The sequence below is a fragment of the Lactuca virosa genome, chromosome 9 (genome assembly GCF_052849685.1).
Source record: "Lactuca virosa cultivar CGN04683 chromosome 9, Lactuca_virosa_CGN04683_v6, whole genome shotgun sequence".
NCBI lineage: Eukaryota > Viridiplantae > Streptophyta > Magnoliopsida > Asterales > Asteraceae > Lactuca > Lactuca virosa.
The window spans coordinates 289,396,856-289,468,944 of NC_136434.1; the positions used below are offsets into that span (position 1 = coordinate 289,396,856).

The following is a 72,089-nucleotide window of genomic DNA, read 5'->3' on the forward strand; positions in this document are numbered from 1 at the left end:
ACATACCATATCTAATAAATCTCAAACAAACATCTAATATATATCATACATAAACTATTTTCCAAATCCAAAATAACATCCTCCATATCATAAAACAAGAAATACTAGTTGTCTTTGTCTTCCCCACCGTCTTCCCCATCGTTGTTTTCCTCGTTGACTTGGTTTTTAAACGAGCGAATAATGTCTCCAATGGCCGTCACAAATGTCGGGTTTTGAAGAAAAGCATTCACATCAACATCCTACAATTAAGTCACAAACAAATTAAGTCATGAACAATTCAACAAACTATCAAACCATCAAAGCACCAAATCAATTAAGTCTTTAACAATTTAACAAGTACCTGTGTTGGTTGCGATGCTTGTGACTGTGACTGCCATTGGGATGGAGCACTTGTACCCGTAGCTGAAGAAGCTTTAGGCCCAATGCCTCTCACATGCCCCCTTCGAGTACCCAACACCTTCTCAAATATTGCGATCCAATCAATGGTGTCTGGATCACAACCAGAGTCGGCTATGTGATGAGTCTGTAGAGCAACCTCAGCAACTAAGGCATTTTGTATTTCACAAAGATTGTTAATATACGTTAAAACTAACAAAAAAAATCAACAATCTACTTCATTTTTAAGTAATAATAACTTACATATTGCTCTTCAACCAAAGGATCAACAAATTCCCCTCTTTTATTTACATGCGCACGATGAAATACTTCAAGTCTATTCAAATTCTGTTTAACATTAAGAAATATGTTATAACTGAATAAACATTATTGTAACTTACTTTCTTGAAACAAGCACTACCGTAGCTACACGTCCCTCCACGATTCTTCACTACTTGCTTCTTCCGGCATTCTTTGTTTCCAGCGGATCGTTTTTGATGTTTTTCTGTTAAGAAATGGTCAATAGCAGCATTCCAACGCTGCCGATCCATACCCCTAGGGGCTTGAGCCCTTGCTGCCTCCACATTCCCTGCAAAATCATCAAATCGGTTTTTTGCAATATTTTTGCGGCCTCTATACCGCGCACATATCTGATTGTTCAGTGATGCCCAATAAGTTGAAGCCATGGGATGATTTGTAATCGCATCAAAATCAAACCAACTCTACAAAAAAAATAGAGAAATTAAAAATAAATCAAAATTAAAAAATATTAAATATATAACTTTATAAATAATTTACCGAAAGATACTGCAACATTCCAAACCTTTCGGCTTCAGAAACCTCTGTCCATGTGTCTTTATCAAAACCGATGTCCCGCCACATATAGCTCCCAACCTCCCGAATGAAACATTCGTACACCTCCCCAATCGGCATGTTAGTATTTACGTCGAATACTATCTTAAGAGGCTGTTCACCGTAAGCTTTATAGAGTTTGTGCATTTTTTTATTTACCGCCATGCCTCTTCGTTTCGGAGGCACCACTGCATAAAAAAATATTAGTCAGAATAATTTTTTATATACATACAATGTGAAATACAATGAATTAGAATAAATCTTAATTACCATCGTTTTGGTGATCACCAAAACCTCCACCGAACGGATGTGGTGGCTCGTCACCACCGTCGCCTCCATGACCCATCACAGCAGCCATGAGATGGAGCAATGCAATCCAAAAAAATGACATCCTGAAAAATTATAACACAATATATATATATATATATATATATATATATATATATATATATATATATATATATATATATATATATATATATATATATATATACAACAAATACAAACCTTATTTTACTAATTAAATGTAAAAATATTTTTTTAATCATTCTCGCCCCCAGACACTTCAGTGTCTGCCGATACATCACTATCATAATCAGAATCTTCCTCATCATAATCAGTCTCGCAATCAGACACATTATTGATGATACTCGTCGGTGGGTCAACTTCAATATCATCTTCAACCGATTGAGAATTTTGAAAGTACTGGCTAAAGTCAATTGAGAGAGTGAAATTAGAAGAAGCATTACTAAGAACGACATCGGTTGAATCATTGTCGACATTTTCAATGGGATCATGATCAACATCATTCATCGGTAGATCCCAAATTCTTCTATGATTAACATTTTCAACAACCCACCGTTGGGTGTCATTTTCGTCACTTGGAGAAGGTTCTTGGATGTAAAATACTTGCTTGGCCTGCGTAGCAAATATGAGTTGATATTCGCTGCTCAATTCGCGTACAAACGTTGTAGTCTGGGGGTCACGGGAAAGTATCGTAAAACCTTATGAGCCACCTTCTTACCCTTTGTATTTTCATCAACCCACCGACTCTCATTACAAACTGGACATTTTTGCAACAACTCGTGTTCTTTCCAGAAAAGAAAGCAGTCATTTTTACATACGTGTATTGACTCATAACCTAAGCCGATCTTTTTAAGTGTCTTTTTTGCTTCGTAATGTGACGGGGGGACCCTATTTCCTTCAGGAAATGCAGTTTGCAATAACTCAAGAAGCTGATCGAATGAACTATCAGTCCATTTGTTGATCACCTTGATGTGCATCAGCTTTGCTAAAAAGTCAAGGGACGAAAACGAACATCCAGGATATAATTTGAATTGGACTTCCTCTAACAGCTTTTGAAATCCATCATCAACACCGCTACCATCTGTATCTGGGTTCCCTTCGTTGCGGTTGGTATCATTTTCAATCACACCCTCATAACATCATCAATAACATCGGCCATCTCGTTACTACGCGGTATGTCTTCGACAACCGGGTGAGTTGTATTTTCGCCGTGATACTTCCATATAATATAATGTGGACTAAAACCATGTTGAAGTATATGGAATTTCATTATGGCTAGTAGTATAAATTTATTGACATTACATTTGTTACACGGGCATCTAATTTGACATTTGTTATCGACATGTGGTTTGGACCTCTCGAGAAAAGATTCGAGTCCTTGTTGGAACAAGGTAGAGTTACGGTTTTCAATAGTAGTCCACGTTTTATCAATAGGCATGTTGCAACTGAAACATAAGTTAGCTTTTAGTGTTTACTCTACAAGAAGTAGAATTTGGATTGAATATTTATAAGGATAGAGTAACCGCTCAATCAGATGGAATAGAAAACCAGACAACAGGAGAGTATTCACAATGATAGGCTTCTAAACCCACTTTTTGAATACCTTACCTCATATGCAAATGTGTATTACATGATTAATCGTTTAAGAAAAATTCGGTAGCATTTCCCCTTAGCTCCTAAGTATATATAAAATTATATACCGAGGAGCAAAGAGAAAATAACAACCAAATATTTCTTAAACAATCAATCATGTAATACACATATGCATCCTAAATGAGATAAGGTATTCAAAAAGCAGTCCCAAAACGGGGACAACCCGAAATTAATTTCTAAATCAATTTCGGACGGGTATTTCTAGGCTTTTGATGATTTAAAAAGAAGAGGCTTAAACTAATTTTTTTTTATTATAGCATGATACTTTAAACGATAGTATATATATTTGTTATTTATATCATCTTTTTTTTCATATTTTGATTTATCAACTTATTTTTGTTTTTATTTTTATATTTTGAGTAATTATAACTTAGTAGATTTAGCGTTTTCATTTTTAATTTTTTTTATTATAACATTTTACTTTAAACGATATTATATATTTGTTATTTATTTAATTAGTTTATTATGGTTTATTATTATTCTTCTTCTTTTTCTTTTTAAAACCTTTTTGACCAATTTGATTTATCAACTTATTTTTGTTTTTATTTTTCTATTTTGAGTAATTATAACTTGATAGATTTTCTTTAAAACCTTTTTGAGTACTTTAAACAATTTTAATTTTTTCTATTTTGAGTAATTATAACTTAGTAATTATAACTTTGATTTATCAATTTTGATTTATTTTTCTATTTTGAGTACTTTAAACAATTTTAATTTTTTTTATTTTTCTTTTTAAAACCTTTTTGACCAATTTTGATTTTCTTTTTAAAACAATTTTATATATTTGTTATTTATTTAATTAGTTTATTATGGTTTATTATTTTTCTTTTTCTTTTAAAAACCTTTTTGATCAATATTTCTTTATTACCTTATAGAAATTTTTTTTATCTATTATGATGTATTTATTTTATTTTTTTAATATAGAATAAAATATATTTCTAATAATCATATGAACATTCTTAAATTTTACATATAAATTCACGCTAAACATACAATAGTTTCACATATATATACATCAACTTCACATATAAATTCATCAACTCATACATGATCAACAAGTGAAACATATCAATTTACATATAAATTCATCAATTCTTACATTATCAACAAATGAAACATATCAAACTAATCAAACTACCATGTTCCTGCATACAATAGTTTCCATACATTCAAACATATCAATTTTACATATACATTCAAACAAAGTTAACAGTTTCAATCAATTTTACATATACATTCAAACAAGTTAAACATACAACATACATTCAAACAAGTGAAACAAATCAAAATAACCAAAGTCAAAATCAAAATCATATACATTCAATTTAATAGTTTCATGTCATACAGTTTCCATCAATTTTACATACAGTTTCCATGAATTAACAAAGTTAACAAGTTTCAATCACATACATTCAATCAATTTTACATATACATTCAATTTAACAGTTTCATTTCATACAGTTTCCATGAATTATGAATTTCACACTTTCCAAATTTCAAAGTCAAAATCAATTTCACAGTTTCCAAATTTCACAGTTTCATGAATTATGAATATCCACATACAATCAATATTAAGAACTGAAACAGATGAAACTAACTTCTTCTTGCCCGGAAAAACGAAGGTAAATGCGGTGGTGAAGCTGCAGTCGTCGGTGTCTCCGACTGGAATGAGAAAAAAAAAACACTTGAAATAGGAATCGGTGGTTTTTATGTGTGTTAACAGAAGAATTGAAAGAGAAATTGGTCTTGAAAACAAACCTCGCCGGAGATATGAACAGGAAATCGAAGTTCCAGTCAAAAATTTGGCGGCAGTCGGCTGAGGAGGTGGTGGGACTCGGCTTTGGAGGCAAATCGGGGGTGGGAGTCGAGTTTGGAGCCCAATCAGCGGTCGTCGCCGGAGATAATTATGATCGTCGTGGAATCAAACAAATGGGAGCAAATGGAGTTTAGGGAAGACGAACTGGAACTAAAAGGGGCCATTAGCGGCGACAAACTGGAGGGAAAGCATACGCGCGCTTTCTGGCGATTCCCAACCGTTGGATTGGGTAAGCATCGTAGGGCCAGTATTTGGTCTAACGTTGGTCAACGGATCGACACCTTTAGCGGCGACATGTCGCCGCTAAAAGAGTCGTCTCTAATGCCTTATCACAGGAACAAACCCTATCCGTTGGATTATTTGCCGAACCAAGGGTGAGGATTGAAAGTAGTGTGTCTCCGACGGATCGCCGGTGATTATCTTTAGCGACGACGCTATTAGCGACGACAACAATGTTTTAGCGGCGACACCAAACGCGTCTACTCTGGTGTCGCCGCTATTGCTCATGTCGTCGCAAAAAGCGACGTCCCTAATACTCCAAATTCTTGTTGTGTTTGTGATTCAGGTGAATCCCCTCACTATACTATGGGTTCAAAGTCACCAATGTCGGCCCATTGGCTTATGTTATATAGGAAGACCAGGGGGTGACCCTTGACATTTGTACGAAAGACCCGGAAGTGGCTGCCGGCAAACTGTATGCAAGACTAGGGATCAGACCTTGGCAGATAGGTGTGTGTGTATATATATATATATATATATATATATATATATATATATATATATATATGTGTGTGTGTGTGTGTGTGTGTATGTGTGTATAAATAATATGCTAGTTGTCTTTGTGATACTTGCATGGAAGACCAGGAGGTGGCTCTTGGCACTTGTCCGTAAGACCCATGGTTTTAGCGCCTGACCTGGCAAGGAAAGACCATGATGCGGCTCATGGCATAATGGCAAGACTATGGTTGTCACATATCATTCTCTATTGTATGTATGGTATGTGGTATTTTGGGGAACTCACTAAGCTTTGTGCTTACGACTTATTGTTTATGGTTTCAGGTACTTCCGGTACAAAAGGGAAGGGTCCGGCGTGACGACACCGCATCCACCCATGTTTCCGCAACTTTATGATTTTGGGATTGTACTTTGATAACTATTTTTACTTTGATATACCTTTGAATGGTTGGAAATGCTAAATGGTGTTTATGGTTGAATTAAAAATGAAAATTTTACCTTCCAGTTTTTGGTACGTTACATGAATGCAATTCAAACTTATGTTCTATGAAATCTGCATAATGCAATTGGTATGGATTAATATTTAACATAGTTATTAACTTGAGTTAAAAAAAACAATAAAACCCCTTACCAAACGTTTTAATAATCTGAACTGAGTTGGATATTTTGCTATTGTTATATATGTTTGTGAGTGCAACAAGTTACCTTTTTGTGAGCGAAGCAAGTTAACAATGTTAGCAATAAAATAAAAGTTATAGTGGTCAGGTTGAATATTGACACCTGGTACTTGAAATGAACATATGTGATGAAGGCACTGGAAAGGGCATAATAAAATCTCTTCTACATTCTGTTGGTCAACCACGTACAGCTACTTATGCTATGCTAGCTACAATCCGAGGTATAGTTTCTTTTTGACCAGTTTTTTTGCATGCTTGATTTTTCCTATTTTAGTTTGCAATCTATGTGCCTTAATTTAAGTTTTTATTGCATGCTCCCTTTTTGGCAAGACATAAACGTTCTCTTGATGTGGCCACTATTTGGCAAGGGGAGACAACAATTTTATAGTGTCTTGATGCTTGCATGGGGTAATACTTAAGTATTTAACTTTTAAAACTTCATTTTGGTTCTAAGTGTTTAGTTTGGAGAATTCCTTAGGAATAGGCTGCAACTGGAATTCAGTTTCATTCCATTCCAGTTGCAAATAACTATGGAATTAAATTTATTTGAATTCACAAAATCTTATTACCGGTGATGAAATTCAATTTCGCTCCTCCCTTCATTTGTAAAAAATAACTAGAGTACTCTTACTAAATTCCATTTGTACGTTGATTTGTTGTTTTTACTATTAACTTTTTTTGGTTTAGTGTTTAACCTTTGTTTTGTAATTTGTCTTCATGTGTGGATAAATCTATGTTTACTAATATGTTTTACCTAATAATAGTTTTAAAAAAGGTTTTGATAATTTCGTGAACAAATAAACAATAAAGGGTATTTATGTCATTATTACATTTTATACATTTTGATTACTGCATATACTATTTTTTATATGATCATTTTATATGGTTAAGTTTTTTTCCGACTTATTTTCTTTCATTAATGGATTATGGGACTGATCTTAGAATATATACAAAAATCTCACATACTTAAATTATGTACAAGATAGTATATAATCATATGTGCATGCTGTTGTATCCAGGTAAACCACACACACACACACACACACACACACAGAGAGAGAGAGAGAGAGAGAGATGCAATGTATTAAACAAGAGTATAATGTATTAAACAAGAGTATATATACAGGTGAAAAAAGGAGACATTTGTACTTGGTTTCAGAAATTTTACTTTAAATACATTTAACAATTTGTATATCTTTTTCACTTTTTAAGGGGAGAGCCTTTTTCAAAAATTGCTACAAGAAGTTGAAAACGTATCTTTAAAGAGGAAGCATGTTGAAGAAACTCTTACAGCTCTTCTAGAGACCTCAAAATTAATTTCAATTTTTTTTTAATCAGCTATTAGATGAATTACGAATCGAAACTACAACAATCTAATAATTGGTAGGCTTTAAAGTGCAATCCTGTAATAGAAGGAATTAAAAGTATGTTACTATAATAAACAAATAAATGAAAGTAAGTTGCTATTTAATGCACTTAACTCATAACTTTCACTACTTTTCTCACGCATAAACTGGATGATGTCATCGATATTTGGTGGGTCTGATAACCGCATGTGCCTTAGGGAGAGCTCTTCAAGCAAACCATTTAATGAACATATTCATACGATTTATCAACTAGATTACTCATCTTCAATAATCAGTTTAAAGTTTAAAGGTGTGATTATAAGCTTATAATAGTTCAGCTTATCATAGGATTTATTAAAATATTACAAACAAATATTACTAATTTAAAAAAAATAATAATAATATAGGTTTTCAAGCTATCTTCCAACAAAGCCAACAAATACGATCAGGAGGCAACCAAAAATAATGTTACGAAAGCAAGTGTTGACGTCTAGACTTGAATACTATCTATTGCGGCTTATTACTACCTCTTTTTAAATATTAAGTACATCCTTAGTATACTTTTGTTATGTAATTAATCATCCTTTGCATGCGTTTGCTATGTAATACACATCACTAAGTACTCCACATTTTCGCCATGTAGCAACCTATGCAATATCAATCATGGAATACTATATACCATGGGTAATTACTACCTAACGAACACACATTTAACAAAAAAACAAACACCATTCCAATCCATGGCATGCAAAACATGGACACTAGTTTGTATTAATCTAATAAATAAAAAATTAAATAAAAACAAAAGATTAAAAAATATTTGATTTCTTGATGTTTATCCAAAGAAGAGAAAACTTGATGATAAGAAATAGTAAAAAGTAGAGCGACAAAAAAATGCATGGAATACATTAGGGACATTTTGGTAAATCTATCAGATATTTTGCGCCGAATCATTGATTGTTCTAGTAGTTTTAGCTTTTCAGCTACTGTCTCGCTCTTGATAGACTAACTGCAGAAGAAATCCCTCTAAAATCTTATCTTTAATAATCATAATTTTAACAGTGGTACTGCGTTTTGATTTTCGGGCCTTCTAAAAACCTTCGAATTTGACGGAAGGCGAAAACACCATCAAGCTCAACTTATATTCAGTTATTTGTATGTATCTCTCTGAAAATTTCATGTACAGCTGCGTGTTCTTTTTCAATATTTGTTACGTTTAGTCGGATCGGGTGATAGAACAATTTACTGAAATTCTGAAATGCCATGAAAAGAAGTTTAATCGGCAAGATGGCAAGTGATTGTTTGGTTTGGTAAAAAAAATGAAGCTTAATCGTCAATGGGTTTAAAACGTTACTTGTGTTCGATCCACTTTATTTTCTTTGCCTTCCCTAGTTGCATTTTATCATATACTCGATCGTTTTGCTTGAGCTTGGGTTTGATAAACATAGGATCGATTTTAGCTATTTGCATGTGTGTGGGTATTTGATTATTTATTGATCAGATCTAGTACTATATTTGAGAGTTTCAGATAACATGGAAGAGGGAGGACCTAGCTTCAAAGAGAAGCCAGTGCATGTCGACATAGACGACGATGACGATGATGATATGATGGATGATGCACCATCAGTTAAAGATTTGAACGAGCCATTCTTAAAGAACTTCTGCAAAAGGGCATCAACCTCTTTTTTCAAACATTATGGTCTTATAAGCCACCAGATCAACTCATACAATGATTTCACCAACGTTGGAATTCAAAATGTTTTCGATTCCATCGGTGAGATCATAGTTGAGCCTGGTTTTGACCCCTCAAAAAAGCGTGATAATGAATGGAGATACGCTTCAATAAAGTTCGGGAAGGTGACTCTTGAGCGCCCAAGGTATATTGCTGCCGAGGGTGGTAATGAATCCGTTGTGTACTTACCGAAACATGCTCGTCTTCAGAATATGACCTACTCATCCAGAATGCAAGTTCAGTTCAAATTACAGGTAATAAACATGATACCTATGACTTCTCTTATATATCAACGTGACATCAAACGACACTGCTTTTGATTGATCGACTTCTTCCTAGCTAGTTATGCGTTGCTCTTTCTAACATCTATCTCCTTATGGGACATAATGAATAATGATATATTAGGCTTTGGTGCAACAGTGATTATTGATGCGTTATGCTTGTCCTTGTGGATTTGATGTGTGAATCTTTGGTTATTGTACGTATTACATTTCAGGTGTATACCCAAGAGCTTGTAAGAAGTGACAAGTTCAAAACCGGTAAGGAGACGTATGTAGACAAGAAGATAATTGAACCTGAGTCTGAGGAGGGCGAAGTGTATATTGGGAGGATTCCGGTGATGATCAATTCTGATACGTGTTGGATGAGTGGAGTTGAGAAAGATGACTGTGATTATGACCAAGGAGGCTATTTCATAATCAAGGGAGCTGAGAAGGTGACACCATATATATACTTCTCCTAGTTCATTTCTATTGACACATGATGGATTAATGAGTTGTTATTGACTCTATATTCAGTTTTTTAATTACTAATTGAATTAATAGCTCTCTTAATGGTGCATATCTTGCATATATTATAGTAATTCACGAGAAGGGATATATTTATGTGTACCATTAGTTATCACAAAATCCCACATTATAAATAGTGCTTTTTGTTGTGTTTTGAACACAACATCAAATGACTTAATTTTGTTAGATGATAAAATAAACGAGGAGGGAATTTACTTTTATATGAATATCAGTTTTGATAATCCATAAACTACACGTGCATTTATGTTATTTGCACTTAATTTTAATAGGTACTTAGTTTATGCATTGTATTAAAAGTTTATATATAATCCCTTTAACTAATGTTTTTTTGTATGATACAAATACAAATACCATGTGTTATTGTAGACCTTTATTGCACAAGAACAAATTGGATTAAACAGAATCTGGTTGGCCAGTTTTCCAAATTGGCGTGTGATGTATCGCTCGCCCCACAAGAGGAAAAGGGTTTATGTGAAACTGGCGAACACTACTGAATATGAAGATACCGAAGGAGGAGCACAAGGGATAAATGTTTATATCTTGATTTTAAAAGATATGCCAATATGGATTCTCTTTTTTGCCCTTGAGGTATGTTCAGATAAAGAAGTGGTTGACTTGATTGATGCCGACATTAATGATGGCAGAATCGTCAATATTCTAATTGCATCAATTCATGAAGCTGATCAGAAGTGTGATGAATTCCGTAAAGGACATAATTCACTAAATTATATTGAAAAGCTTTTTGAAAAGAGCAAATTTCCACCTAAAGAGTCTGTTAAAGAGTGCTTTGAGAAATACTTATTTCCCAATATCATTGGGTGCAAACAAAAAGCTCGATACCTTGGATACATGGTGAAGTGTTTGTTAGAGGGGTATTCTGGTAAAAGAAAAGCTGATAACAAAGATGATTTTAGGAACAAAAGATTGGAACTTGCAGGCGAGTTACTTGAACGAGAGTTAAGAATTCATCTTAAACATGCTGAGAAGCGATTGGTGAAATACATGCAAAGGGATTTATATCCTAATCGACATGTACATGCTATTGAACATTATTTGGATGCTTCAATTATTACAAATGGGCTTACGCGGGCTTTTTCAACGGGTTCTTGGTCACACCCGTATAAAAACATGGAAAGAACTTCTGGAGTTGTTGCTACGCTTAGAAGAGCAAATCCTTTGCAAATGATTTCGGATATGAGAAGGACACGTCAGCAGGTTTTGTATGCTGGGAAAGCTGGAGATGCGAGATACCCGTAAGTAATTATAAATTATAATACTTTCTTTTTATAGTTATTGATTGATTGATTGATAATCTTTTGTTTGATTGATGTAGACACCCTTCTCATTGGGGAAAGATTTGTTATCTTTCTACCCCTGATGGGGAAAATTGTGGGTTGATAAAGAATTTGGCGGGTACTGCTCTTGTGTCGACAACTGTTAGGGAAAAGATTACTGATTTAATGATGGCATGTGGAATGGAAAAGTTAGTGGATGATACTTCAACTTCGTTATCTGGAATGGATAAAGTTTTTGTTGATGGAGATTGGGTTGGATTTTGCAAAAATTCTGCTTCTTTTGTTGCTGAGTTTAGGCGCAAACGTCGTAAGAAGGAAGTACCTCATCAGGTCAGTATCATAGTCCCATTTTTCATGCATAACATTATTATTATTATTATTATCAAGTTATCAAGAAAGAATATGTTAGCATCTCTTTTCGGAGTTTGTGTTTTTAATAGCTAATTACTACTTATTAGCACTCCATTGGACAAGATAACTTTCAATATAGACTTATAGGTTTTGTATGCCTAACCCCTACTTATTTTATCATATTTTATTTTATCCCCTTAATTATATTTTAGTCTTAAAATTTTTGTTACTTCCTTACTAATTAATTAGTTTGGTTAAATATTCAATGATATTTCATTTATGAAATATAAATTTTATGACGATTATAGTATATTTTTAATGTTTTTTTTAATAACTATAACAAAATAGTTTTTTCATATGTTATGTATATCAAATAAGTACATGACATAATTGTATTTATACTACTGCTGTTGTGACTATTTAAATATGATGCGTGTTTAATAAACGACTACTTAAATGAAGGGGATTTTATAGGACATTTTAGATGGATGGGGATACATTTGTTAAATTGAAATAGAAAAAGAAAAGTTATTGGAAGAGGTTAACCATTAAGTAGACATCAATGTTAGTGGAAAGATGATATGACAATAATTTTGAGTCATAGCATAGACGGACCATTGGAGATGAATGACAAATTGTGTTATAATGAGTAATGACATGACACAACATAACAACATATTGTAATGACATCATCTGACAACAGTAATGATATGACGTGATATGATATATCATCACAAAACATGTTGTAACGACATGGCATGACAAACATGTTGTACAACTATATTGAGATGACTAAACTGGTTGTACTATATTTGACAATATCAATCGAGAATGAGATTGATGTTAACAGGTCATGGACTCTCTCGATTTCTTGTATGTTCAAAAAACTTGAATGTCTTTTTTTAAAAGTAATCTTAAAAAGTTTGTTTGATCGAATCTCATGTAATAAATGCAGCCTTAAGCTTTTATGACATTTATATTTGAATACTTCAATGTAGGCAAGTTTTTTTTTTCAACTTTTTAAAATCTTTTGAATCGTGTCATTTAGGTCGAAATAAAAAGAGACACAAGGCACAAAGAAGTGCGCATATTTTATGACGCTGGACGCATTTTACGTCCCCTTATAGTCGTTCAAAACTTGCACAAAATCAAACTCCTAAAAGGTGGAAAGTACTCATTTCAAGATCTTTTAGACAACGGAGTCATTGAACTAATCGGACCCGAAGAGGAAGAAGATTGCTGCACAGCATGGGACATCAAATACCTTTTCCTCGAAAATGACGAACACGCCCCTGAAAAATACACACATTGTGAACTCGACATGTCATTCATGATGAGCCTAAGCTGTGGCATCATCCCTTTTGCTAACCATGATCACGCAAAAAGAGTCCTGTTCCAATCCCAAAAACACAGTCAGCAAGCTGTTGGATACTCATCCACAGATCCAGACATCAGAGTCGACACTCTTTCACACCAACTCTTCTACCCTCAAAGACCTCTTTTCAAAACCGTTCTTTCCGATTGTCTTGAAAAAGGTCAACAATCTGGTCAAAATCAAAAGGGTTTGATTGCTAGACCCGAGTTTTTCAACGGGCAGTGTGCTATTGTAGCGGTCAATGTCCACCTTGGGTATAATCAAGAGGATTCATTGGTGATGAACAGGAGCTCGCTTGACCGGGGCATGTTTCGGTCAGAGCATATTAGAAGCTATAAAGCTGAGGTTGATAATACGGAAGTTTCAAAGAAGAAGGTTAAGTCTGATGAGGCTGTGAATTTTGGGAAGATTCAAAGTAAGATTGGAAGGGTGGATAGTTTGGATGAGGATGGGTTTCCTTTTATCGGTGCAAATTTGCAAAGTGGTGATATTGTGATTGGGAAGTTTACAGAAGCAGGGACTGATCATAGTGTGAAACTGAAACATACGGAAAGAGGAATGGTTCAGAAGGTTGTGTTGTCTGCTAATGATGAAGGGAAGAATTTTGCAGTGGTATCTTTGAGACAGGTGCGGGCCCCATGTCTTGGTGACAAGTTCTCAAGTATGCATGGGCAGAAGGGCGTTTTAGGGTATTTGGAGTCTCAGGAAAACTTTCCTTTCAGTGTACAAGGGATAGTCCCAGATATTGTGATCAATCCACATGCATTCCCATCAAGACAGACTCCAGGGCAGATGCTGGAATCTGCTTTGGGGAAAGGTATCGCGTTGGGAGGTTCACAGAGATACGCTACACCTTTTTCTTCTCTCTCCATTGATGCCATTACAGATCAGCTTCACAGGTAATAATTGGTAAAGTAAACTACTCCTTTTTCTTTATGATTATATCAAAGTATTTTCATTTACTTGTTTATTACAGGGCTGGATTTGCACGATGGGGAAATGAGAGACTCTATGATGGGAGGACGGGTGAAATGGTAAAATCGCTAGTGTTCATGGGCCCCACGTTCTACCAGAGGCTGGTTCACATGTCGGAGGACAAAGTGAAGTTTAGAAACACGGGCCCGGTCCACCCGCTGACGAGGCAACCGGTGGCTGACAGGAAACGGTTTGGTGGAATAAAATTTGGGGAAATGGAAAGAGACTGCTTGATAGCCCATGGAGCTTCTGCTAACTTACATGAACGCCTTTTCACACTCAGTGACTGTTCTGAAATGCATGTCTGTACAAAATGCAAAAGAATGGCGGGTGTGATTCAGAGGTCTGTTGCAGGTGGACACAAGATCCGGGGCCCGTATTGTCGGGTGTGTGACTCGGTTGAAGATGTGATTAAGGTGAGTGTGCCTTATGGTGCTAAGTTATTGACACAGGAGCTCTTTAGTATGGGGATTTCGCTTAAGTTTGATACTGAGTTATGCTGAATTTGGTAGATGATGTGAATTGTTGAAGTAGGAATGACTTGTTTAGGTGAATGGTGTAATGACGTGTACTCGTACTCTGTGTTTTGGTAGTTGTACATTGCTCTTTGTTTGCCGAGCATGGTCTAATTGGTATCTTTTGGATTGAAATGCTATTTTGGTATTTTCCTAGAACAAAAAGGTTATGTGTAACGCACATACCAATGTCATTTTTGTGTAGTGCCGAAACAAGGTTATGTGTAACATACAAATCAATGACATTGGTGTTTTCTCAAACAAGTTTGTGTGAAGTGATGCACGTTTAAGTTTCAACAATCGGTCCTAATCATTTGATCTGCTATATGGTTATTGTAGTTGCCTAAATTAAGTTTTTGGAAAGTTTCCTTACATTATATTCGGAAAGGTGTCTTTCGATGATTATACTGGGAAAGGTTTATTTCGTTAGTGTAATTATGTATTTGGAATTTGGATTAAAAATGAGTTTGGAAAGTATGTTGCTATTTTGGGTATCTTGTTAAAATATGAGTCAGAGATAATGATGCATATATTATGGAATCTACCTCTACCCTATCTAATAAAAGAGTAGTTTTACTTTGCCGCGTGGTGTTTGTTGAGGCTTTCAATTTATGATTGCCACGTGGCAGTATTATAGAGCCTCTCTAATTATTTTCACCTGGTGTAACTCCTTAATTTACGATTATACTCTCTGCTTGTCATTTGAATTCGAATTTAAATTGATTTGCAATATCTGTAAATCTAAACAGACTGATTTCATTACTTAATATATGTGATTACTAATTTTATTTAAGATCCCATACAGGTTTTTTTGGGGGCTGTGATTCTTTTCCCTTCCTGTCAGCAATAGACAACCATAAATCTTGCTCAATGTATCATAAATTGTTGTTTTCCGCTCAAATTGTACCTCTTCAACAATTCCTATTCCATTCAATTTGATATGCATGGTATATCACAAGAAATTAGGAGACACATCTCCAAAGTTGAATAAGATGGATTAGGCATTCAACTGCACATATACATAGAATGCAAACTTTTAATGGAAAAGGCTAACCTGTATTAGATTACATTGTTTGTAGTAATTCTTCTGCTGAAAATTCTTCACCAATCAATCCTCGGGTATTATTATTATTGGTAGGGCTTTAATTTTTTTATATTTCTTATATGATTTCACAATTTTCGGTTTTCATTTGTCTACTTTCTCAATTTATGGGTTCGATTATGATGATTAGCTTTGAAATTAATTTCACGCTTCTTAAATTATTGACAAATTGGAAAGTACACCAGGTACCATCGAACTGGTGTTGATGATAGGGTTATGTGTTCTTGACATATCTAGGTTTGTCCAAGCAAGTCGATCCGGATGAACCTTTCAATCGTGGTCATGGCAAATACTTTTTTTTTTTTTTTTGCCGAAAGTAAAGAAAACGAACCTTTGTTATTAGACGATCTGGTATGGTCATCACGAGACCTCTCGTGGTCTAAGTGGCCCAATGTTTTAAAAATCGGTTTTTTAATTGAACCGGTCGGGTGACGTTTTCCGGTTTAACCGGTTCAACCGAATGGTCAAACCGGTTCTATATTTTTATATGTTTTTAATTATCCTGCATACATTGATTACAAAACTTGTCATCTTTTTAGTATTACAAACGTAAATAGAATGCAACATATAAAAACAATCATTATAGAAGTCAAAATCAAACAAAGAAGCCCAAAACAAACACAAAAATCCAAGAATGTCCGGTTCAACCCGGTCCATTCCGGTTCAATGCAGCCGGTTGAACCAGTTTTTTACTAAAACCGGCCGGTTCAATCTGGTCAGGAAATCATTATAAAACCGGTCCAAATCGAACCGCCCTCACCTCCGGTTCCCGGTTCGACCGGTTCGAATCGGTTTTTAAAACACTGAAGTGGCCACTAACTACAAATGTGAACACCATCCCAAATTGTCAGTGGTGGCTAGTAGGAGACAACTTTCGTGGTCAATTGTGGTGGGGAGCACGAACCACCACACTCAATCAGTTTGTTTCTCTCTCTATTTCTCTCTATCTCTATCTACCTTTCTCCACATCTCTTTACAATTTAATTAATTAAAAAATATATATTTTTATTTTAATAATAAAAAAATAAGAGGGATATAGTTGTGAGTATCCCAACATTTTAGTGGTAATTAGTGGTGATGATGTGTCCACCTACCACTATAGTGGTTAGTGGTGAGTATAACGGATGACCTTATCTCTATCTCTGTAAGCAAATGAACCTATTTTCTGCTTATCAATGAAATGACTAAGGCACCAATGACGCAAAAAGGTTTATTCTTCTTGAATCTTGACTTTATTATTTGGTTCTTTTGTATTTAAGATAATAACATCCTAATACTCTTAAGTTGCTCGACATGTATTCTATTTTTCATGGTTTTTGATGTATTTCTCTTGAAATTAGATTGAGGCTCAGGTATGTGTATTTTTTTGCTGTAAAAATGATAATCTAGGGCTTTCACATTTTTTAATCTTCATTTAAACAGAAGCCTGTATCATTTTCTAGAAAATATTATTGTCAAATCTTATTATGATGATAATTATGAATTGGAAGCTAATTTCATGTAACAAACATTCAGACAAATAAATAATTTTACTTCAGTTTCTTCTCCCCTTTGGTAATGCCCACAAATAGCTAAGGGTAGAATCATGAAAAATGCCAAAATTAATTATGTATTAGTATCAACCTTAGTGTTATTGATTAAAGGACGGTTTTATCCCACTTAATTTTTGGCTAAAATCATAAATTTTATACGATTTGACTTATAAACAACAATATTTAATTAAGAACCGATCAAGGTTTTAAGCAATTTAATAGTTTCTTGCACGTCCGAGTATTATATGAACTCCTGATACAAGAATAATATTTTATTTTCTGATAAGCAATGAATCAAGTGTAGGGTGGGTAAATATGAGGTGGGAAGAGCAATTGATGAGGGAACTTCTGCAAAAGTGAAGTTTTCTAGAAATTCTGAGACTGGGAACCTTGTGGCTATGAAGATCCTTGATAAATACAAATTTGATAAACACAAAATGACTGAACATATTAATTCATTTCCCTGACATTTTCTGTTAAGTCGGTCTTTATGAATTAAGTAAAAAAAGACACATATATGGCTTATCAGGTTAATATTCCCCCAAATTAATGGGGGTAGAAAGAATATATCTTAATGTTAACGTTTAATTATGAAGGTGAACCATGGACGTATGCATGTAGATGAAGCCAATATTTTCAACAGCTAATCAATGTTGTTGACTATTGCCATAGTACGGGTGTCTTTCATAGAGATCTAAAGGTAGTCAAAATTGTATCTTTTATAACTCCATTTGTCTAATATTGTTATTAGTGCTTATTGATATCCTTTTGTATTTATAGTCTCATTCTTTGTAATAATGATTTTGTTGCAGCCTGAAAATTTGCTTTTGCGCGCTTCCATAAAGATTACTACTTATAATCTTTCATTGTGTTAGAGCAACTGCACATTTTTGTTCACGTGGAGTTAGTACTTTGTGTATTATTTGTGGGTTACTTGTCATTTTATGATTCTAATCTCATGAACCTATATAAAAATGAGCATTATATAATTTTGTTTTCATTTTTTCTCTATTCATTTTTTTAATTTTAAAAAAATAAACAAATATAAAGACACATGGTCATAATGAAAAATAAAATAAAGTAGGACCATTATTGTAATATTGTTACAATTTGTGTGATTCACCTTTCTTTGTTCCGTCATATATAGAATCATACTAACATTAAGTGATGAAAACGTACTTTTTTACAAAGACTATTGAATATATCTAAAATTTTCATTTATATTTTATCAATTAAGTGATGAAAATGTACACATTTATATTTTATCGATTAAGTGATGAAAATGAAAATGTACATATTTTTCAATCAATGATGATTTCACACTAAAGGCTAGAATCATCTGTCTTTGGAGTTTTAAGTCCAAATATCATGTGAATGATACATATTAGATTGAAAAGATTTTAATGGACAAGGAGGTATAAAACACATCTCTTGAATAGTTATTAATGTCGTAATTTTTTCATATCCTTAGAGATTGTGATAATTTTTTTGGATCTTCAGACGGATTTGATTTTGTTGACTTTAAGTTGATATCATATAAATTATTGATTGTCTTTTTTGCCTTGATAAAAATGGCATTTATATGATTGATTGTCATTTTTTACACTCTATCAAATTTATATTCATTCTATAAAATCATAAGTTTATTAAATGTCAAATGTTAAAATGACTTTTTGATAGAAGATTATTTAGAGTAAATAATCTTAACCAAAGTTATAGTATATGTCACAAGGATTCCGTAAATATAAAGAACATTGAAATCCGACTTATAACGAAGAAGTTATGACCCGTCGAAGTTTTGCGACAAAACCGGCACGACACCGCGTATCGTAAAAAGTGAATTTTTGATAAGCTACTTTTTAGCTTTAGTAATCTAAACAAATGTCGTAGTATACGTTACACCGAGAACGTACATAAAAAAAACGTCCAAATCTGACTTCGTTTGAGGAAGTTATGATTTTTTTCTAAGATTTAGCGTACCAGTGCAAAGCCCGGGAATCGAATTTTAGATCAATCGATTTTTAGCCGACACAACCTAAATGAGAATTGAAGATCTCATTAATAGGAGCTCAACGATATAAAGACAGTTGAAAACGGACGTCGGGTGACAAAGTTATTTTTAACGGACTTTAATTGTCTAAGCCTGTTAAAATATAAATTTAAAAATAAAGTCAAAATTAGCTGACGGGGTCTAAACGAAAGTTGTAGATCCCATCAATACCTACACATGAATATAAAGAACGTAAAAAACGAAGCTCGTATGCAAAAGTTACGGATTTTAGAAGATAATTAATTTTTGGGCTAAACCAGCGAGCGACACATGGCACGATCTGAGCCACTGGTTCCTCCCCACGACTGGCCACCAAATGGTGACATGTGGCAACATTACGCCCAATGTAATGTTGGATTACGCCCAGCGTACGGCCACATTACAGCCTATAAATGGAGGCGCAAATCACTTCATTTCTCACACCATTCTAACACATTCTCTCCCAAACACTCCCAAACCCTCTAAGCCTTTCCCTAGCACCTCCTAGGTGTTAGAAGCAAGTCTCGATGCGCGAGGTGCAGTTTCTGAGGCACCTTGTCAACCAGAAGGATATTCTGGTCGATCCGGCCAAGATAAAGGTCGTGATGCAGTGGGAGGTTCTGAGGTCTCCATCTGAGATTCAAAGTTTTCTTGGTCTAGCAGGTTATTATCGTAGATTCATCCAGGATTTCTCCAAGATCGATGTTCCTCTGACCCAACTGGCCAAGAATTCGCTGACATTCCGTTGGGAACCTGAGCAGCAGGCAGCCTTCGAGACTCTCAGACAGCGGTTATGTGAAGCACCGATCCTGAATTTGCCGGAGGGCGTCGACGATTTCATGGTTTACTATGACGCTTCGATCACGGGTATGGGTGTGGTACTGATGCAGCGGGGTCACGTGATAGCATACGCTTCGAGGCAGTTGAAGCCTCACGAGGCGAACTACCCGACGTAAGATTTGGAGCTGGGGGCCGTGGTTTTCGCCCTCAAGATTTAGCGATGCTGCCTCTATGGGATTCGTTGTACCATTTACACGGACCACAAGAGCTTGAGGTACCTCATGGATCAGCCGAATCTGAAGATGAGGCAGCGTTAGTGGTTAGATGTGGTGAAGGATTACGACTGTGAGATCCTTTACCACCCAGGGAAGGCCAATGTGGTGGCGGATGCTCTTAGCTGCAAGGCAGTGGCAGCTCTGATTCGAGATATTTGTCTGAGGATGATAATGATTACTCCGTTGCTGGAATGGATTCGGGAGGCGCATGTCGAGGGTATGAAAGAAGAGCGTCGGAAGTGTGAGCGGATCGTAAGACAAGTGGCCTCCTTTGATTATGACAGTCGTGGGTTGTTGACCCTGCATAGGAGGGTCTGGGTTCCGTACTAGGGCGTTGTACGACATGTTCTGATGGATGAGGCCCACAAGTCGAGGTTCTCCATCCGTCCTGGGGTGAAAAAGATGTATCGAGATCTTCGCCCTGATTACTGGTGGCCCTACATGAAGCAGTACATAGCTTGGTATGTGTAGCAGTGCTTGACTTGCAGGAAAGTCAAGGACGAACACCGGCGACCTCACGGCAAGATGCAGCCGTTGGATATTCCCGTGTGGAAATGGGAAGATATCACTATGGATTTCATCACGAAGCTTCCCAGGACTGCACGAGGAGTGGATTCGATTTGGGTCATCATGGATCGGTTGACCAAGAGTGCTCATTTCATCCTGATCCAGGAGAGTATATCGGCTGAGAAGCTAGCCGAGATCTACGTACGCGAGATAGTGGTACGTCATGGAGTGCCAGTTTCGGTTGTGTCAGATCGAGACGTGCATTTCACTTCTAGATTTTGGAAGCGTTTTCATGACGAGATGGTTACTCTTCTTCATTTCAGTACCGCTTTCCACCCTCAGACGGACGGGCAAAGTGAGAGGACGATTCAGACTCTAAAGGACATGCTACGCGCGTGCGTATTAGATTTTGGAGGCAGTTGGGATACGTATCTTCCGTTAGCGGAATTTTCGTATAACAATAGTTACCACACTAGTATAGATCGACCTCCCTTCAAGATGCTCTACGGAAGGAAGTGTAGGACCCCAATCTATTGGGGCGAGGTCGGTCAGAGAGTCATGGGGAGTACCGAGGCAGTACTAAAGACCACTGAGAAGATTCAGCAGGCTTCAGACTACTCAGAGTCGGCAGAAAAGCTATGCCGACAAGCGACGGCCAGACTTGGAGTTTCAGGTGGGCGACATGGTTCTCCTAAAGGTGTCACCTTGGAAATGTGTCATCCGGTTAAGGAAGCGGGGCAAGCTGGGCCCCAGGTACATCGGTCCGTTCAGAGTTTTGGCTCGGGTGGGCCGGGTTGCTTATCGTTTGGATCTTCCAGCAGAGCTCATCCAGATCCACAACACTTTTCATGTCTCCCAGCTGTGGAAGTGCTTAGTGGATGACTCCGCAGTTGTGCCTTTAGAGGATATTCAGGTTGATGACAGCCTGAACTACATTGAGAGACCAATATCCGTTCTTGACCAGAAGACAGAAACCTTGAGGAACAAGGTTGTACAGTTAGTGAAGGTGCAGTGGCAGCACCGTAAGGGCTCAGAGTGGACTTAGGAGCCAGAGGAGGAGATGAGGGAGCACTACCCAGAATTATTCGAGGCAACAAACTTCGAGGACGAAGTCTGAGACAAGTGGGGGAGAATTGTAACGTCGGGTTCCTGGTATGTATTTAATTATAATTTATTCATTTATATAGAACAGCTCGACGAGTTTGAGGCCCCAAACTCGTCGAGTAGAGATCAGATGAGACGCGGGTTTTAAGTGACCTACTCGACGAGTTGAGAGCCCTCAACTCGACGAGTAGGCTGGCAGAGGTGAAACCCTAATTTCGGGGTTTAGCACCATATTTAAGCATCTTAATCCCCTCATGCCAGCCTCATTTCCAGCCTCCAAGTCCCAAACCCTAATACATTGTGTGAGCTTGTGAGTCATTTTTGAACTCCCAAAATGAGGGAGTCCGCGCTCCTAACTGACCCGCAACAATATCGACATGAAAGCCCCTGCGCGGCTCATCCATGAGCTTCTAAAATCCCCTCCTTGATGGTACCAAACATCATAAGAGTAACATCCACAATACCGTGTGTGACCTCGGCCGCAATGAACTCGCGTAGCCTCTCATCAATCGATTATGTGCCCGAGCCAGAACCAGAACCATAACCTCCTCCTCGAGTGATCACCACCATACTCAAATTGAAATATAAACATATAAATGATCAGCATAAATCTCGAGGGAACTCTCACTATACATGTCTCCTTAGAATCCCCAGGTCTGTCCTTGTCTCGAGTACAGATCCTGTGCTTCAAGTAGTACGGGCCCAATACTACCTTCCACACCTATTTGTACCCTCCTCAAGAGCCGTCCTGATTCCTCTAAGTCACCACACTAAATCTATATACCAATCATATGTTATACAACATACAAATCTGTTATGACATTACCTAGGCTCTCCTAGGAATTCTCAATCTGACTGCCCCTACCATACAAAGAATCTCGATCAATACTACCGGTTGCATTATGCATACAAGTTATACACAAAATGGGATCACATAGACTATCAAATGATGATTCTACCCTAAGTCCACAACTAAACAAGGAACATGAAATGATGCTAAATTGATCATTCTAGGGCTATATGATCCCAATCGTATACAAATTTTAAATCATACACTTAACAATTAACTGAGCTGATATCAATTCCAAATAATACATGACACCCAATTCCCCTTAGGCTATAAGGCATCACACAAATAAGATAATTCTATCATACGATTCCTGAGGGTATGCTTATCCCTATGCTAGCATACAAGTCAAATATTGTAACGTCCCCTTCTGGCACGTATCACAATATTGTCCGCTGTGGGCCACTCGGCACGAGGACTTCTCAGGGGTCACCATCCCCGTACTACTCCCGCCCGAGCACGCTTAATTGCAGAGTTCTTATGGGATCTGTTGCCCTCACGGCTTTAAAACGCGTCGTGATAGGGAAGGTATCCACACCCCTTATAAGGAATGCTTAGTTATCCTTCCCAGCCGTTGTGGGATCAGGTGGAACCCACCTCCACCCCCCATTATAGGGTTCGACGTCCCTGTCAAACACATCAACTCGTGCCCCAGCTCGGATACCATTTGTAACATCCCCTTCTGGCACGTATCACAATATTCTCCGTTGTGGGCCACTCGGCACAAGGACTTCCCAGGGGGTCACCCATCCCGGTACTACTCCCGCCCAAGCACGCTTAACTGTAGAGTTCTTATGGGATCTGTTGCCCTCATGGCTTTAAAACGCATTGTGACAAGGAAGGTATTCACACCCCTTATAAGGCGATGCTTAGTTCTCCTTCCAAGCCGATGTAGGATCAGGTGCAACCCACCTTCACCCCCCATTATAGGTTTCGAGGTCCCCGTCGAACAGATCGACCCATGCCCTAGCTCTGATACCATTTGTAACATCCCCCTCTGGCACGTATCACAATATAGTGCGCTTGGGGCCACTCGGCACGAGGACTTCCCAGGGGGTCACCCATCCCGGTACTACTCCCGCCCGAGCACGCTTAACTGCAGAGTTCTTATGGGATCTGCTGCCCTCACGGCTTTAATATGCGTTGTGATAGGAATGTTAAGTTCTCCTTATAAGGAATGTTAAGTTCTCCTTCCCAGCCGTTGTGGGATCAAGTGGAACCCACCTTCACCCCCCATTATAGGGTTCGACGTCCTTATCGAACACATCAACTCGTGCCCCAGCTCTGATACCATTTGTAACATCCCTTTCTGGCACGTATCACAATATTGTCCGTTGTGGGCCACTCGACACGAGGACTTCCCAGGGGGTCACCCATCCCGGTACTACTCCCGCCCGAGCACGCTTAACTGCAGAGTTCTTATGAGATCTGATGCCCTCACGGGTTTAAAACGCGTTGTGATAGGGAAGATATCCACACCCCTTATAAGGAATGCTTAGTTTTCCTTCCCAGCCGTTGTGGGTGTGAAGGTATCCACACCCCTTATAAGGAATGCTTAGTTCTCCTTCCCAGCCGTTGTGGGATCAGGTGGAACCCACAACAGTATCAGAGCTGGGGCACGAGTTGATATGTTCGACAGGGACGTAGTTACCTATAATGGGGGGTGAAGGTCGGTTCCACCTGGTCCCACAACGGCTGGGAAGCAGAACTAAAAATTCCTTATAAGGGGTGTGGATACCTTCCCTATCACAACACGTTTTAAAGCCATGAGGGCAGCAGATCCCATAAGAACTCTGCAGTTAAGCGTGCTCGGGCGGGAGTAGTACCGGGATGGGTGACCCCCTGGGAAGTCCTCGTGCCGAGTAGCCCACAGCGGACAATATTGTGATATGTGCCAGAAGGGGATGTTATAAATGGTATCAGAGGTAGGGCACGGCTCGATGTGTTCGACAGGGATGTTGAACCCTATAATGGGGGGTGAAGGTGGGTTGCACCTGATCCTACATCAGCTTGGAAGGAGAACTAAACATTTCTTATAAAGGGGTGTGGATACCTTCCCTATCACAACGCGTTTTAAAGCCGTGAGGGCAGCAGATCCCATAAAAACTCTGCAGTTAAGCGTGCTCGGGCGGAAGTAGTACCGGGATAGGTGACCCCTGGGAAGTCCTCGTGTCGAGTGGCCCACATCGGACAATATTGTGATACGTGCCAGAAGGGGATGTTACAAATGGTATCGGAGCTGGGGCACGAGTTGATGTGTTCGACAGGGACGTCGAACCCTATAATGGGGGGTGAAGGTGGGTTCCACCTGATCCCACAATGACTGGAAAGGAGAACTAAGCATTCCTTAAGGGGTGTGGATACCTTCCCTATCACAACGCGTTTTAAAGCCGTGAGGGCAGCAGATCCCATAAGAACTTTGCAGTTAAGCGTGCTCGGGCGAGAGTAGTACCGGGATGGGTGACCCCCTTGGAAGTCCTCGTGCCGAGTGGCCCAAAGCGGACAATATTGTGATACGTGCCAGAGGGGGATGTTACAAATATCAGATATGCTAATCATAACGCATAAGTATGAGTATTTTGGGAATTACTTACTCGATCTCGGCTGATTGCACACATTCCCCCCCCCCCCCATTTACTTGGTGAAATATTTTTAGAAATCAAAGTTTCTTTTGAAAAAATATTATCATTTCCTTAATTTGAGTTCTGAGACACCCGAAAGCGTGCCCAAATCCCTTAAACCAAGGCTCTGATACCAACTTGTAGCGACCCAAAATTTAGAACTAAAAGTTTTATGTTTAAATTCATCAATCCAAACATCACATGTATCGAAATCATCCAAAATACAAACTATCACAAAATATCAGAGTAAGAGAGATCATAAAATGCGGAAATCACGAGGGGGAGAATGTTGTGCAATCACGTCGGGCCCTTCCCTTTTGTACCGGATGTACCTGAAACCAAAACATATTTGTAAGCACAAAGCTTAGTGAGATTCCACAAAACACCACATACATCAAACACATAATATAATAGCACGTGGCTGTGTCAGGTCTGTATCAACCCCCGGGTCCGTATCAATCCCAAATAACAACAAATAGTTGTGTCGGGTCCGTATCAACCCCCATGTTTGTATCAACCCCGAGTCCATAATGACTTCGAGCCCGTATTGGCTCCATGCATATATCATACAATCACATCAGTAATAGCCATATAATAGCATACATTCTACACATACAATACAGTGGGTCGGCCTTGGTGCCTTCGACCCACTAAGGTGGTAAAAAGACTCACCTCTAACTGGAGATAACTGAATTGCACACTCGAGATGCTGCTATCACAGCTCCTCACACTAATCATAACCCAATAACAGTCCCAATTAATAATCAGGATTGATCCATAAACGATTGTATAATTCATCCTTTATCTATCTAAGGGCAAAAGACCATTTTGCCATTGTCTTTCATGACCCAACTAGTCAAGGTCCTAAAACCCCTAGGGCCCAAGGCCCAAAAATGGCCCAAAAGGGTTTTCTGAGAGTAAGCCCAGTGTACTCCCTGCGTACAAAGCATTACGCCCCACGTAATACCCTAAAGTCCAAACTCTAAACTAATGGTCTTAATGCATTAAGACTTCACGTCCAAACTTCAGATCTAAGCCTAATAAATGTTTAAATTCATAAAGTTGCAACCTTTATGCTTTTGCAAGGCTACAAGGAACCCAATACCAAAACCCTAACTCATTTAACCATCTAAAACTCCATAACTCTTGCATGGAAGATTAACAAGGCCCAAGCTTGCATTTTTATGACATTGAACACTCTAAAATGCCTGAAAGGACAACTCAAAAGCTCTGTAGTATTCCATACTCACAAAGATCAAGGTTTTGGGACAAAAAGAACATAAACCTAATCTTAAACAATATCTATTAAAACAATCATCAAGACTTGAACTTTATACCTCCTAAAGATGCACAAAAATGAGAAGAATCTGGATCCAATGGCTTGAGAGCAATACCACCACTTCAAATGCTTTCCTTCACCACCAAGAATACCAAAATATCACTAAAAAGCTTCAAATCTTGCACACAAGGATTGGGGTTTCGAGATGGAGGCTGGAGATAAGAAAGGCTTTAAGACCATAAGGATCTTTAAATAAGGTCCAAAGCCTAAAAATTAGGGTTTGACCCTTACTCGAGTACGCCCAACGTACAAGTCCGAAATTGCGACCAAAAATAAATGAGATACGTGGAGTGTAGCTCAATTACGCCATGTGTAGGGACTAGAAATGCAATAAGTTGGGTTTCAAGCTAAAAAATGAATTGTATCTGAGACTGAATGTTATAGAACCAAAGGATCATGGTATATCAAGGCACATCGAAAGGAAATACCATTATATCAGACATAAAGTTGAAGAAAGCGAACTCGTGGTGAATTGTGTATCATCATAGAAGAATCCTGATGATCCTCTTACAAAGGGTTTGAGCAAGATTAAGCACTTCGAGCATGCTAAGAGCATTGGGCTAAGATATGATATTAGATTTTAGATTTTGGTATCTGTCACACCTCCGGACCAGACGGCGGAAACGTCCGGAGGCGGGTGACTTCATTGTGCAGTATCATAATAATTGAATATAAATGAAACATAGCAAATCCAAACATCATACATTGAGATAACAAATTTACATTGTTTACATGTTGTATTTGTTCTTCAAATTACACAAAAGAGACATAAGTAATTAAATTCCAACTACGACAAAATGATCCTGAATCCGCATCCCTTTAACCTGCTTACTAGATCCCTGAGAATACAAGTCGTTTTGAAAGGCGTCAACTAAAAAGTTGGTGAGTTCATAAGCATTTTCGTATAAAAATAGTTTTACACTTGTTTAGAATCGTTCTCGTTGTACTTTCAGAAAATCCGATATTTTCTATAAAATCGTTTGAAGTCTTGCTTTGAAATCATGGATATATGCATGCATGTCATTACTTTTTATTCATCCTTATAAGGAGTGATTTTTGGAAAGTAATATAATTCATAAAGGCGAGCTGTGTTTGAGAATAGTTCTTTTGAGTAGTAATAACAAATAGTTTCCAGAAAATCCCATGTTTTCTGAAAGGAATATAGTTGTAAATTTTGTGTTCTTATCAGGCCTAATCGGGTGTGTGCTTTAGTTTATCGTTTCGAAATCGTATAAAATCGTTTACTCCAGAAAATCCTATATTTTCTTGTATAAAATAACCGTAAGTTCTGTTTCCATTTGAATATACTTGCATATGCGTGTGTTAGTTTATCGTTTTCGAAATCGTATACAATTGTTTTCCCCATAAAATCCTATATTTTCTGACATACAAATGGTAGTCTTAAAACCCTAAGACTAGAGAGGTGTAAAAAATCAACAGGCGATTGTGGACATTCCGCGCAAGTTGAGTGGACGGTCAACACAACAAATGTGGACCATCACTACCATGCATAGGGGCAGTCAACACAAGGTGCCAATTTTATTTATGAGGTTTTCCTTACATAAATTTCTAAATACAATGACATATTCTAGCGATTCGTTATAACCATACTAATATGACAGAGACCTGTCTTGGCGTTTCTCAGGCGCCCGCGTTTGATTAAAGACATTTGTCACCCTAGACTGGCCGGTCTAGCTGTAGCGAACAACGAAGGTGCGGGGTGTCAACCCCGTATAGATCTATACACAAATTCTCGCTCTCCCTCCAGGAGACTCTGGTTATAACTCCCTACAGGACTTTAGACGTACACTAATATATTTATATTTAGGTACTTTTGAGACTCGTCTTCACTAGAATACCAACTGGTTTTTGAGCAAATCGATGAGATCCGTTATTTTAATAAATAACATTAATTGTGCTAGTTGACTAGATTTATCGTTTTCGTTTATTGAGGATAATCAACTTGGAATCATAATTATCAAAAATGACCCAAAGTTATCAGTATTGGCAAAAATGGCCCTTCTTTTTATAAAGTTCCAAATGAGGCCCATATTTGCCAAAATGTGTCATAAGTAGCCTAAAACTTGGTGAATTGTGTGAAAATGGCCCATTTCCTCCAAAAAGTTCATTTTAGACTTATATTTGAGAAAATATTCAAAAAGGCCATCGTTTATCCAAAAATTCCATTTTGGTCCTTTAAAAATTGAGATGTTCAATAATTCTTCAATTTTATTCCATTTTCCAAAATGGTCCTTATATATATGTGGCCGAAAATGGTCCCCAATATATCATTATTTCCATATTTTACCCACTTTCAAAATATTATGTCAACAAATTGTTTAAACACATTTTTGAAGCAAATCCTTGTGGTTCTTAACATAACAATTGATGATCAATAATCCCTAAACATACTAGTTTTTGTGTTCTAACATATAATTGGTGATATATAGTTCAAGACCTTGAGACTTGCTAAAAATCTCGAGTTCTTGAACCATTAGATGGAGTTCATAACTTTAAGCATATAAATCATAACATACATGCATAAACAAGCAAATATACTAAGATTTCACAAGACCCTTGACTTGTATTCTCCCGCAAAAACAATGAAAAACATAAAAAGAGGGGTATGAAGCTCACCTTGGTTTGATTTGGTGGGTGATTTGGTTAGTTGATGAGAAGTTCAAGCCCTAACACTTGAAGGGTTTTGATAACTCTTTGAACCTTGGAACTTCCTAAGAATATTAACACATATCTTCATGTGTAAATATGATAAACTAAACAAGATAATGTGTATAAAATCACTAACCAAAACTAGAAATACTTACTAGGATCCAGAGAGTGCTTAGAAGAATTAAAGCTTGAGGTGTGAATCGATTTGAGAGCAAGTTATGAGTTCACAGAATGTGAATATGATAAATATGATACAATTAGGAGTTTACGGAGGTTTCTCAGAACGTAAGAATGAATTTGTGAAATGGGAAGGAGGGGTTTACACTCCTTGTATGGGAATAGGGGAAGTGATTTGATATGTGCTTGGTTTACTGGTGGACAATGCATGAATTACTGAGATTGTGTCACAACTAGCATTTTGGCTAGGAAATTCCGTCCTCATGAAAGCAATAACTATTGTGATACTTTTCCTAACATATTAAAAGAGTACTTTATGGTTCCTAATGGACCATGAAAAGATAGAATGCAAATCTCTCCTTGTATCTCAAATCTCTCCCAAATCTCTCCAAGTATGTGAAATCTCTCCCAAATCTCTCCAAGTATGTGAAATATCTCCCAAATCTCTCCAGGTATGTGAAATATCTCCCAAATCTCTCCAAGTATGTGAAATCTCTCCCAAATCTCTCCAAGTATGTGAAATCTCTCCCAAATCTATCCAAGAATATGAAATCTCTCCCAAATCTCTCCAAGTATGTGGAATCTCTCCCAAATCTCTCTACGTACCTTCCTCAGTCGAAAACAGCCCAAAACCGGAGGAGAAAACCCAAAAGGACCCTCTTGGTCCGGAACCCTCTTGGTCCGGAACACTCTTGGTCCTGAACCTCTTGGGCGGAACCCTCTTGGTCCGGAACCCTCCTGGTCCGGAACCCTCTTAGTCCGGAATGTCTTCTAAGGAAACCAAAAGGAATCGCACCTCGGAAGCCTCTCATCCGGACCACCCATTTCTGAACCCCCCTATTTTCTTCGGACCTCGCATGCTCCGGAGGGTTTAAGGGTTATTTCGGAATCTCGCAGCTCCGGAAGTCTCTTGCCTCGCCTCGCTTCGGAGACCCCTGGCCGGACCGGACCGCTGATTCGCACCTGACTCCGGATTAGAAGAAAGCACTCCGGACTGCGCATGCAACTTCGGAAATCCGAGAAAATGCTCCGGAAATTAGTAGATGACTCCGGAATTTGCTTAATGGCTCCGGAATCCTTCCTAAGCACCTCGGACCCTCGCAGGAGCAAGGATACACTCCGAATTTTTGTCATTTTCGGACTTTTTCATCATTTTAAGGCATTTTGACGTCGGGATTTCCTCCAAACTCGTAATTTTCATGTCTTAAACCCCTTAAACCCCTATTTTATGCCAAAATTAATTATTTTAAACATATTCATATAAAATAAAAACCCAAGACCTTTAAAGGGATTTTAAGAAGATAAGGAGTTTGACTTTATGACGTGATGTAAATCTCTCATTTCCCATGCAAATCCCAGTTAAACACAAAAATACCCATCGATATAAGCCTTGTACACCAGTCCTCCATGCAAGTGTCAAGTCACCTTTTATCCTCCCCACTTAGAATACGTGAACTCCTTCTTTCCCCTTATCCCACTCCTCACTTCACATTCAGAAAACTCCTAAGAATCCTCTCAACTCCTTCAAGCTCCAAGTCTCCTTCCTTCAAGGAAAATTCCCAGAATTTTTGTAAGTGTTCATCCTCTTTTACTAGTGATTCTTCACATTATTCCTAAGATTTCATTATATTTACACATAAATATTTTCTTAGAATATTCTAAAGTTCAAAGAATCTTTTAAGTGTTGAAACTTGGAAACTCCTCATCATCTCTTCAAATCACCCAACAAGTTAACCAAGGTGAGCTTCATACCCCTACTTTTCGAGATTTCTATTGTTTTTGGGGGAGAATACAAGTCAAAGTCTTGTATAAATCATGATTTGTTTGCTTAGTGTGTATGCATGCCACCTTACATGTGTTTAAGTATGAAAACTCTTGTAAATAGTTCAAAAACTCGAGATTTTGGTTAAGTCTCAAGAATTTGGATTATATCTCACAAATCACGCTTGGAATCAAGAACTAGTATGTTACCAAGTATAAGTCACGAAATTTTTAACAACAACTATAAGGATTTATTTTAGAGTAAATTACTGAAATCGTCCCTGTGGTTTGGTCAAAATTGCACGTTTGGTCCCTAACTTTTTTTTTGCACTCGGGTCGTCCCTGTGGTTTGATTTTGTTGTGTTTTTCGTCCCTATGGTTTGGTAAAAGTTGCATGTTTGGTCCCTAACTTTATGTATGTAAGGGACGAAAAATGCAACAAAATCAAACCACAGGGACAAAAAATGCAACAAAATCAAACCACAGGGACGATCCGAGTGCAAAAAAAAAGTTAGGGACCAAACGTGCAATTTTGACCAAACCACAGGGACGATTTCAGTAATTTACTCTTTATTTTAATATTTGCGTAAACAAGTTGTTGGACAAAATATTTTGGGAAATGATTAAAGTATGGAAATATTAATATTTTAGATCATTTTTGGCCAAACATAAATACAAGGGTTATCTTGGAATGTTGTGTCATACTGATGACTTTTTACCAGATTAACAAACTATTTGTGATTATTTATAAATATTTAATATAAATAATTTTATCAAGAAAAATATACGAAAACAGAGTTTTCATGACAAAAATATTTGCATGTCATAAACTGTTGTCGTAAAACCTCAAAGAATATAAGTAATGTTCTATATGTCATAAAACAGAAAATGCGTGTCATAACCTGCAGTTATAAATTTATACAAATTATAACTTGACACTTTTTCTCTTGACTAAAATGGCTTATTTTTCAATAAACGAAAAGAAACGAACACGAGCACCCAGTTAACGAGCATAATCAACGATATAGAACGAGAACGATATTTCTATTCAATGAGTACGAATTTCATTATTTATCTAACAAATAATGGATCTCTAACGATTGCTCAAAAGGTTGTTAATATTCTAGTCAGACAAATCTCAAAAGTACCTAAATATAAAAAATATTAGTGTACGTCTAAAGTCCTGTAAAGAGTTATAGCCGGAGTCTCCTGGAGGGAGAGCAGGATTTTGTGTATAGATTTATACAGGGTTGACACCCCGCACCTTCGCTGTTCGCTACAGGTAGACAGGCCTGTCTAGGGTGACAAATGTCTTTTCCAAAACGAGGGCGCCTGAGAAACGCCAAAACAGACACTCCGTCAGATTAGTATGGTTATAACGACTCACTAGAATATGTTATGTTATCTAGAAATTTATGTAAGGAAAACTGCATAAATAAATTTTGGCACGTTGTGTTGACTGTCCTACACATCATTTGTGATGGTCCGCATTTGTTGCGTTGATTGTCCTTTTTCATCGCGTAGAATGTCCACGATTGCCATGTTGATTCTTTCTCCTAACAAGTATAGAGTCGTAATACAGCAATTTTACAAATTAAAAAGCGTAGGACTCTATGGAAAACGTTTGTAAACGATTTTGAAAACGATAAACTAACCCACACATATACACAGTTGGAAATAGAACTTACGAATATTTTATAGCAGAAAATATAGGATTTTCTGGAGAAAACGATTTTCTACGATTTCAATAACGATAAACTAGAACGCACACTCAATTTTACTCGATAAGAGGAACAAGATTTTCAACCATTTTCAACGATTTTCTCTTTTTATAAATTTCACTACTTTTCAAAATCATTCCTTATAAGGATGAACAAAAGTACCGACATGCACACATATATCCATGATTTTCAAAGCAAGGCTTCAAACGATTTCATAGAAAATATCGGATTTTCTGAAAGTATAATGAGAACGATTCTAAACAAGTGTAAACGATTTTATACAAAAATGCTTATGAACTCACCAACTTTTTAGTTGACGCTTTTCAAAACGACTTGTATTCTCAGGGATTTAGTAAGCAGGTAACAAGGGGCGCGGATGCAGGACTAATTAGCTGTAGTTTGGATTTTTCTGCTTATGTCTCTTTTGTGTAATTCGAAAGACAAATACAATATGTAAACAATGTAAGTTTGTTATCTCAATGTATGATGTTTGGATTGCTCTGTTTCATTTATATTCAATTGTTATGATACTGCACAATGAAGTCACCCGCCTCCGGACGTTCCCGCCGTCCGGTCCGGGGGTGTGACAGATTGCATTGGAAATAGCTACTTATAGCTAATAAGCACCGTAATTGTATTTGAGTTGAAAGGATTTTATGGTCTAAATGGACCATAAACTATGGTTCACGACCAAGATGCCTCCTAGGGAGGTGTTCACGGTCATATACATCATATCTTTAGATTGTTTACGCCCTTAAAGTGATTCCCTTTAGAGTTCACGACCAAAAGCTTTCCTAGGGTGGTGTTCACGGCCAAGGCTTAGTGTTTTGAGGTGGTTTACGTCCATATTGGCTTCTCGGGGTGTGTTCACGGCCAATATGTCCAAGGATAAGGGTTTATGGTCTACAGTTTGATTCCTTGAGGTGTTCACGGCCATGGTGCTTCATAGGGAAGAGTTCATGGTCTAGGATGTTCATGGACTTTAATGTAGTGGTTTTATGTTAATAAGATTAATATCTTGACGTAACATAAAATTCTTATTTGCTTGCATTGACTTAGAGACTTTAGGGTAGTATAATTCTCAAAAACATTATATTACCAAGGCATAGTAATAGCATAACTACAACTATTACATATACGGGACCCTTTTGGCTTGGTTTCTAGACTTGAAAATTTCCAGTTGTGACAGTATTTAGTTTATAGTTTTGGAAATAATGTAACAATAATAAATTGTAATTGAATGATGATTTAATAATAGAGATTTATCTATGTTCAAAGTGTGTGATGTCATCAGTCAATTAATTTATTATTGTGTTTCACTTTGCATGTTTTACTTCCTGAATATTAAGTTATTCGAAATGCCATAGTCAGTCATACTTTGGGAGTAAGTATTGATTTAAAATTGCCATGAATTATTTGTAGATTGTCCATAGGGTTGGATATTGCATAGGGATTGCTGCAATATTCATGAGTACTTAAAAAAATAAGGATTTTGAGTATTGGTTAAACCCACGCTTAGAGATTACTTCATGGATTTTATCACGAGTAATTCTAACGATAGTATCTTCTATTCTTAAAACATAGATATATAAGTCATAGTTTGCGAATCTATCATGCATTGGTTTGCACTAAGGCATCCGTAACAGGATGTTATAAAGCGTATTTCCATGTATGACATGACGTGTAAAATGTATGATTATATAATAAAATTTTATTTGTTCCTTTTGCCTTAATAGGAAAAAGCGATATATTTGGGCCCCTCGGTGATTTGATGGTGACATTATAGCGTTGGGCCCATCCGGGACTAAATTGATGTGTTCAATTAGTAGTCTAATGACGTCATCACAAATCGGGAAATCGAGAAACATAATCTTGGACCATGAGATTGATTTTAATCCATGTCTCGTATCCATACAATATCTTGAAGAACAAAGGGATAGCCGATCACTTATTTTAGGGATGACGTCTGATTTGATCAAAGTTTAACAATGTCTCTGGAAATCACACTTTACTGGTTATTCAAAGTTATACTTGCAATTGTAGTTGGTGACTTATACAAGTGGGAGCCTGTTGGATTAGGGTGTCTAAGGTCTTAACTAAATTGGTATAATTTAGAAAATAAAAGTAAGTCCTTTTTCGGTTGCATTCATAACCAGGAAATAGTTTGGATTGATTTTATATATATATATATATATATATATATATATATATATATATATATATAGAGAGAGAGAGAGAGAGAGAGAGATAAAATGATTTATTAATATATTAATTAGAAATATCAATAATTAATTAAGAATTAATTTTGGATTAACTAGAGTTAATTAAAGGTATAGAGACTGGACTGTAATTGTTCAAAAGTTGAGCAAATAAGAGAATTCATAACCTTCCCAGGGTGGCCAGTTTTAGGGCTCCTCCAGAAGGGTTTTGGAAGCCTCCTAGTCAGGTAAGGAATCTAGATATGTATTGGATCAAAATATTATTATTTTAAATTCAAATCTAGGATTTCAGGGATTCTTTGACATCTATATAAAGGCCACAACCCTTGTGAAAACCGATTCTACACCTCACATAAATAGAATTTGGATTTTTTTACCTTTCCCATCTCCCTTATATTCGATCATAGGGTTTCCTAGGGTTTGGGTGTGACACATTAGAGGTTGCCACACTATTGGAGCTAGGCTTTCCAAGGAGATTCAAGAAGACTTGTTTGGCTTAATTCAATTTAAGAAAATGTATGTTTTCTTACTTGTAAGTTTTGATTGAAATAGGGTTAGAAGTTTTGTTTCATAAAGGATGTTGCTATAATAGTGAAAATGTCATAGATCCTTTTAAGTGCTTATGTGAAATTCTGCAAATGCATTGTTTTGTAACCTAGAAAACCCATCAAGAAAAGTTCATGTCCTTGCGTGTAACTCAAACGAATTTTGGTATTATTATTAGGGAAAATGACTTGCTAAGGTAATTAACTTTTCGGTATGTTCACATCTGGGTAACTATCTTTTTTTGTACACATCTAGGTAACAAACTTGTTGGAAGTGTTCACATATGACCATTATGACCGGTTGTAGCAGATCACATCCTAGATGTGAACATTTTCAACAAGTTCGTTACCTAGATGTGCACAAAAAAATAGTTACCCAAATATGAACAAAACAAAAAGTAAGAGTAAATTACACGAATGGTCCCTGTGGTTTGGGGAATTTGTATTTTTCGTCCCTAACTTATTTTTTTTTAATTCGGATGGTTCCTATTGTTTATTTTTGTTGCACGTTTGGTTCTTGTCTTACCTAAAAAGACTATTGTGCCCTTATTAACTTATTTTTTAATTAATTTTCTTATTTATGTATTTATTTTTATATATTTAAAAAAATTAATAGACCCCACATATGTATCTCTCCTCACCATCACATCTCTCATCCTCCTCCCATCTCATATTTGTATCTCCTCACCATCCAATCATTCATCCTCCATCTTTAGTGATATCGACGTCTTCACCATCACATCTCTCATCCTCCTCCCATCTCATATTCGAATCAACACCACAACCCACTAAAGATGAAGAGACAGTGGGTTATGGTGTTGGTTCGCTAGATTTGAAGAACAAAAAAAAATATGGTGAAGACGTCGATGTCACTAAAGATGGAAAAGAAATAGAAGTTGAGGAGGATGAGAGACGGGATGGTGACCAGTGAGACTCAAATTAAATTTCTCAAATGTGGTTTCAGGTTTACGTCAAGGAGATACAGATATGTGGGGTCTATTAATTTTTTTAAATATATAAAAAATAAATACATAAATAAGAAATTTAATTAAAAAATAAATTAATAAGGGCATAATAGTCTTTTTAGGTAAGACAAGAACCAAACGCGCAACAAAAATAAATAATAGGGACAATCCGAGTTAAAAAAACAAGTTACGGACCAAAAACACAAATTCCCCCAAACCACAGGGACCATTCGTGTAATTTACTCTTACTTTTCGTTTTGTTCGGGTAACTATTTTTTTTGTACACATCTAGGTAACGAACTTGTTGAAAGTGTTCACATCTAGGATGTGACCTGCTACAGCCGGTCATAATGGTCATATGTGAACACTTCCAACAAGTTTGTTACCTAGATGTGTACAAAAAAAAAAGATAGTTACCCAGATGTGAACAATACCGAAAAGTTAATTACCTTAGCAAGTCATTTTCCCTTATTATTATTATTAATAGTATAACCAACTGTTATGAATGTGGACATTATGTCCAACAATCGAAATCATTATGACTAATGTATTTTCTTCACCCGATGTAATGTAGTTGACCTTACAATTAAAATGGAATTTATATTAGTATTAAATATAGTTGATATTGTATTATTATAGTTCTTAATATCAATAGTGCAATGCTATTACCAAAACCAGAGCAAGTAACACATGATTTCGGTGTTCAGACGAGCAATTGGCTCGTATGAGAACATCTCATTAATTATTGTCCTATGTAGGATGTCACGTGGGCAAACCTGAAGAAAATCATCATAAAGACATAATATATAGACAAACAATAAAGACTTATTTTGCATAAAAAAACATTAAGGAATAAATGTATACAAACTAAAAATCTAGCCTATATTAGTCGGTGATAATAACCGAATATGTACAAAACAATAAGTTAAAAAACTTATTTTACAAGAAAAAAATAATAAAAATTAAGGGTATACAAACCGAAAATTGTGTTAAATGTATAGGTCATTTCATTTTCCTATTTAAGATTGTGAATCTACGTTCTAACGCCATCCGCCACCGCCCTATACATGTTACATGTACACGTTTGAAAGATGATTAGAACGTAGTGCTTGAAAAAGTAATTATTATTGTATTTAATAAAGTAGTCCCCCAAATTGAAGAGGGGAGCTCTCTTCAATAATCTCAAGAGCTCCTCTTGATCTTCATCGTGTTCATCAGTTAATCACTTACTACATCCAGTTAGGGTTTCATTTCCCTTTTACCCTCATGTTCTTTCACTTTCTCTCTCACTTCCATCTGCAGCAACTTCCCAATTTTCACCAGGTGCTGTGTTTTTCTTTCTAGGGTTCTTCGATCCGACTAATTACTGTAACTTCTAGTAGTAGTTGTTACTCAATAAAGAAATCAAATAGAAAAGAGTAAAAGAAATGTCGTCAGCTGGGCTTCCTAGATCTTCGAGTGCTCCTTTGAAAGACGGCATCCCTCCTAAAGAACTCCTCGACGATCTCTGCAGGTATCCATGTTAATATATGTATGCATATAGTTTGTTTCTGTATCAGATTGAATTTTATGCTGTGGAATTAAAATTAGGGTTTTGAAAACTGATACCCAGCTTTAGGATTTGTTTCATTTTTTTTTATTTCTTACACTTGTAATGTTGTTTGTTTCAGTTAAGTTATAATTCACGCATTCGAATTTCTTACAATGAACCCTAATTATCTTTTGTCCTGAAATTACAGTCGCTTTGTTCTGAATGTGCCCAAAGAAGATCAACAATCATTTGAGAGGATCTTGTTTCTTGTGGAGTATGCACATTGGTTCTACGAAGACAATTCCGTAGAAAACAATCCATCTTTGAAATCCTTCACTCTTAAGGAATTTACCTCTTTAAGTATCCTTCACTACTATTTTTTTTTCTTCTTAATGGTATTAATGTCTATGACTTGACTTCCTTAAACCTGCAATAGTGTTCAACAGTTGTGATGTTCTAAAGCCTTATGTCCCACATATAGATGACATATTCAAAGATTTCACATCATACAAGGTTCGAGTTCCTGTAACAGGGGCAATTATTTTGGATCAAACATACGAAAGGGTATAATTATGTTTTATAAATTAACCTTATATTTTCTTTCTTTTGGATATATCTTGTTCTTTGATCCTTGATATCTGTTATGTATGCAGTGTGTATTAGTAAAAGGATGGAAAGGAACAAGTTGGAGTTTTCCAAGAGGGAAAAAGAACAAAGATGAGGAAGATGATGCTTGTGCTATCAGAGAGGTAAATAAACCAATCATTGTTTCTTGCATAATATCATCTCTTTTCAAGATTTGAAGAATGTTTCTTTTTGATTGGATGCAGGTTCTTGAAGAAACAGGATTTAATGTTTCAAAACTTATTAACAAAGATGAGTTCATTGAAATGACATTTGGGCCACAAAGAGTGCGACTTTACATAGTTGGAGGTGTGAAAGATGATACAACATTTGCCCCACAAACCAAAAAAGAGATCAGTGTAAGTAATCTTTTGATTTACATAACAAAAATAAATAAAAAATAAAAATAAAAAACCCTTTTTATTTTGTATGTGTTGCAGGAAATTGCATGGCAAAGGCTTGATGAACTTCAACCAGCAAATCGAGATGTAATATCACGAAGTGTAGCTGGTCTTAAGCTTTACATGGTTGCTCCATTTTTAAAGTAAGTAAAAAGTTTTAGATTAAAAATGTGTTAAATATGTTATAGAATATATGTTCATATATCTATTTCATGTAACTAATTTATGAAAGTTGGGTTCAATTAGGTCTTTGAGATCATGGATTTCTTCACATCAGCCTCCGATTGCACCAAAACCAGATACACCTGCTAGAGGTTCATTTTCTCTCCACAAGTTTTCCAAATATACCCTTATATGCTCATTTCCGACTAATGTCTTTTTATGTCATTTTACATTTGAATCTAACTTATCAGTTAGTTTTTACCAAATGTTGTTACTTTGGCTGTGTTTGGCTTACTAGCTGAAAAGTTAGCTGTTAAATAAAAAGCTAGCTGATAGCTGAAAAACTAGCTTATAAAAAATGGCGTTTGGTAAAACTAGCTGAAAGATATAAAATGACATAAAAAGGGCATTTAAAAGAATGTGTTTCTATAATTAATTAAGGGGTATATTTGGAAAATTTTAAAAAAGCTCCTAAAAAGCTAGTCTGAGGCTATGTTTGGGGTACTAGCTGAAAAGCTAGCTGTTAACTGAAAAGCTAGCTGTTAAATGAAAAACTAGCTGTTAAATGAAAAATTAGCTATAAAAAATGGCGTTTGGTAAAACTAGCTGAAAGATGTAAAATGACATAAAAGGACATTTAAAAGAATGTGTTTCTATAATTAATTAAGGGGTATATTTGGAAAATTTTAAAAAAGCTCCTAAAAAGCTAGTCTAAGGCTATGTTTGGGGTACTAGCTGAAAAGCTAGCTGTTAACTGAAAAGCTAGCTGTTAAATGAAAAACTAGCTGTTAAATGAAAAATTAGCTATAAAAAATGGCGTTTGGTAAAACTAGCTGAAAGATGTAAAATGACATAAAAGGACATTTAAAAGAATGTGTTTCTATAATTAATTAAGGGGTATATTTGGCAAATTTTAAAAAAGCTCCTAAAAAGCTAGTCTAAGGCTATGTTTGGGGTACTAGCTGAAAAGCTAGCTGTTAACTGAAAAACTAGCTGTTAAATGAAAAATTAGCTATAAAAAATGGCGTTTGGTAAAACTAGCTGAAAGATGTAAAATGACATAAAAGGACATTTAAAAGAATGTGTTTCTATAATTAATTAAGGGGTATATTTGGCAAATTTTAAAAAAGCTCCTAAAAAGCTAGTCTAAGTAGTTTTTTTAAAAAGCTAGCTTATAAGCTATTATAAGCTACTTTTTGGCTTGTCAAACATGATAATTTAAAAAAGCTCGAAAAATAAGCTAGCTGTGGCACGCCAAACACAACCAAAATCAGCTATCAGCTAGTTTGCCAAACAGAGTCAAAATGAATATAAAATTATTTTATATTGACTTGATTTTGTTTTTGTGAAGCAATGAGTGTGTGGAAGGCAAGGGGGAGTTCTTCGGGGACCAATTTAGTGATGACAGAGACTCCATCAAACACTAACCCGGTTTCGGTTTCGGTTTCGGTTTCAAATTCATCAGAAAAGGTGGGCCCAGGTCGAAGCTTTAGGAGCTTTCAATTCAATAGTGGGCCCATATTGCAAGCGATTGAAAGTGCCTTCTTGTGAATTGGTTGGGATTATTTTGTGCTAAAACTGTTAAGGTGTAAATTGCAAGGAGTATGTATATTTTGTATAGACTATTAGTCTAGTATGGGGAGTTTTATTAGCAAACTTGCTTTATGAATGGATATGTTGTTTAAATTCTGCTTTGTATGAACCTAAAATATGGTAATGGTGGAATTGAAGCGTAGGTGATGGTTATGTGTTGCTAAAATATGGTAATGGTTGAATTTAAGCAAAGGTGATGGTTATGTGTTGTTGTGGTTGTCAGTGATCCAAATAGCACCATAATTGGTCTAACCTAATGTCAACTAATAGGTAATATATGAAGTGGGAAATTGTTAAATTGTGATCAAAACGAGTGTTGTCAAAGTTAAAATCACAGTATTTTTTTAATTTTTAAAACGTAAATGAACTATATCTATTATAAACTTTTATATATATTTTTTTAAAACAAACATCAAATACGTATAAGTTCCAAAAAAAATAAGTTTCAAGTTTTGAGAACCGGAACCGAAACCATATATTTTTTGTTTCAGTTCCAGAATAGGCAATGGTTCCGGATCCAAAGATGGATATCCGGTCCCCATGGTCACTCCTAAATTTTTAACTACACAAAATAGGGCCATTCATTATTTGGTTAAAGCCGAATTGTCCAATTGGACAATTTAGATTGGACTATTTGGTTCAGATATTTGTATTTTTAAATTGATTTTAAGCTAAACCAAATTATTATTTTGGATTTCGGATTGATTTTGGTTTATAAAATAAAAACCGAATAGTCTAAAAAAACTGAATAACAAATTATTTATTTTTGATACACATCTTTAATCATTTATAAATTTACTAAATTATTTTTTAATTATTAAAAACTTTCATCCAATATAATAACTTAATATGTATTTCTTATCAAAAGTTTTTTTTGTCAATTAATCTATAATCAATTTTTGTTAATAGTTGTTTATATTCATAATTAAAAAGTTTTTGTAGTTATTTTATAGAGTTGACTAAGATTTAAGTTATATATTTTTTTCAAATGTTTTGCCTTTTAAAAACAGAAATATAAAAACCGATCTAACCAAATTGTAATTTGATTGGATCGATTCAGATTTGAATTTAGTTTCGACTATTCATATCTATGTTTTGAAAACTAAAATTTATTTGGATTTACTTGATTGGATCGAATCAAACCCGATCCATCCAAGCGAAACATCCCTAACCCAAAATGAGGAGAGCACGTGATGTAAATCCTTGGGGGATATGGGTACTTTCTTGGTCCCCTTAAGGGATGGTTGAAATTGAAAGGAACATGTTTATTTATGATACACATTTTGCCACTTTAAAATGATTATTCCTATGTCTTCATATTGATATGCTTGGGGTAGTGTTATGAAGCCAGAAATTTAATTTTGGTTACTCGCTAGCTACATTATGTGTAGCTTACATTTCTAATGATTACAGGTACAGATAAGCATTAGCATTAACATATCCCGTTGGTCAATGAACAAGATGCTGACCACTTGTTTTAATTGATCCAAATATGAACTGTAATCAGCTTAATTAACACAAAAACAAGTAGGCCCAAAATATCCAACGAAAAAAAAAAATAACCACTACAAAATCCTAAAACACATTCCTTTTTTTTTTCTTCAAATCTGTAGCCCCTTAAATCCAGGCTCTAGCGACTTGCTAACACTAGCCTCTTCATTTCCTGTTGGAGTCTCTCCTAATTTACTTTTACTCTCTTTATCTTCTGTCACTAATGCTGACATGGCAACCGGCTTCATAACAGAAGCTCCAACATTCTCCTTTGATTCAGAACCCGAGAACGCAGGAACCGCCTGTCGGATGGTGACCGGAGGTGCTCCACCTCCACCGCCACACATAGCTGGCGGCCTCCCAAACTGCGGCGGTGCTCCGGCCATACGTGGCGGCGGAAGTGGCGGAGCGGAGAAGACCGGGATCGTGTTGCGGATAGTCACCGGTGGCGCGATTCCACAGTGAGTCGGCCGGAAGTGCCGGACAGGGATATACGGTGCGGCTCCGATCGCCGGAAACTTGTGCACGCGGTGGTCCGGTGGCGGTGGCAGTTCGTTGGCGGTGGGAACTCCGAATTGCTTTTGAGGGGCGTTATTGTCTTTCCTACGGGTTTGACCCATTTTGGGGCATATTAAGGGAAGGATTTTTGAAGTTGTGGAGGGAGGAGGTTGTGTGGAGTGTGTTTTTGGTTTTGGAACTGGAAAACGGATTGGGAAGGGTATATTAGTCATTCTAGCTTTTAATCTGAATTTTTGTAAAGCACGTGCCACAATAACATGCTCTTGCTCTTCTGTGTTTCCTTTTTGCAATGACAAGCTTTCTGATTGCTGTGTTACTGAAAGAGGATAAAATATAGAGGGTTAAATAGGTAATTATGCATATGATATTAAGAATTAAGAATAGAAATTGGATGACTTACAAAGTTTTAGAGAAGACCATGCTGACATGGCAGCATTCTTTTCAGCTTGTTTCTTGTTTTTGGCTGGTTCTCCTGTAAATATACAGCCAGCCAATTCTACAGTGCAGGTGAAAACAGGCAAATGACCAAGGCCTGATCTAAAAGTTGTGTATGTTGGTAATGACGCCCCTACCCTTTGAGAAACCTCTTGCAAAAGATTCTTATACACCCCGGTTTCATCCTGCAACAACAAATCAGTAAAGGGCAATTATGTCATTTGCCATTTCCATCGATTTTTTCCATATAGATTTGCCTAAGAGTATTCGTTCAGAAAAAGTTGAGAGTAGCAACAGATAAATTTTGATTTTGAAGTTCTTAGATTGACATTAAAAGTTCCTAATTTGATGTTCAAAATCATCAGTCATATACATCAATCATGAAAACCGAATGCCATATGATACTCTATGAATCCCCAAATGCACACCACATAGCCTTTTACATTTCTAACATTTTCCCCATGTTCAGCTAATATGGCCTCTGTAACACGCATAAATTAGAAAATCAATGGTGGTCGAGAAAGACGGGTTCTCATATAACAAAAATCAACTTGATGATGCCCAAATCTAAAATCGCGAGTTTATCATATCGGAAGCCAACTAAAAAAGGAAACCCCCAAGAAAATTTTTAAAAACAATGATAGCAACACTCCTCTTCGCAGTTGAGTTTTCCTTTCTAAATTGAGAATAAATTCAAACATGTAAACCTTCCCGTCATCATGACTAGAAACATCGATTTCAGAAATAGAAATTGAAGAAAAAAAAAATCCAAAAGTTTAAAACTTACAAACCCTAGAAAGTGTTGAAGACTCACCAGTATCCTAGCAGCCAAAGAATTAGAAGGACCTCGACACGCAAGTTCATTAAGAGCCACCTCCGCGGCAGAGTGCTCCGCCTGCCTCAAAGTCGTGCAGTAGTTAGGGCTCTCATACGTCTCGCCGTTAAAATTAACAGCCGCCTTGAACCGCGGTGCGTGATCTGGACCTTCTCTTATGCAGGTATACGACGGCAAATTAAAGCAGCTCCTCTGGGCCAGCTCTTGCAGCTGGTTCTTATACATCTCTCCCTCTCTGAGATCAAACGCCGTTAAAAGCTACGAAAACAAGTCCGATTAGCTTCGACCAAACCGTCGATTGATAATGCCGATCATAGATTCCGATTCATAGATTCTCCAAACTCGATCCAATGTGTTCTAGGGTTTTGATTTCACTAACAATGCATGTATATTCATATATCTGTATGTATATGTTTGGTGTAGAGAGAGAGAGAGAGAGAGAGAGAGAGTAAAACAACGATGTGATGAGAGAGAGTGGAAGAAGTACAGTGTGTTGTAAATTTGGGTAGGAAGTGGTCGCCCTCATGATAAGCTAATTGACTACTTGACTTGGGGACCTCGGATTTTCAAATGTTTGTGCATTTGCTTAACCACTGTCATTTTGAGGATCTAATCTGAACCGCTGGTTACTTCTAGGATGCAGGAATTTTTCATTATACACACCATTACTTTGACGTAATTGACATTTTTATTCCATAATTATAGACCTATTCACTAAAATATAGTCATTACAATAAATTTACAAAAATACCATATAGCATATTTTACTAAAGGGTGCACTCTTCTTTGCTTCTCATTTTTACTCACTTAAGTGTAACTTAATGGGATAAGAGTGTCTAATTGGAAGGGTGAATCAATAGAAGTGTCTAAGTTAAGGGGAGAATGAGTAGGAGTGTCTAATTTAGGTTAATAAGCAGCTATATGTGAAATTTAGATGTAAAAGAAATAAAAAGTAATTTGCTCTTATTGATAAAAAAATGGCATATACCAGACATATATAGCCAACATTATTCTAGAAAAAGGAAAGTAAACAAGTTTCATAATTAGACCCTAATACTAAAATATAGAAAGTAAAAATCTTGTAAAGGAGGGAAACTTGGGAAAGAAGGACACAAATTATGCTGCTCAACACTCCCTCTCAAGTTGGACCGTGAAGATCTCGAACACCCAACTTGCTACGTAAGTATTGGAACTGTTTTGCACCCAACGCTTTGGTGAATAAATTCGCAGGCTGATTCTTTGTTTTGATTGCAAGAGTTTGATTTCACCACTTATGACCCTTTCTCGAACAAAATAGCAATCCATTTCGACGTGTTTCGTTCATAAACGGGACTATCAGCAATATGGCGAGCAACTTCATTATCACACATCAGCGGTGTAGGACATTGTTGACAGGCACCCAAATCTCGAAGCAACCAACGAAGCCATATGACTTCACAAAATGGTATTAGCCATGGCTCGATATTCTGCTTCGACAGATGATCTGGAGACTACACTTTGTTTCTTAGTCCTCAAAGAAACCGGAGAACCTCCAAGACTAATAAAATATCTGGTACACGAATGTTAAGTGAAATGTAAGCTCAACTAACTAGCATCATAATAAGCAACCAAATTTAAATTACCATCAACATGTAAAAATAAGCCTTGTCTCGGAGTAGCTTTTAAGTAATGAAGAACACAGAAAGTTGCATCCATATGAGACTGACGATTTCAACTTAGAAATTGACTAAGTTGATTAACGTTTAACAATATGTCAGGTCTAGTCACAGTGAGATAAAGGAGACGTCCAACAAGACATCTATAATTGGAAACATACACTTCAGAAGTGAAGTCTTCTTTTACAAGACGAAGATTTTGCTCCATAGGAAACGTACTAGGACGACATTCTTGAAGTCCACAATCTTCAAGAATATCTAGTGTGTATTTTCTTTGACTAATCACAAAACCTTCTGGAGATCTAGCAGCTTTGATTCCCAGAAAATATTTGAGTGGGCCCAAGTCTTTTATACTAAAACGATTTTCTAGGTTAATTTTAACCTCTTGTATTTTGTCTGCATCGTTCCCCAGAAGCAAAACATCAACAACATATATAAGATCAAGAACATAAGTGGTTTTGGTTATAAATATGAACAAAGAATGATTTGCCTTTGATTATTTGAAGTGATCTTCCATAAGAGCTTTAGTGAACTTTTCATACTAATCCTGAAACGTCCCAAAAGTTATAAGGTAAAAATTTCATTTTTAACTCAACCAAAAACATCAATTATCTTTTTCCAAACATTCAAAAGTTTATCATAATAAAACAGTTATCAGAGTACAATCCCAATATCATCAAGTTGCGAAAATATGGGTGGATGCGCTACGATCAAGTCGGGCCCTTCCCTTTCGAACCGGAAGTACCTGAAACCATAACCATAAATACGTAAGCACAAAGCTTAGCGAGTTCCCCAAAATACCACATACCATACATATCAACATATAATGGACCCCGCTCGTCATCGGGCCCCGCTGGGAACATATCTGTCAGTCATCGGGACCCGCCCGGTATACATACAAACACATAAACAAATGCAAGAATCACAAAGATAAATAGCATACAATATAATCATCAGGCCCCACCTGGTATACATATCAAATATCATACATGCATGTGACATCCCCATTTTTAAGGCCACAAAAGACCGATTTCGTTTATGCTTTTATAATAAAATCAGAGTAATCTTTCAAGGAAAAGTGTTGTGGAATTTGTTCCCAAAACAAACTATGATAAAAATTTATCAAAACATTTCTTAAAGAAATGTATTTTCATTACATTCGGGATGTCATCGTCGATACAGACCAAAAGCATAAACAAAACATTATAGGCCACAAAACAAAATTGGCCTCAAAACAACATAGGACTTACAACATTCCATTTATTTTCTACTGGCCTAGAATCCATAAATCTCTTGTCAAGTCATCCAACTATGCTTTTGCCACTACTTGTAATACAAGAAACTGAGTGAGTCAGGTTGGGGAGCCTGGTGAGCATATAGGTTTTCAACCCACAATAAATAAGTTTATTATTTTCAATAATCATTAAACCCGATTACCCATTCCCGTTATCCTCACCTTACGTCCCTAAAGCATCTATTATAAGGGACATATCCTAAGGAATTTCATCGGGATGGACACTACTGCTAAGGGGATTCCTCATTCATAAGTGTCCGTCAGACAACCATGGGGGAGATGGAGTACACTGGTGAACACATCGTTCACAAACACCTACAGGTTGCGAGCCTGCTAGCGTTCCACTTGACTTCCTAGAAAAGTTTGTGGTCGTCGTCCATACTCCGTTAGATGACTGGATCAATGTCAACATCGAGGCCTCTCATCATTTTATTTCATCACACACCAACTATTTCATCTACCCATGTTTTACCCAACATATTTGTAGATATAAAACACATATATAATTCAGATATGAAAACGAAGTTTTTATCTTTCATACATCATAGATCTCAAGTATAAATCATCCATATATCAGGTTTAGATCTGCAGTGAGAAAGTCTACATCTGAAGGAAAAAGTCCAAATATGAAAGAAAAGGTTTAGATCTGACAAAAATACATATACCTTTCAAGATCTGAGGAAAAAGTCTTAGATCTAAAAAGAAAAAGTTTAGATCTGAAGGAAAAATCTAGATCTGAAGGAGAAAGTTCAGATCTAGAAGAAAATGTTTAGATCTGAATGAAGAAGTTTAAATCTGAAAAGAAAGAGGTTCAGATCTTTCATCCAGCAAACATCTCAGGTAAACAGACAACATATATTTATACACATAGCACATAATTTATATAAAATACTTCATATCTATGTGTAAGATGAAAGTGACTATACACTCACTTGATAAGGAGTGATTCGGACAGCACTTCGCTTCTTAAAATAATCTTCTTTGACGAGACCGAGAAGTTTTCTTGAAAACCGGGCTCCGTACGGGCAGAGTTTCAAACTGAAAAACTCTTTTTCTCGGAGCCTTCGGGCGCTCTGGGGCTTTCTTCTAGTGCTAGGGAGGTTTCCTAGGCTTCGGGGGTGTTTTGGAAGGCTAGAGGGAGAGTAGAGAGTGAAAGAAAGATGTAAGGAATGAAATGGTCGAAGTTGCTATTTATTGGCAGTTTTGGGCTCTCTCACGCCGCGAGACTCCATGCTTACGTCGTGAGCTTTTGACCTATCATTTCGTAGACTTGCCAGCTGCATTCTAGGCTTTAAAAGTGACCATTTGACTCCTCACGTCGTGAGAATCCATGCTCACATCGTGAGATTTTGACCTATCACTCCGTCGACTTGCAAGCTGCATTCTAGGCTTGAAAAGTGACCATTTGACTCCTCACGTCGTGATTCCAGTCATATTAGGGTTTCTGACACGTGTCATGCTCTCAGACAGCTGTATCTTCAAAAGGTCATAACTTTTGCATACAAGTTCCGTTTTTGACGTTCTTTATATCCACACGTAGGTGGAGACGTACTCTACAACTTTCCTTTAGACCCCTAAGGCTAAAGTACTTTATCGTAAACTCACTTTTTACGATTCCTGGTGTCATGTCAGTTTTGTCGCGAAACTTCGACAGGTCATAACTTCTTCGTTATAACTCAGATTTCGGCGTTCTTTATATCTCTGGAATCCATGTCACGACCACTACAACTTTGTTTATAGATATTGGGTTTATCTAACATTTTGTTTTTGCTGCTTATTTTTATTATATCCTTACAAACAAGTATATAATCACATAAAATCACATAATTCACATAATATTCAAGTAATTTATATTTATTACTTTAAAATAGGTTACAATGGTTGACCTTGACTATTACATCATCGAATTAATGCTTAGCCTCGAAACACGGGCGTTACAATTCTCTCCCCCTTAGGATGATTCCGTCCTCGAAATTATGCATCAGCAAACAAATGCGGATAGCGACTCATCATGTTACTCTACGTTTCTCAGGTGAGATTTGGCCCATTCGAATGTTTCCATAGCACAAGCACTAAGTCGACCATCTTGCATCGCAACTTCTTCGTCTTATGGTCAACAATCGCCTCAAGCTCTTCGATTAGCCTCTTATTCTCATCCATCCTTAACTCTGAAATTGGAATTATGTCGGGAACTTCTCTCGTGAACTTCCTCAAATAACACACATTGAATGTGTTATGAATACCCTCTAGTTCTTCTGGTAGTTCTAGCTTGTAAGCTTGGTTCCCAATCCTCTGAAGAACTTTGAACGATCCAATGAACCTTGGACTCAACTTTCCTCTTTTCCCAAATCTTATAAGTCCCTTCCACGGTGAGACTTTAAGCAAAACCGAATCTCCCACTTCGAATGTCACCGGTCGTCTCTTCTTGTCAGCATAACTCTTTTGACGATCCTGAGCTGTTAACATCCTTTCCCTAATCACCTTCAACTTTTCAGCATTCTGATGGACTATCTCAGGGCCCATAAACTGCTTTTCTCCGGCTTCAAGCCAACAAGACGGCGTACGACACTTTTGTCCGTACAAGGCTTGATAAGGTGCCATCTTGATGCTCGAATGGTAACTATTGTTGTAGGAAAATTCTACCAGAGGTAAATGCTCATCCCAGTTACCTTGGAATTCCAGGGTACATGCTCTTAGCATATCCTCCAACATTTGAATCGTTCTTTCGCTCTGACCATCGGTCTGCGGATGGTAAGCTGTACTTAAACACAACTTCGTACCCAATTCCTCTTGTAGACTCCTCCAAAAACTTGACGTGAAACGACTATCATGATCTGATACAATCGTTATGTAACAACCCAATATTTCAAATCAATGTAAGTCAAAATAATTTGAATAAAGTCTAAACTACAATCATGAACAAGTAAACTTACAACATAAATGGATGCAATAAGAACATTGAATACCTCATGTGCGTGCTTATTTAATTTGTGTGTAGGTATTTATGTAAAGCCTTGTTAATATGAACATTTACAAGCTTAATACCTAACTTAAATCACCAAAAATGCAAGGTATAATGTAAATTCGGTCAAGGGAATCAAATCCCACAAGCAAAACCGAATTCCCTTCATCCATTTGACTTGAAACCGAATTCCCTCAAAGAATGAAAGCTAAAACCGAATTCTCCTTTACATTTGACCAAGAAACCGAATTCTCCTCATTTAGTCCCACTTTAGGACCGAACACAAGGGGAATTCGGTCATGAAGGACCGAATTTACCAAGATAAGGCCTTAAATGGCCGGACACCTCAATGGTGATCCCTTTGACACATTTTCCTAAGCTTACATTCACCGCCTTAGAAGTTCCTTCATACTTAAGGAACAAATGAATACATTTAAAACTTACAGTAAACATAATTCACTTCATATGCTCTCAAGTATCAAACATATACCCAGTTAAGCTTCAAGTCTCAAGAACACTTCGTATATCATCCACAAGTTCTTCACTAATAGTAAATATACTTCTACAAACTATTGTTTTGTTATAATTAATTACTTGATATTTGATTATTAATTGATATTACGTATATAATATTATTAGGATACGTTTGTTAACACGTGTTCTAACCCGGAAATTTTCATTACCACATCGTTATCACCCAAGAACACACATATAAGGTGAGTTCATACCCCTACGTTTTTACTATTTTTCACCGTTTTAAGGGGGGGGGGGGGGATACAAGTCTAACACAAGAATATTGTGTTTACAAATAAATGATTTTCTAAATATTTCTAAACAACTTTAAATGTTTTATAAACTCTTTTTAACTTATATTTTGCCAAAATCATATATATATATATATATATATATATATATATATATATATATATATATATATATATATATATATATATATATATATATATATATATAAGATTTAAAGGGGCTTAGGACTAATAATTCGCTTTATTTCCTTTTCCTTGTTTGGATGTGGGCTTAGGGTAGAATTATTTGTCCGAATGTCGTTTCAATTTTAATTATATATATATATATATATATATATATATATATATATATATATATATATATATATATAAGTTATTTCAATCAGATTCTTATTCCCTTTGTAACATGTCGAGCAAAGGGGGTACTTTCATGCCTATTAACATATCAAACATAACACACATATAAATTATAATAGGTATAATTTATGGAACTCTCATACTATTTTCACAAATGAGTTATACAAAGGTTAACAGATTACTCTCGTACAAATACTTTATATACAAGAAAACTAGAGAAAGATCATATTATCAGTTCATTTACTTTAAAATGACTTTTCATCATTTGTATTATATATGTAATCGTCAATATGCTTTTTGTGAGACAATGTTCAGTTGCTTATTCATTTAGGCAATACAATTAAAGTCCTGATATTATAACCAGAATCTACAGACAGAGAGCGAGACAAATGTGTATAGATCTATACGGGATTGACAATCCCGCACTCAGATTGTTCGCTACAGTTGGGCTGGTATACCTATGAGTGATAAATGTCGTTAACAGTTTTGATGCCTACAAAGCGTCATATCCCGCACTCAGATTGTTCGCTACAGTGTTCGGTTCTCAGTAGAGGTTTCGCTTCCTAGGTGCTTTAGGTCTAAGAGGGTTCGACCCTAAGAGGCTTCGGCCCTATAAAGGGGGTTTCGGGTCTTTTGGGGTATTTTACCTGTTCTAACCCCGTTTTAAGCGGTTTTTGACCCGGTTAAGGGTCGGGATGGCCCGAAAGACTATAAAAAGTTAAAGGAACTTTTGAGAGAGATTTGGGAGAGATTTCACATACTTAGAGAGATTTGGGAGAGATTTGAGAGAGATTCTAAATAGAGAGAGATAGAGTGAAAACGATTGAGAGAAACTTCTTTTGTGACCTTTTTGAGTGTTTGGCTTCGCAACACAAGGTTCTTACACTCTGTTTAGCCTTGTTATGAATGTTATACGCTCTCGAGGGATATGGAATAATGTTTTATCGAGTAGAGTCATCACTTACTCTGATTAGGGTTTAGAATTTCCGAACACGTGAAAACTCTAAGTGATGATTTGTATGAGGATTGCGAGTTGTACAATAAGAAACATAATGGAAACCCTAATGTACAAGGGTTAGATAAGTTGACCGATTTGACTTGTTGACTTTAGTTGACTTTGACTTGGCCAAAAATTGACGGTTGTCACATCATCCCCCCGCTAGAAAGAATTTCGTCCCGAAATTAGAATTTAAGCAAGGAGTAGGCATGAATAATCGAGCCAAGAAGTGGGGATACTTCCTAATCGATTGATTCTCGCGCTCCCAAGTGAATCCAGGTCCTTGGTTGGTATTCCAGCGAACCTTCACTAATGGGAAGCGACGTTGCTTCGTCCGTTTGACCTGACAGTTCTTGCAGCTCGGTAGGGGGTTAGACTGTTGGGCGATCTGGTTACTGGAGTCGTACCGGGTTCTAAGTTTGTTCGTATGACGATGCGATTACTCTTAGTCTTGGGCAGTCTCCGTCCTGAAGTTCATATTAGAAATCATACATGGTTCATCAATCCCAGTCTCGTGTATACGAGTCGTATATAATTAAGATTGAAAAGGTAGTCGAATAAATGATTCTTCTTTAAGCTCATATCCCAACGAGGAAAAGAAGTAAAAGGGGAATCATTAATTCTAAACCTGTAGAACCTTGATTATATACCACCCTTGTGTATACATTCTCCAGTGATAGATCAACCGTACGGGTCTTTGGATTGAACTTGACGTACTGCCCGAGTGGTACTTCGGGGAGGTTTGTTGAGGTTTCTTCGGAAAGGATAAGAAACCTGAGGTACTCTGCGCATGAGTACTTCGGAGTTCTGGAATGACGGCTTCGCTAGAACGATGATTTCGGAAGGAAGAGATTTACGCACGAAACTGGTATTGTGAGGATCGGATGGACTCCAGTCGTATGATAAAAATCGGAGTCACTTGGAAATAAAGGCACTAGATTTGATCATAAAGGCGTTACAGACAAAACACAACTGTGCAACTTTTAACAGAGTTACAGTACTATAGATTTACTACAAGACTATTGCTGCGAACTAGGTATACTACAATAGATAAGTATACGCAGCACGAGGGTCCCTTTACTGACGGGGTCTCGCATAAGATAAGACTCTAGTTGCACTAGTTTTAAACAGTTTATGAGTCTGTTACAACGAACGCCTTAGATACTTTAACGGGGTCCGGAGTAGTTTCTCCTGCGGCAGTGATCCTTAGTATCTTCCCGTCTACGCCAGAGTTCTTTATTATTGGACAATCCTTTTTGAGGTGTCCTATCTCGCTGCATTGGTGACATATTTGGCTTGTACTAGCATTGGTGGTGGAAGTGAGGTGTTTAGTCAGAGTTACGTGGACACGGGTGCCATCCTCGTTCATCCACTTCGAAAATTTCCTTTTATGGGGTCCGGTTTTACCACCACCTTTGTGTGCAGGGTTGGTCCCGATGCCAGGGACTTGAGAAATGGGTCGTGCTGGTGCTGAAGGGGCAGGAGTTGCCACTTGCTGCTGTTGCATGGCAAGTCTTTGGGATCGTTAGCGCTCCTTTCGAGCTCGGCGATTTTGTTTCCTCCTCTCGGTTTTACAACTTTGTACGTCCGTGACTGTTGCCCTTTGTTGGCTTCCTGGATCGATACATCGATTGGCATTTTCAATTCCTTTGCCAGTCGTGATTGCGTTGCCAGCGTTGAGGTTTGCAAGGACAGCTGTCACGACAGCTGTTACCGCGGCTTGGAATGTAGCGGCGTCGAGATGAAGGATAGGGGCTTCGTTGTTCGGCTGACTATTTCCGGATGATGACATGATTCTGCAACACGAAAGACAAGGAGTTCGTGAGTGGCTAAGGTTGACTCTATATTATTTTGATTCTGACTAAGAGATGAGTTATTATACATGCAAACTTAGCTTATACACATTATGATATAACCAAGACTGGGCGGATAGTAAAATGTGTGATTCTACTTTAGTTTCACATCCCAACGAGGAAAAGAAACTAAGTTAGAAATCTCACATTCTATCGTCTACCAGGTCTTCGTTATATATAACTGGGGAATGTATAAGTGAGGAAATCATAATAACTTTCTTACTAATCCTTCTTAATGAACTAGAGTTCCTAGTAAAGGCTATCATTGAACCTATATGTATTTCGACCGTTCACCTATAGAGTAGAAGTATGTTCTCGAAGGTTTGACCTGCATCCCTATGATGCAGTCCAATTACGGAGTAGAAGTAAGTTCGTAGAATGGTCTCATGACGTTTGTCGTTCAAACCGGGGTTCCATTGGTTGGTGAATAACATGATCCAACCTTTGAAAGGGAATTGGGAATGATCCCAGAGCTAAATTACCCTAGTCCAACAACTTGACTAGAGTGGGTTTCAGATAGACTCCTATGATAGTATGATGAAAGTATTTGAACAAAGAGTGACACATAATTTAGCCGACTGACAATGTCATTGATGTTTAAGATGTAACAGGCTTGGGAAAATTGACCTTGTAGAGGGTCTTACATCACATCCAGAGTAGGAAAGTTTTGGCCACCTAAAGGCCTAACTAAAAGTACATACAGTACAAGATAGTTTCATAGAAAATGCCACATAGGACATAGATAGGAAAAACGATTCCTTTTTAACAGGGAAGGAAAGTAAGGCACCTACTACTGGCGGCGGTCATCCCCCTGGTGAACCCTCAGTTCAGCCAGTTGTTGCTCCATATCAAGCATGTGCCTTTCGTACACCCTCTGGCGTACTCGGAGTTCTATGACTACGGCTCGTGTTTCGGCCAGTGCTTGCAGCAGGGTTTCATGGTCTTTCTCATATCTTTCACGAGTGTGCTCAAGGCGATTGGTGCGGATTGTATGCATTCTTGCATTTGCATCAACCTCTGCGATACGATGGAGAGTTGTTCTGCCCTGACTCTCGTTTCGGGCAACTCTACGGACCAGAATTGGAAGAATTCTGTCTGCTGAGCTTCCTTCGCTTATGTTGTAGAAGCTTCGGTCTCCATTAAACGGCATAGGTTGGTCTTGCTCTTCGCTCCAGGTTTCCAAGCACTCTACCCAAAGAGGCGTCGGGCCTTGAAAAGCCAGACGAGGGTTAGGATTTGGAACAAGAGCCATCGGGGGTAGGTTCTCCACTTCAGGTTCGGAGTCAGAACCATCAGCAAAGCCTTCAGCTTGGTGACCATCCATAGGGATTGGGTGATCATTCTCTGGCTCCTCTCCGAGCCATCCAGTATTGCCGTGGTTAGGGTAGTACGGGTCGTCGTGGGGATGGAAATCCAGCCATGATATCTACGCGAGAAAAGGGAATATAAGAAATAACTAAGTAGACGTACTAATTAGATAATTATAAGATGATCTTTATCAGATACTTCAATACTTGTTTAGTGCATACTAGTTATATGTATTTGGGACATGATAGACCTTCGAATAAGCGACCCTAACTCTAAGTCCACAACCCAACGAGGAACAGGAAGTAAAGCAAGGATCCACAGATTCTAAGTCTATGACGTCCTGGGTACATATAATTTTAATGTATCCACTAAGCAATTATTGACCTATTGATAAAAATCTATTTAGTTCTCAGATAAGTAATTATAGTAACACCAAATGCCCCTATGGTATTTCATTGTGGTAGTGTTGGTAAGTTTTTAGACTTGTTGCCACATCACAACCATTCTTGGGCATATGCTAATCACTCCTCGGACCAGCATAGTTGATCAGGCTATGCCATTCCCAGGACTGACCATACATCCCCAGGCTTACTTGTGATGTTCAACAATCGTAATACTTTTGTTCTTGTCGTTGTGACACTGATTTTAGTATGAATGCAGGCACGTATACTTCATTAAATATTTTATTATTCAAAAGTATTAACTCTTGGTCAGAGTGTTTTAATCCCATTGTATTTATAGTTAGTATATCTTTTATGGGTTGATATACTTAATTCACTATAAACAATGCTCTGATACCAATCTGTCACACCCCCAAACCAAGGATGGCGGAAACGTCCGGGGATGGAGGACTGCATGTATAGTATCACAACAACGAGTATAATAGTGCTCAAAGTAAAAACAACCATCATAAATATAATTGAAAGGGTTACACCAAAGTATATGTTTACATGATTCGAATCAATTACATTATGATGACAAAATGAACTATTTGACGATTTATCGTCCCATCCTCAAAATGCTGTTGGTTTTCCTGTTTCACTGATTTCCTGAGAATACAAGTAGTTTTGAAAAAGTGTCAACAATTAAGTTGGTGAGTTCATAAGAGTTTTGTTTGAGGAAGAAACCATTTTCCTTGTAAAAGCGATAGAGTTTAATTTCCAGAAAATCCAATATTTTCTTATAAAAGTTATGTGGTCCTAACTCCCAGGACCGAAAGTAAGCAAGTATTTTCCATACTTAAAGATATAAAAGCGATTTTAAAACGGCATAAAATCCTTTTTAATTTGAGGAAAATCCCGTAAACTTCATGTGTTGTTAACATCCTATGTGAGTCGCTATAACCATACTATGACCATGAACCTGCCACGACGTTTCTCAGGCGTCGAAAAAGATAATGACACTTGTCACCTCAGACCTGCCGGTCTAGCTGTAGCTAGCAGCTCAGATGTGGTTTGTCAAACCAATATAGATGTATACACAACTATCACGTTCTCCCTACAAGAGACTCTGATTATAACTACCAGGAATTTTAACCTGTACTCTAGGAGTACTAAGAGGAATGTCTCACAATTTACGTTAACAAGTTTACGTATGGTGTGCGTGAGTGTAAAACCTTTTTCTGTGGGAATAAAACCTTCCGAACTATGTTTGTTATGTTAATGGAATCATAAACTATACCTATTATAGTTACTAGTAATGTACGAGTATAATCGGAAGTATACCTTTGCTACCCAAAGGTACTGAATTGACTGATGGAACTTTTATGACTATATATGTATACGTGATATATAACTGATATTTAGACGACCTTCGGACGGATAACCGATACCCATCAAACCACATCCCAACGAGGAAAAGGAAACAAGGCGAGCTAGCCGTTCTAAGTCCTTTAAACATTACTTATATAACTATACATATGTAGGCATGTATTTAGCAATATAAAAGTATAAAAGAAGTTTTGTAAAACCTTTGAAAAGTTTAATAACTAAGAAGAGATGACTTGATGTCAGTTTATACACTTTGCTCAACATAATACAAAGTGTTATGAAAGTTATAAGCTGTTAACTAGTTTTTAAGCTTTCTGCACTGTTTTAGACAAATCATAGAAACATAATACGAGGTCGAAAACTAGATCCGTAAATTCTGAGAGTTCATAAAATGTGTCTAGTTTATTCATAATTTTTATTATGATTTTTAGAAGTCTTTAACTTGTGTTAAAATGTTCATATTCACAGACTGGTCCGGATTTGTTTCTGAAATGATAGACAGTTTTGTAAAAATCACCATAAATCGTAGAAAAATCTTATGGTGATGTGCAAGTAGTCATTTTAAAGGTATGAATCTGAAATATTTGCACCTAATACAGTTTTGAAAAATAAAATGTTTAAGTTGACCAAAACAGTCTGTGAATGTAGTTGAACTTTTCTGATGAAGGCTGTTAAATGAGTTTAGTTGTATTCTTGGTGTTTTAACTTGTATTCCCCCCCTTAAAACTTAAGAAAACATGAAAAGATAGGGGTATGAACTCACCTTGAGTGATTTCAGTAGTTGGATGATGGAGAAAAGAAGTGCTCAACTCAAGAACACTTGGGAGGTGCTTGAAGATTCGAAGATCTAACACAAATATGACGATATTTGTGTAAGCAATCTATGATCGGAGTAGAAGGAAGTGTAATAATCATAAGGATGATGAATATACTTACCAAAAGTGTAAGAAAGCTTGATGATCAGCCTTGGAATTCCGAAATTGAGGGAGAAAGTTAGAGAGAAAAGTTGAGTTTGATCTTTGGTGAAATGAGAGCAAGTGAGTGAGAATGAGGAGAGAGGATGAGTGTCCAGCTCTAAGAACGTGGGAATAACTTGTGAGAGAGGGAAAAAGTACAAGGAAGTGACAAGGTATGGTGGGGAGGTGTGTGGGTTAGTCATGGAGTGGGTGTGGTGGTTGCTTGTGTCATAAATCAAAGATAAGTCAACACTCCACCTCTTGTACTTCACCCACTAAATCTTGGTTAAGATTTATCCCCAAAAACGTGATTAATTAATAAATATGGGGTTTTATATGTTAAAATATGATTTTGGGTGAAAACCCCACGTTAAAATGATGAAAAACGGGTTTAAAATGAAATCGTAGTCGAAAACCGGGAAAAACTTGGCTTTCTGCGAGACCTCTCAGTCCTGGTCGAGGTTCGGTCCCTTCTGGACATGGAGCGAAGGTAGGAGAGTTTGGCCCGAAGGTGGCTTCGGTTCGGGCCCGAAAGGACCTTCGGGTTCGGGTCATGTTCTCGGTTCGGTCCTCAGCAGTGTTCGGTTCTCAGTAGAGGTTTCGCTTCCTAGGTGCTTTAGGTCTAAGAGGGTTCGACCCTAAGAGGCTTCGGCCCTATAAAGGGGGTTTCGGGTCTTTTGGGGTATTTTACCTGTTCTAACCTCGTTTTAAGCGGTTTTTGACCCGGTTAAGGGTCGGGATGGCCCGAAAGACTATAAAAAGTTAAAGGAACTTTTGAGAGAGATTTGGGAGAGATTTCACATACTTAGAGAGATTTGGGAGAGATTTGAGAGAGATTCTAAATAGAGAGAGATAGAGTGAAAACGATTGAGAGAAACTTCTTTTGTGACCTTTTTGAGTGTTTGGCTTCGCAACACAAGGTTCTTACACTCTGTTTAGCCTTGTTATGAATGTTATACGCTCTCGAGGGATATGGAATAATGTTTTATCGAGTAGAGTCATCACTTACTCTGATTAGGGTTTAGAATTTCCGAACACGTGAAAACTCTAAGTGATGATTTGTATGAGGATTGCGAGTTGTACAATAAGAAACATAATGGAAACCCTAATGTACAAGGGTTAGATAAGTTGACCGATTTGACTTGTTGACTTTAGTTGACTTTGACTTGGCCAAAAATTGACGGTTGTCACATCATCCCCCCGCTAGAAAGAATTTCGTCCCGAAATTAGAATTTAAGCAAGGAGTAGGCATGAATAATCGAGCCAAGAAGTGGGGATACTTCCTAATCGATTGATTCTCGCGCTCCCAAGTGAATCCAGGTCCTTGGTTGGTATTCCAGCGAACCTTCACTAATGGGAAGCGACGTTGCTTCGTCCGTTTGACATGACAGTTCTTGCAGCTCGGTAGGGGGTTAGACTGTTGGGCGATCTGGTTACTGGAGTCGTACCGGGTTCTAAGTTTGTTCGTATGACGATGCGATTACTCTTAGTCTTGGGCAGTCTCCGTCCTGAAGTTCATATTAGAAATCATACATGGTTCATCAATCCCAGTCTCGTGTATACGAGTCGTATATAATTAAGATTGAAAAGGTAGTCGAATAAATGATTCTTCTTTAAGCTCATATCCCAACGAGGAAAAGAAGTAAAAGGGGAATCATTAATTCTAAACCTGTAGAACCTTGATTATATACCACCCTTGTGTATACATTCTCCAGTGATAGATCAACCGTACGGGTCTTTGGATTGAACTTGACGTACTGCCCGAGTGGTACTTCGGGGAGGTTTGTTGAGGTTTCTTCGGAAAGGATAAGAAACCTGAGGTACTCTGCGCATGAGTACTTCGGAGTTCTGGAATGACGGCTTCGCTAGAACGATGATTTCGGAAGGAAGAGATTTACGCATGAAACTGGTATTGTGAGGATCGGATGGACTCCAGTCGTATGATAAAAATCGGAGTCACTTGGAAATAAAGGCACTAGATTTGATCATAAAGGCGTTACAGACAAAACACAACTGTGCAACTTTTAACAGAGTTACAGTACTATAGATTTACTACAAGACTATTGCTGCGAACTAGGTATACTACAATAGATAAGTATACGCAGCACGAGGGTCCCTTTACTGACGGGGTCTCGCATAAGATAAGACTCTAGTTGCACTAGTTTTAAACAGTTTATGAGTCTGTTACAACGAACGCCTTAGATACTTTAACGGGGTCCGGAGTAGTTTCTCCTGTGGCAGTGATCCTTAGTATCTTCCCGTCTACGCCAGAGTTCTTTATTATTGGACAATCCTTTTTGAGGTGTCCTATCTCGCTGCATTGGTGACATATTTGGCTTGTACTAGCATTGGTGGTGGAAGTGAGGTGTTTAGTCAGAGTTACGTGGACACGGGTGCCCTCCTCGTTCATCCACTTCGAAAATTTCCTTTTATGGGGTCCGGTTTTACCACCACCTTTGTGTGCAGGGTTGGTCCCGATGCCAGGGACTTGAGAAATGGGTCGTGCTGGTGCTGAAGGGGCAGGAGTTGCCACTTGCTACTGTTGCATGGCAAGTCTTTGGGATCGTTAGCGCTCCTTTCGAGCTCGGCGATTTTGTTTCCTCCTCTCGGTTTTACAACTTTGTACGTCCGTGACTGTTGCCCTTTGTTGGCTTCCTGGATCGATACATCGATTGGCATTTTCAATTCCTTTGCCAGTCGTGATTGCGTTGCCAGCGTTGAGGTTTGCAAGGACAGCTGTCACGACAGCTGTTACCGCGGCTTGGAATGTAGCGGCGTCGAGATGAAGGATAGGGGCTTCGTTGTTCGGCTGACTATTTCCGGATGATGACATGATTCTGCAACACGAAAGACAAGGAGTTCGTGAGTGGCTAAGGTTGACTCTATATTATTTTGATTCTGACTAAGAGATGAGTTATTATACATGCAAACTTAGCTTATACACATTATGATATAACCAAGACTGGGCGGATAGTAAAATGTGTGATTCTACTTTAGTTTCACATCCCAACGAGGAAAAGAAACTAAGTTAGAAATCTCACATTCTATCGTCTACCAGGTCTTCGTTATATATAACTGGGGAATGTATAAGTGAGGAAATCATAATAACTTTCTTACTAATCCTTCTTAATGAACTAGAGTTCCTAGTAAAGGCTATCATTGAACCTATATGTATTTCGACCGTTCACCTATAGAGTAGAAGTATGTTCTCGAAGGTTTGACCTGCATCCCTATGATGCAGTCCAATTACGGAGTAGAAGTAAGTTCGTAGAATGGTCTCATGACGTTTGTCGTTCAAACCGGGGTTCCATTGGTTGGTGAATAACATGATCCAACCTTTGAAAGGGAATTGGGAATGATCCCAGAGCTAAATTACCCTAGTCCAACAACTTGACTAGAGTGGGTTTCAGATAGACTCCTATGATAGTATGATGAAAGTATTTGAACAAAGAGTGACACATAATTTAGCCGACTGACAATGTCATTGATGTTTAAGATGTAACAGGCTTGGGAAAATTGACCTTGTAGAGGGTCTTACATCACATCCAGAGTAGGAAAGTTTTGGCCACCTAAAGGCCTAACTAAAAGTACATACAGTACAAGATAGTTTCATAGAAAATGCCACATAGGACATAGATAGGAAAAACGATTCCTTTTTAACAGGGAAGGAAAGTAAGGCACCTACTACTGGCGGCGGTCATCCCCCTGGTGAACCCTCAGTTCAGCCAGTTGTTGCTCCATATCAAGCATGTGCCTTTCGTACACCCTCTGGCGTACTCGGAGTTCTATGACTACGGCTCGTGTTTCGGCCAGTGCTTGCAGCAGGGTTTCATGGTCTTTCTCATATCTTTCACGAGTGTGCTCAAGGCGATTGGTGCGGATTGTATGCATTCTTGCATTTGCATCAACCTCTGCGATACGATGGAGAGTTGTTCTGCCCTGACTCTCGTTTCGGGCAACTCTACGGACCAGAATTGGAAGAATTCTGTCTGCTGAGCTTCCTTCGCTTATGTTGTAGAAGCTTCGGTCTCCATTAAACGGCATAGGTTGGTCTTGCTCTTCGCTCCAGGTTTCCAAGCACTCTACCCAAAGAGGCGTCGGGCCTTGAAAAGCCAGACGAGGGTTAGGATTTGGAACAAGAGCCATCGGGGGTAGGTTCTCCACTTCAGGTTCGGAGTCAGAACCATCAGCAAAGCCTTCAGCTTGGTGACCATCCATAGGGATTGGGTGATCATTCTCTGGCTCCTCTCCGAGCCATCCAGTATTGCCGTGGTTAGGGTAGTACGGGTCGTCGTGGGGATGGAAATCCAGCCATGATATCTACGCGAGAAAAGGGAATATAAGAAATAACTAAGTAGACGTACTAATTAGATAATTATAAGATGATCTTTATCAGATACTTCAATACTTGTTTAGTGCATACTAGTTATATGTATTTGGGACAGGATAGACCTTCGAATAAGCGACCCTAACTCTAAGTCCACAACCCAACGAGGAACAGGAAGTAAAGCAAGGATCCACAGATTCTAAGTCTATGACGTCCTGGGTACATATAATTTTAATGTATCCACTAAGCAATTATTGACCTATTGATAAAAATCTATTTAGTTCTCAGATAAGTAATTATAGTAACACCAAATGCCCCTATGGTATTTCATTGTGGTAGTGTTGGTAAGTTTTTAGACTTGTTGCCACATCACAACCATTCTTGGGCATATGCTAATCACTCCTCGGACCAGCATAGTTGATCAGGCTATGCCATTCCCAGGACTGACCATACATCCCCAGGCTTACTTGTGATGTTCAACAATCGTAATACTTTTGTTCTTGTCGTTGTGACACTGATTTTAGTATGAATGCAGGCACGTATACTTCATTAAATATTTTATTATTCAAAAGTATTAACTCTTGGTCAGAGTGTTTTAATCCCATTGTATTTATAGTTAGTATATCTTTTATGGGTTGATATACTTAATTCACTATAAACAATGCTCTGATACCAATCTGTCACACCCCCAAACCAAGGATGGCGGAAACGTCCGGGGATGGAGGACTGCATGTATAGTATCACAACAACGAGTATAATAGTGCTCAAAGTAAAAACAACCATCATAAATATAATTGAAAGGGTTACACCAAAGTATATGTTTACATGATTCGAATCAATTACATTATGATGACAAAATGAACTATTTGACGATTTATCGTCCCATCCTCAAAATGCTGTTGGTTTTCCTGTTTCACTGATTTCCTGAGAATACAAGTAGTTTTGAAAAAGTGTCAACAATTAAGTTGGTGAGTTCATAAGAGTTTTGTTTGAGGAAGAAACCATTTTCCTTGTAAAAGCGATAGAGTTTAATTTCCAGAAAATCCAATATTTTCTTATAAAAGTTATGTGGTCCTAACTCCCAGGACCGAAAGTAAGCAAGTATTTTCCATACTTAAAGATATAAAAGCGATTTTAAAACGGCATAAAATCCTTTTTAATTTGAGGAAAATCCCGTAAACTTCATGTGTTGTTAACACCCTATGTGAGTCGCTATAACCATACTATGACCATGAACCTGCCACGACGTTTCTCAGGCGTCGAAAAAGATAATGACACTTGTCACCTCAGACCTGCCGGTCTAGCTGTAGCTAGCAGCTCAGATGTGGTTTGTCAAACCAATATAGATGTATACACAACTATCACGTTCTCCCTACAAGAGACTCTGATTATAACTACCAGGAATTTTAACCTGTACTCTAGGAGTACTAAGAGGAATGTCTCACAATTTACGTTAACAAGTTTACGTATGGTGTGCGTGAGTGTAAAACCTTTTTCTGTGGGAATAAAACCTTCCGAACTATGTTTGTTATGTTAATGGAATCATAAACTATACCTATTATAGTTACTAGTAATGTACGAGTATAATCGGAAGTATACCTTTGCTACCCAAAGGTACTGAATTGACTGATGGAACTTTTATGACTATATATGTATACGTGATATATAACTGATATTTAGACGACCTTCGGACGGATAACCGATACCCATCAAACCACATCCCAACGAGGAAAAGGAAACAAGGCGAGCTAGCCGTTCTAAGTCCTTTAAACATTACTTATATAACTATACATATGTAGGCATGTATTTAGCAATATAAAAGTATAAAAGAAGTTTTGTAAAACCTTTGAAAAGTTTAATAACTAAGAAGAGATGACTTGATGTCAGTTTATACACTTTGCTCAACATAATACAAAGTGTTATGAAAGTTATAAGCTGTTAACTAGTTTTTAAGCTTTCTGCACTGTTTTAGACAAATCATAGAAACATAATACGAGGTCGAAAACTAGATCCGTAAATTCTGAGAGTTCATAAAATGTGTCTAGTTTATTCATAATTTTTATTATGATTTTTAGAAGTCTTTAACTTGTGTTAAAATGTTCATATTCACAGACTGGTCCGGATTTGTTTCTGAAATGATAGACAGTTTTGTAAAAATCACCATAAATCGTAGAAAAATCTTATGGTGATGTGCAAGTAGTCATTTTAAAGGTATGAATCTGAAATATTTGCACCTAATACAGTTTTGAAAACTAAAATGTTTAAGTTGACCAAAACAGTCTGTGAATGTAGTTGAACTTTTCTGATGAAGGCTGTTAAATGAGTTTAGTTGTATTCTTGGTGTTTTAACTTGTATTCCCCCCCTTAAAACTTAAGAAAACATGAAAAGATAGGGGTATGAACTCACCTTGAGTGATTTCAGTAGTTGGATGATGGAGAAAAGAAGTGCTCAACTCAAGAACACTTGGGAGGTGCTTGAAGATTCGAAGATCTAACACAAATATGACGATATTTGTGTAAGCAATCTATGATCGGAGTAGAAGGAAGTGTAATAATCATAAGGATGATGAATATACTTACCAAAAGTGTAAGAAAGCTTGATGATCAGCCTTGGAATTCCGAAATTGAGGGAGAAAGTTAGAGAGAAAAGTTGAGTTTGATCTTTGGTGAAATGAGAGCAAGTGAGTGAGAATGAGGAGAGAGGATGAGTGTCCAGCTCTAAGAACGTGGGAATAACTTGTGAGAGAGGGAAAAAGTACAAGGAAGTGACAAGGTATGGTGGGGAGGTGTGTGGGTTAGTCATGGAGTGGGTGTGGTGGTTGCTTGTGTCATAAATCAAAGATAAGTCAACACTCCACCTCTTGTACTTCACCCACTAAATCTTGGTTAAGATTTATCCCCAAAAACGTGATTAATTAATAAATATGGGGTTTTATATGTTAAAATATGATTTTGGGTGAAAACCCCACGTTAAAATGATGAAAAACGGGTTTAAAATGAAATCGTAGTCGAAAACCGGGAAAAACTTGGCTTTCTGCGAGACCTCTCGGTCCTGGCCGAGGTTCGGTCCCTTCTGGACATGGAGCGAAGGTAGGAGAGTTCGGCCCGAAGGTGGCTTCGGTTCGGGCCCGAAAGGACCTTCGGTTTCAGGTCATGTTCTCGGTTCGGTCCTCAGCAGTGTTCGGTTCTCAGTAGGGGTTTCGCTTCCTAGGTGCTTTAGGTCTAAGAGGGTTCGGCCCTAAGAGGCTTCGGCCCTATAAAGGGGGTTTCGGGTCTTTTGGGGTATTTTACATGTTCTAACCCCGTTTTAAGCGGTTTTTGACCCGGTTAAGGGTCGGGATGGCCCGAAAGACTATAAAAAGTTAAAGGAACTTTTGAGAGAGATTTTTTCACATACTTAGAGATATTTGGGAGAGATTTGAGAGAGATTCTAAATAGAGAGAGATAGAGTGAAAACAATTGAGAGAAACTTCTTTTGTGACCTTTTTGAGTGTTTGGCTTCGCAACGCAAGGTTCTTACACTCTGTTAAGCCTTGTTATGAATGTTATACGCTCTCGAGGGATATGGAATAATGTTTTATCGAGTAGAGTCACCACTTACTCTGATTAGGGTTTAGAATTTCCGAACACGTGAAAACTCTAAGTGGTGATTTGTATGAGGATTGCGAGTTGTACAATAAGAAACATAATGGAAACCCTAATGTACAAGGGTTAGAAAAGTTGACCGATTTGACTTGTTGACTTTAGTTGACTTTGACTTGGCCAAAAATTGACGGTTGTCACAACATGAAAATATGGAGCTGTATAGAGTCGTGTCTTTTATCTTTTGCTATATAACTTTTGATGTCATATATACAACGATTTGAACACTATGTAAAACTTATACATTATTAATACAATGGTTGTTGTACTTTGATTACTATAATGCGTGTGTTGTGATACTTAACATGAAGTCATCCACCCCCGGACGTTTCCGCCGCTCCGGTTTGGGGGTGCGACAGATTGGTATCAGAGCATTGTTTATAGTGAACTCAGTATATCAATCCATAAAAGATATACAACTATAAATATATTTGGGGCTAAAGAGCTCTGACTACAAGTATACTTTTAAAATATAAGTATTTTATAAGAAGTATACTAACACTCATACATACAAGAACAATATCACAATCGTAACAACATAAAAGTATTTGGATGTTGGAAACTGCAGTTAAACCTGGACAGTTATGTAATCATATATGGGATCAATTGTAACATCCAAAAATTTTACGCCAAATTTAAACTTTTTCAACCATAAATAAAAGTCAAATAGTATTGTTTACAAAAATGTTTTCAAATCAATATCCATCAGAGTGTCCCATAAACAGATCATAACATAAGGATGAGGAGCGGTACGGTCACGCCTTCGCCTTGCCACGATCTCCTGAAGTACCTGAAACAATAAACTGAAAACTATAAGCCCGAGGGCTTAGTGAGCTACCCCCAAAATACCAATACTTCACTGACAATACCATGTCAGTAACAATCAGTCAACCAATCAATCAATCAACATGCATACTGGGCCATCGGCCTGACTAACCCGCCCTACTGGGCCTACAGTCTATCTAAATCTATCCCGAGCCTTCGGCATGACTGGTCCGCCTCGTGGGCCTGCAGCCTCCCCGAACTGCTCATAGGGTATGTTGGCCTTCAACACAAAGCAGGACCGCCTCAACCCAACCAACAAGTAAATAACCATGTTCGCGTAACTATCACATACTGACATATACAAACATCAAACATATCTGTCACACTGATCATCAACCATAGAATCCTCTCGTAACTAGAGTACCGACCTAGCAGGTCACTAACATACCAATCCTTACGGATCATAAAAGCATAACATACTGTCTACCCTGATTCCGATCTAGCAGATCAAATCCATATGTAGCATACCATAACAATAACAACTAAAGGGTCGGCCTTGGTGCCGTAGACCCTATCGATATAGTGAGGATAACTCACCTCGCAGATGTCGACTCGAAAGGTAAACTCCAACTCTCGGATCACTTGACACAGGCTCCACCACCTATAATCATAGTTTATTATACTCATAAGTCCTTAACCTTATAAGGTACTCCATAACCCACTAGTCAACCCCTGATCAAAGTCAAAGTCCTCAGTCAAGGTCAACAGTCCATGTTGACCCCAACTCGCCGAGTACCCTCGGCTACTCGCCGAGTTCCTCGAAGCACTTCCCACTCGCCGAGTCATCGGGGTGACTCGTCGAGTTCCTTCGACTCTCGTTCAAACTTTAAGGCCACCCGTCGAGTTCCCTCCTTGCAACTCGACGGATACACACGCATACATATCCTAGGGAAAACTCATCCGACTCACCGAGTTGTTCTTCAACTCGTCGAGTCTTATGGTAATCTTCATCGGACTTGCCGAGTTGTTCATCCAACTCGTAGAGTCCACGGCCATCTTCTTGTGACTCGCCGAGTCAACCTTGCGACTCGCCGAGTCCATTCAGTCCCTTTTCCATACAGACTTGTTTTGAGCCATGCAGCGGCTCCAAATCACAGATCCAGGCTTCTAGATCACGCTTATCACATAAAGTTGCAAACTTTATGTGCATGCATGGCTATAAAGGCTCTAAATGCCTATTTTAAGTTCTTAATGGAACTTTATGCTCAAAAGGGACCTCAATCATGACCAAGACTGTAACTTTATGCTTATAGAATCCCAGCAGGGTCCAGATCTGAAGTTACAATCTCAGATCTAGCCCATAGCTCATCTTTCCAACTTAATGTCTCACCAAAAACCCTAAAACTCAACCAATAGAAGAGATTCACAAGAAAAAGGGTGATTTGGTTACCTCCAGAAGATGATAACTGAGATAAGAGTTGATTCCCACACTCTACTTGCTCCAATCTCCTTCTCCTCTAAGCCTTCACCCTCCAAAGATCCTCTCTTCAAGCTTCAAACACACAATGGGCACACACACACACACACGTATTAGGGTTTTAAGGGGCTCTCAAAGACTGTAAAGAGGCCAAAGGAGGCTGAGGTTCCTTTAAATAGGGGTGCAAACCCCGAGATTTAGGGTTTCTTCTGCCAGCTCCTACTCGCCGAGTCCCAATATGGACTCGTCGAGTAGGTCACTTAACACGCGATCCCACCCCGCTGCTACTCGACGAGTAGGTCAACCAACTCATCGAGTAGAGCTTAACCCAAAAATCTTATTTAAACAATACCTGAAAAATCGGGGCGTTACAACTCTCCCCCACTTGAACTAGACTTCGTCCTCGAAGTCCGTTGGAATAAACAATGTCGGGTAATGCTCGCGCATCTCCGCCTCCGGCTCCCATGTCCATTCGGATCCCCTTCGATGTTCCCACTGTACCTTTACTAAAGGTATTTCCTTGTTCCGTAGAATTTTCTTCTTCCTTTCCAGAATAGCCACAGGCCTCTCCACATAGTTCAGGCGCTCATCGACCTGAATGTCATCCAACGATACCACTGCCTCCTGGTCCATAATGCATTTACGCAATTGCGAAACATGAAATGTGCTGTGGATCCGGCTAAGCTCCTCCGGAAGCTCTAGCCTATAAGCCACCCTGCCAACCCTAGCAACAACCCTGAACGGCCCAATGTAACGGGGACCCAATTTTCCCCTCTTCCTGAAGCGGATCACTCCCTTCCAGGGTGAGACCTTCAGGAGAACCATGTCACCCACCTGAAATTCCAGCTCAGATCGGCGTCAGTCGGCATAACTTTTCTGCCGACTCTAAGCGGTCTGCAGTCGCTGTCTAATCTGCTGTATCATCTCGGTAGTTTGCAGAACTACCTCTGTCCGACCCATCACCCTGTGCCCAACCTCGCCCCAACAGACTGGGGTCCTACACTTTCGCCCATACAACAGCTCGAAAGGCGGGGCGCCAATACTGGAATGATAGATGTTGTTGTAGGCGAACTCTACAAGCGGTAGGTAGGAATCCCAACTCCCACCGAAATCAATGACGCACGCCCTCAACATATCCTCGAGGGTCTGGATGGTCCGCTCACTCTGACCATCAGTCTGCGGATGGAACGCTGTACTAAAATGTAGTCTCGTACCCAGTTCCTCATGGAATCTGCCAAAAACGGGAAGTAAATCGGACATCCCGATCGGAAACAATGGAAACTGGAACCCCATGGCGAGAGACAATCTCGCGAACGTACAAGTCGGCCAACTTCTCTGCCGACGAACTCTCCCGTATGGCTAGGAAATGGGCAGTCTTGGTCAATCGATCCACGATGACTCATATAGCATCGAACCCATTTGCCGTCTTTGGCAACTTCGTGATGAAATCCATCGCGATCCGTTCCCATTTCCACATGGGAATCTCCAGAGGCTGCAGCTTACCATGCGGCCTCTGGTGCTCAGCCTTGACCATCCTACAGGTCAAGCACCTCTCAACAAACCAAGCGATATCTCGCTTCATGCCAGGCCACCAATAACTCGAGCTCAAATCATGGTACATCTTGGTGGCTCCCGGGTGAATAGAAAAACGAGACTTGTGAGCCTCCTCCATCACTGTCTGCCGGACCCCTCCGGACATTGGAACCCAAACCCGACCGTGACGGGTTAACAATCTGCGGCTATCCTGAACAAACCGGGCGCTTTCGCCCTTAATCTTCTCCAACTTCCAGTTTTCCGGTCTCATACCCTCAATCTGAGCATCCCTGACCAAACCCACCAGCGGGGAATCCACCGCTATCCTCATACACATGGCTGGGGTCGAGGACCCAGCTGACTTGCGGCTCAGAGCATCCGCAACCACGTTCGCTTTACCAGGATGGTAAAGGATCTCACAATCATAGTCCTTGACTACATCCAGCCACCTGCGCTGCCTCATATTCAGGTTTGGCTGATCCATAATGTGTCTCAAACTCTTGTGATCCGTGTATATGGTACAACGGACCCCGTACAGATAATGCCTCCAAATCTTGAGAGCGAAGACCACCGCTCCCAACTCAAGATCGTGCGTGGGGTATCTCGTCTCATGCGGCTTTAGCTACCGCGATGCATAAGCTATCACTCGTCCCCTCTGCATGAGGACTGCCCCTAAGCCTATGATGGACGCATCATAAAATACCACAAAATCCTCCACTCCCTCGGGGAGTGTCAACACCGGCGCCTCACATAAACACTTCCAAGGTCCGAAACCGCAGTGGGCAGTGAACTTAGATAGATGGAGTCATGAACAGGGTCAGGACCGTCCATACAATGGAGACCGAATCTTCTCCAACCTTGACAAATGAGGCTCAGCAGACAGAGCCCTTCCTGTGTTAGTTCGTTGTGTTGCGTGTAACGATGAACAAGGAAGAACTGTCATCGATCAAGTCATGCAGGTTGATGCTACCACTAAAGTCAACACGGTTCGTCTTCACCGCTGATTGAAAACCATGAAACAAACAGGAATCACACCGAAGCCTTGCGAAGGGAACTGGCTGCAAACCGAACTAAAATTGGAGAACTTCGAGAGCGCCAAGCGACACTAGAAAGGCGTATGTTTGCAACAGAACGCCAGTTGGCTAAATCCAAGGCTGAAACTAGTAGAAAACCAAACAACACTCCTCGCGAGTAGAGCATACTCGACTCACTCTTTTGAATATAGCTTAAGTCTACGTATATACACTAGTGATGTTTTCATGTACATAGTACGACCTCAAAATTTCACTTTCGATAGGTCGGTATGCTGTCAAAGTTTTCCGTTAAGTTGGTATGTTATAGACCTACTTCAAGGTCAAATTTTCCGAACTCTATGTATCTAATATACCAATGAAAATTGACAGACATCTTATATCCTTTAAAAAAATCACTATCCAATTTCATGATTATCACTTTGCAAGTTATTCCTTGTAGTAGACTTCTATATGAACTCCTTTCAGAATTCATGCTAAACTAGTGTAATAAGTTCATAGACATCTGATTTATAATCACTATTGATGTCTTACTATCTTATTATCTTTTGAATCTTAAAGCAAAAGATGCCTCCAAGAAGAAATCCAAGACGTATCAATGTCAATGCAGCACCAATACCACCTCCACCTCCTCCGCCGCCACCTCCACAGTTTGACGCTGCTATGTTTCAGACAACGGTCAATGCAGCTGTGGCAGCCGCCATGTCACACATAAATACAACCGGTGCCAGCAGATCTGGGAGTGGTGCTCATCCCTTAAATCATGGTGAAAGTCATGGACACCCACGGGAGTGTACATATA

At 38.0% G+C, this 72,089-nt stretch overlaps 3 protein-coding genes and 2 pseudogenes across 4 annotated transcripts; 3 read left to right on the forward strand and 2 right to left on the reverse strand.

Moving 5' to 3' along the window:
* Nucleotides 1-9,288: 9,288 nt before the first annotated feature.
* On the forward strand, nt 9,289-14,918 carry LOC145137460 (DNA-directed RNA polymerases IV and V subunit 2-like). The gene is made up of 6 exons (XM_079071590.1): nt 9,289-9,746; nt 9,989-10,207; nt 10,668-11,554; nt 11,635-11,926; nt 12,996-14,221; nt 14,299-14,918. Exons 1-6 carry the CDS (start codon nt 9,294-9,296, stop codon nt 14,798-14,800), a joined length of 3,579 nt encoding a protein of 1,192 aa, XP_078927716.1. The 5' UTR covers nt 9,289-9,293; the 3' UTR covers nt 14,801-14,918.
* A 9,410-nt stretch (nt 14,919-24,328) lies between these two features.
* LOC145141517 (5S ribosomal RNA) lies at nt 24,329-24,446 on the reverse strand (annotated as a pseudogene).
* A 291-nt stretch (nt 24,447-24,737) lies between these two features.
* LOC145141512 (5S ribosomal RNA) lies at nt 24,738-24,855 on the forward strand (annotated as a pseudogene).
* A 13,252-nt stretch (nt 24,856-38,107) lies between these two features.
* Nucleotides 38,108-41,483, forward strand: DCP2 (decapping 2). Of its 2 annotated transcripts, XM_079071457.1 has the most exons (9): nt 38,108-38,244; nt 38,351-38,519; nt 38,746-38,897; nt 38,974-39,101; nt 39,191-39,286; nt 39,368-39,520; nt 39,602-39,705; nt 39,809-39,876; nt 41,076-41,483. In XM_079071457.1, exons 2-9 carry the CDS (start codon nt 38,434-38,436, stop codon nt 41,273-41,275), a joined length of 987 nt encoding a protein of 328 aa, XP_078927583.1. In that variant the 5' UTR covers nt 38,108-38,244; nt 38,351-38,433; the 3' UTR covers nt 41,276-41,483. The 2 variants fall into 2 exon arrangements, with proteins under 2 accessions (XP_078927583.1, XP_078927582.1); XM_079071456.1 differs by having other exon boundaries at nt 38,159-38,519.
* Nucleotides 41,484-42,731: 1,248 nt separating this feature from the next.
* On the reverse strand, nt 42,732-45,114 carry LOC145138507 (double-stranded RNA-binding protein 6-like). Its single transcript, XM_079072589.1, has 3 exons — nt 44,577-45,114; nt 43,728-43,947; nt 42,732-43,643 (listed from the first exon to the last, which is right to left on the reverse strand). The coding sequence occupies exons 1-3, from the start codon at nt 44,820-44,822 to the stop codon at nt 42,919-42,921; spliced, it is 1,191 nt and encodes a 396-aa protein (XP_078928715.1). The 5' UTR covers nt 44,823-45,114; the 3' UTR covers nt 42,732-42,918.
* Between the last annotated feature and the right edge of the window lie 26,975 nt (nt 45,115-72,089).

Excerpts from the sequence above, each read along its gene's own strand:
- LOC145137460 (XM_079071590.1), top strand. The coding sequence starts at position 9,294 with ATGGAAGAGGGAGGACCTAGCTTCAAAGAGAAGCCAGTGCATGTCGAC. Across the intron at positions 9,747-9,988 it reads AAGTTCAGTTCAAATTACAG|GTGTATACCCAAGAGCTTGT; the intron begins GTAATAAACATG and ends ATTACATTTCAG. Across the intron at positions 14,222-14,298 it reads ATTACAGATCAGCTTCACAG|GGCTGGATTTGCACGATGGG; the intron begins GTAATAATTGGT and ends TGTTTATTACAG.
- DCP2 (XM_079071457.1), top strand. The coding sequence starts at position 38,434 with ATGTCGTCAGCTGGGCTTCCTAGATCTTCGAGTGCTCCTTTGAAAGAC. Across the intron at positions 38,520-38,745 it reads CTCCTCGACGATCTCTGCAG|TCGCTTTGTTCTGAATGTGC; the intron begins GTATCCATGTTA and ends CTGAAATTACAG. Across the intron at positions 39,706-39,808 it reads ATGGTTGCTCCATTTTTAAA|GTCTTTGAGATCATGGATTT; the intron begins GTAAGTAAAAAG and ends GGGTTCAATTAG.
- LOC145138507 (XM_079072589.1), bottom strand. The coding sequence starts at position 44,822 with ATGTATAAGAACCAGCTGCAAGAGCTGGCCCAGAGGAGCTGCTTTAAT. Across the intron at positions 43,948-44,576 it reads CTTTGGCTGCTAGGATACTG|GATGAAACCGGGGTGTATAA; the intron begins GTGAGTCTTCAA and ends TTGTTGTTGCAG. Across the intron at positions 43,644-43,727 it reads ATGGTCTTCTCTAAAACTTT|TAACACAGCAATCAGAAAGC; the intron begins GTAAGTCATCCA and ends ATCCTCTTTCAG.